The sequence below is a fragment of the Pinus tabuliformis genome, chromosome 2_1 (assembly GCF_031772625.1).
Source record: "Pinus tabuliformis cultivar Carrire ecotype Pingquan chromosome 2_1, CPIR1, whole genome shotgun sequence".
Taxonomy (NCBI): Eukaryota; Viridiplantae; Streptophyta; class Pinopsida; order Pinales; family Pinaceae; genus Pinus; species Pinus tabuliformis.
Window position 1 is genome coordinate 339,346,264 of NC_142299.1, and position 72,089 is coordinate 339,418,352.

General features: G+C 34.8%; 1 protein-coding gene across 1 annotated transcript; it reads right to left on the reverse strand.

Moving 5' to 3' along the window:
* Positions 1-20,574: 20,574 nt before the first annotated feature.
* On the reverse strand, positions 20,575-22,139 carry LOC149200231 (2-methylene-furan-3-one reductase-like). The gene is made up of 3 exons (XM_089402637.1): positions 21,870-22,139; positions 21,277-21,760; positions 20,575-21,190 (listed from the first exon to the last, which is right to left on the reverse strand). The coding sequence occupies exons 1-3, from the start codon at positions 22,056-22,058 to the stop codon at positions 20,922-20,924; spliced, it is 942 nt and encodes a 313-aa protein (XP_089258763.1). The 5' UTR covers positions 22,059-22,139; the 3' UTR covers positions 20,575-20,921.
* Between the last annotated feature and the right edge of the window lie 49,950 nt (positions 22,140-72,089).

Below are 72,089 nucleotides of genomic sequence, written 5' to 3' on the forward strand. Positions count from 1 at the left end.
AGGAAATCCATCTAAAAGAACTGAAATAAGATAAATTTAGATCTTGTAGGAAATATCATAGCTTTGTCAACTTATTTCTCAATCCCCCTCATTCACTTAACCATGCTAAATTTACTAACTGCAATTTTATGTAAATAATTACCATGAAATCTTGAAGAATTAAACAAAAACAATGCTCTCAACTCTGTTATGCAGGAAACCTTGTATTTATACAGGAAGACTTGTATTTCTAAAGGAAACTTCATAAATGATATAAATGCCTAAAATAAACGAATAAATGTTGAAATCAAGTGCTTGAAGCTAATAATAACTCATATAAACTAAGATCAACACACAACAAATAATAAGCGATGTTGCCAAGCATCTTGAGGAATATGAAACTATATCAATATCACTATACAATAAGAAAAAGTACAAGAACTTAAAAAAACATGTGGAAATAAGATATGATAATTGGAATAAGGTTCAAGATTGCCTATGGGTGGGCCCTCCCTAAGGTGTGTAGGAACTGATGAGCTCTAGTATTTAAACAATAATGTTGCAACTCACAAGGCTACCAACTTTAATTTATCAATCTGGTATTCATACAAACTTAAGAGGTGTCAGTGTTGTACAAATAATCCATAAACTATTGCAGAAATCAGCATAGATGGCTAAACAATCTTGAAATATTACAAGGAAAAATAATAGCATTAAACATTGCTGCATCTTTACACTAGTTAGCAATATAAACATGGCTCTCGATGCCTGTTGTGTTTTGATTAAATTTTCCGATAGTTTATTGTGTTGTCTACAACCACGCAGTTCTTTTATTTTAATCTTTACCGAATGTCTATGGACTCTGGAAAATTATTGTTTTAAGATAAGAGTATTTCTATGAATAACTAGATAGTTGGTTCCCTTGAACCCTCAGCTTAAATTACGAAAGTGTTGAAATATAAGCAAATAGATGATATTTCCAACATAAGTCATATTTACACCTAAAGCCCAACATTGGATCTGGAATAGAAACAACACAGTAACCGAAAGACGGTTTGACCAATGGCCATCCCTTTTGAAGGTATACATATACCTAATATTTTAAAAAACCCCTACTTAATAATGCCACCAGGGCCGCAACTATGAATGAACTTAAACAACTAATTTAAAACGTGTCCATTTAACTGTCAAGTTGTTGCTGGCGAATATGGAGGAACATAGCATGAACACCCTAGAGGTAATTTCAACACTCGCAGGTGTCGAACGTAGGGTGGAGTTCAAGAGGGTTTGTAATAATTTTCAATAAACCTTAGTTGGTGCCAATGCACACGAAGGAGAGTATGCTATATTATAAAGTGCTCACTTACTAAACCCCAACTTAAATAAGGTGTATTGCAAGAATTAATCGCATAAATAATTAAATCATGTACCAAACTACATTTTCCATTATATATGCTACATGGTATTTAGTAAATACATGTATACAATAGTGAATCTGATTGAACTATTAATTATTGTTCCCATATTTAAACTATTGAGTAGTGCAATTAAACTCATTTTGCACTTTACATAAATGTTATAGTTAAATTTTATAACTCTTCCTTGGAGGGGTGTTACAGTTGGCATCAAAGCCCATGTTCAACACCGTGGATTGACTAAGGGAAAATAGTATCAAACAACATTGTGTCTTATAGTAAAGGAACAAATTTTGCACCCCTATCTTGAGATATGGGTACAACTAAGTGTGAATATTTGATCCGTATTTTATGTTGCTTTAAAATAATATAGTATTGAGGGTTGAAAATACGGATTAAGAACTGATAATGAGAAATGAATTAAAATAATTATCTATGTATAAAATACCAGTGGAATTATTATAAATTGATATGTTGGTACCTAGGGGGACAAACAATTGTATGAGACATCTATTTGATAGCACATGTTGTGAATCATATTCTTCCACTGTAAATAGCAAGTGGACAGAAAAAAAGGGAGGTTATGATCTATAACAATAGGAAAGTATTTGGGTAAATATCGTAAAGAATCAAATCCCATCCAGTTAAACAATTTTGAAGTCTCAGACGAGTATTTTATAAGAGAATGGCAGGGTATAGCATATGAAAACACATTAAATTGTTTAAGGTCATCTATATGATAATTATATGTTGTAATTCCCTTTAGTTAATTCGCAAAAAAAAATAAAAAAAATCCGACACACAACTTATAAGATTAATAACCATAAAAAAATGCTATAGATCATCTAGGATGGACTATAGCAACAATATAAAACACTCACAATAATGAGTTCCCTGTATGTAAAAATAAGTTATTGGAAACTAGATGTAATGCACATAATAAAATGCATATGGAAATAAGAATGTGAACAAAATGGGGACAGAGGACTTGTATTACATAAAGTTAATATATGGTGTATTGGTACATACAAGGATGCTAACTAGGAATATTTAAAGATAATTGTTGTAAATATTGTATGGGAATGCAGAACGCTCATAATTACAGAGTATTGTATAAATAAGAGTTAAACACTGGTAAGCGAAGTGATGGGTTCTGATAGTATAAGGTGGAGTACATAACACAGTGCCCATAAGGTAACAATAAAAGGTTATATATATATAAGTAGAAATTTGGATATGAACAAGTTCAATCTAGTAACAACCAGCCAGAACGAACAAATCTAAATTTTCAGGACTGCTAGGAAAGTGCCTCCCTGAAATCTTTTTCATCAAGGGGGTCACCAAAATAGGTTACCATAGTAAATAATTAATGAAAAATACCCACATGGAGGGTTTCCAAAGTCACAATAATTGGGAATTCATCCTAATTTTAAAAAAATAACACACCTAAATGAGGATATGTTGTGATAAGCCATCGTAGAAACTTGTGATGGAAAGAGAATTAGTTTCAGAATAGTATAATATGATAATTAGTTACCCTCATATTGGAATAAAATTTATATTCATCGGATCATAGAGGCCAAAGGTAACAAAATAACCTGTAATTGAATGCAATGAGTAATTGTTGTGAACCAAAATATATATATATATATATATATATATATATATATATATATATATATATAAAGTAATATTGTAAGTATGAGTCATTCAGTGTGCTTACGAGCACAAAAAGGGGAATTTTTTATGACAGACCATGAAAACAAAATTGCATATAGCTTTTACCAATTACCAATAATGTAGAATGATAAAGGCCAGAATTGCAAGAATTCTATATAATGGAATCCTAACTTTGTAAACAATTCAATATGGGCTAACTAAGTTATTTGTACAATAGATAGCAATGTAGCTTCCTTAAAAAAAGTAGGCAAAAGGAAGTTATCCTAAAAATACTTTTGCATGACAAATGAAGATGTAATATTTGAAGTCAAAGTGGAAAAATAATAATGCTACCAAGTACAATAGTGCACTAGTTGAAATTTATTATAACAAACAAGAACAATAAATAGTTTATGAAATAATATTACTTTTATGTGAGTAGTGCCAATGGAATTGGTATTTCCATGATCCAAAAATTACAACAAAACCATACAATGGGATTCTTGTTGATTGGCATCGTCATTGAATAAGTAAAAAGGATTTATTTCTATTGTTGTTAACTCTCATGGAGTTCAGGTTGCTAACCCTTGTCGGGTTGCATGCTGACGACCCTTATTGGGTACATAAACAACTTATGGTAATTGTAATAGAGTGTGAAATGACTATGTATATGCTTCCTAAATAATGATTGATGGATAACTAATGACTACATTTGATGATTGTGAATGTAGATTGGTACGGATGGGAATTCCTGGATGAATTTATGAGTATTCTCAAATGGAGAGAAATAATGTTATGAAAACAAATTATCACTTAGTTTAAAGTGTAGAGGAAACATTTTCACCATAGTAGGCTACCTAAGAGGATGATCATTTCAAGAGTGAAGCTTGTTTTAGCCTGTTTGGAGGCTAGGAAACACTGGGGAGGGTGTTTCTCTCGAAGGGGGAAAGGTGTAACTCCCCTCAATGAATAGTAAAAAACATTTAATTACCTTTACTAAAATAACTTGGCAAAGTATGGGCTAATAGAAAGAGAGATGTAATGTTAGACATAAATATTTTATTTTAATTAAATTACCAAGATTAGTTATGGTTAGCCAAGGAATTACGGGAAGGTGGAAATGCTAAAAGAGAATTTCCCTACCAGTTAGTTAATGGGCAGTTACTCCTCTCCCTAGGGATAAATATCCCAGTTGGGAAAAGAGAACCAAGATGGTATGCGAGGAAAAATATACCTGAGACAATCAAGGAGGAAGAGAACTCATTACCTTAGACAGGATGTTGTTGAGGTAAAGGCATGACACTACCATGAGGAAATCCTTGAGCTGGTTGTGACTAGTGAGATTTTTGCATAGTCCTTTGAGTTTGTGAAAGTTTGAAAAAGAAATTCTTAAGCTGCTTGGGGGCCAGTGGAATTTATGTGCTAACCTTTGTGGTCCCTATCCAAGAAAGACTATTCTGAAGGAAAATTGGCTTAGGGGGGCTCTGGTGAAATACCGTGCTCGCCGGTTGGGAGGAGTATCCTTCCTTTCCCATTGGTTTCATGTGGCAACCTAAATGGTTTTGAGACAGATAAGTATATCTATGTGATTTTGTTGATATTTCCCACAGGTTATGTCTTTCTTTTTATAAATTGGATCTCTAATAATTTTTATAACTAGTTCAGTAAATTATTTCAGTGCAAGTTAGAGGTCTGGGTAAATCCGATAAGTAGTATAAAGAATGGTTAGGAGAATTATCATAGTTATGGGGGAAACATGATAAGTTTCATAGCAATGACTAGAAGTAAAGTGGTTTGATTCGAGTTTAATGTTGTGGAACTGTATTATAAAACTATAATAAACAGTGTGAGTCGAACATAATTGTGACTGTGTTAAACTGTAAATCACAGGACCGAGACACTATGATAATTGTGAATTGTATTGTGAAAATTGTAATAAACAGGTTGATTTAAGAATAAATAAAAATGCCTGAGGGAAATTAAAATAACGCCCTTCAGGGGAAGTGCATGGATGTGGTCCCATGACTAAAGAGTTGTTTTTAATAAACTAAATGACTATTAAGAGTCACCGAAGGAAGTTGTTGTTGCTTAACCCTTAATTAAAAACTCGTTGTTGAATAGCAAATTGTGAAACAATATTATAAGGATGGGAGACTTCCAAGCTTCAATTATAGATTAATCTATTGTAGGTGACTATATTAACAGGGAGAGTAGGGTCGCAGTAAAGATAACCCCAACCGACTTCTGGTAAGAAAGCAGACACGGTAGGAAAAAAAATTGTCGCAGGGCCGTGGAGGCCTTGGTTAGTTACCGAGCACGGCTAATTAAATAGTCACCCGGTGAAACAGTCCCAGGGTCAGTTAGAGGCCAAATCAAACCGGATTCAAAATCTTTCCTTATCCATTAAATTTTCCAAGTAAAACAAATACGTGATTGTCCAAGTAAGGAATTCATAATTAACCATAGTTACAAAGAATCCATAAACTATTGCAGAAATCAACATAGATGGCTAAACAACATTGAAATATTAGAAGGAAAAATAATGGCGTTAAAAATTGTTGCATCTTTACACCAGTTAACAATATAAACATGCCTGTCTTTACACCAGTTAAAAATATAAACATGCTTCTCGATGCGTGTCATGTTTTGATTAAATTTTCTGATAGTTTACTATGATGTCTACAGGCACACAGTCCTTTCATTTTAATATTTATTGAATGTCTATGGACTCTGGAAAATTATTGTTTTAGGGGAAGAGTCTTTCTACAAATAACTGAACAATCAGTTACCTTGAACCCTCGGCTCAAATTACAAAAGTGCTGAAATACAAGAAAATAGATGACATTTACAAATACACAACATAAGTACTATTTTCATGTAAATCCTAGCACTAGGTCTGGAATAGAAACAACACAATAACCAGAAGAGGGTTTGACTGCTGGCCATCCCTTCTGAAAGTATAGATTGTTGAATATGTAATTTCAACGCAGCCGTACCAACGCCCAAACCCCGCAGCAAAACCACAAACCACCTTGAGGGATATCGGACCGCTTTTGCGTGAAGGCAGTATCCGTATATTTGAGCCCGATACAATATAGTGCAGACGCGTGGCTCTCAGCATACATAAGCAAGTCTGACTTCTCGGGTGCTATCGTTCAGCAGGTAGAGGCCTCCCGATATTCTTGTCCACCGTCAGATCTGCTCCATCATTCTCCACCGTCCATCGTTTCGAAGTTGCATTCGAGCCAGCATTTAATACTTGCGTGGATTAAAAATTAAGTTTGAGTTTGACCGCCACTCGTGTCTGCAAAGAAATTAAGTGAAACTCTTCCAAATCGTAGAAAGTAGGTAGAAGTTTTTAAAGTTTTTTTTTACGGCACGTAAAGCATTTATTTATGTTTATTGTATGTTTTGATACATATGTTTTGTATTAAGTTTTTTTTTAATAATGAGCCAAGTGAAATATGCTCGTTGTTGTATTGGTTGCACTCCGGAGAGTTGTTGCACGCAGCTCATAAAAATAGGGGAGCGCACATGAAGCAAGGAATTAATTTTGCACAGCAGTGCATAAAAGAAAAGCAGAGGAGTGCATTTGTTTTGTAAGCATGTGTAAATTTTGTTTTTACAGTAGTATGTAAAAGAAGGTTTTTACACCAGCAAGTAAAATGTTTTCACAGCAGTGAATGTAAATGAGAATTTTACCCAGCACAGTAAATTCTCAGGTGGAGACAGAGTCTAGTTTTTGATGGCTGAATGTAATTTTTGGTGAATCCCTCTCAGTAAAAGAGGATGAATATGTATCAGTGATTATATTTTAATGAATAGAAATCATTTTATGGTGGTGTAATACTCTATTCTTCAGTCATTTTTTTTTAAAAAGCTTCCCTGTGCAAAAAGATCCTGGAGCAAAGGAAACAGAGCATTGCCTCTGTGTGTTTGAATTGTTTGTTTTTGGGATTTTACCAGAAACTCCTGTCTGCAAAGAAACTAAGTGAAACTCTTCCAAATCGTAGAAAGTAGGTAGAAGTTTTTAAAGTTTTTTTTACGGCACGTAAAGCATTTATTTATGTTTATTGTATGTTTTGATACATATGTTTTGTATTAAGTTTTTTTTTAATAATGAGCCAAGTGAAATATGCTCGTTGTTGTATTGGTTGCACATGGGAGAGTTGTTGCACGCAGCTCATAAAATCAGGGGAGCGCACATGAAGCAAGGAATTAATTTTGCACAGCAGTGCATAAAAGTAGTGCATAAAAGAAAAGCAGAGGAGCGCATTTGTTTTGTAAGCATGTGTAAATTTTGTTTTTACAGTAGTATGTAAAAGAAGGTTTTTACACCAGTAAGTAAAATATTTTCACAGAATGTAAATGAGAATTTTACCCAGCACAGTAAATTCAGAGGTGGAGACAGAGTCTAGTTTTTGATGGCTGAATGTAATTTTTGGTGAATCCCTCTCAATAAAAGAGGATGAATATGTATCAGTCATTATATTTTAATGAATAGAAATCAGTTTATGGTGGTGTAATACTCTGTTCTTCAGTCATTTTTTTTTTAAAAGCTTCCCTGTGCACAAAAGATTCTGGAGTGAAGGAAACAGAGCATTGCCTCTGTGTTTAGTTTTTGTTTGTTTTTGGGATTTTCTCAGAAAAATCCCCAACAGTGGTATCAGAGCAGGTTTAGGCTCTTTGAAAGTGTTCAAGAAGCTGAAAAGAGTCTTTTGTTGCAGCAGTAAATCTTCTCCAGCAGAGTGAAGACACAGTCAACAAAATATTCAGGTATTCCTCAAAGTTTTTTTTATGTGTTGCTGAAGAAGCAGTCAGTTGTTTTAAAATACACAGTCAAGAAATTGAAGCATAACTAAGGATGCAAGGAATGGCCAACACAAGCACTGGTATGGGTATGTTTAACACCCAGCTCCCACAGTTTAATGGGAAAAACTATGACTATTGGGCAATAACCATGACAGCCCTGTTTGCCTCTCAAGATTTATGGGAAATAGTTGAAGATGGTTTTGAAGAACCAACAGATGAAAATGAGTTTAATAGATTAACTCCAGCAGAGAAGGATCTGCTGAAGAGAAATAGGAAGAAGGATTCAAAAGCCCGTGTGTTGTTGTATCTAGCAGTAGACCAGAGTGTGTTTCCAAGGTTAGCAGCAGCTAAGACATCCAATGAAGCATGGCAAACCCTCAAGACAGCCTATCAAGGCATGGAGAGAGTGAAGAAAGAAAAACTGCAGTTGTTGAGGAATGATTTTGAGAATCTGTGCATGAAGGAGTCAGACAACATTGACTCATTCTTCACACATGTAATTGGTCTAATCACACAGATGAGGACTCATGGAGAAACCATTGAAGAAAGGAGGATTGTGGAGAAAATATTGAGGGTATTACCCTCAAAGTTTGATGCGATTGTCACCACCATAGAGGAGACAAAGGATCTCTCAAATTTTTCAGTTGATGAGCTTCATGCATCATTGATAACACATGAGCAGAGGTTGAGTAGAAATGAAAACTCATATCTAGAGCAAGCCTTTAAGACCCAGATGTCCTTTGGAAGAGGAAGAGGTCAAGGCAGAGGAAACAACAGAGGAAGAGGCAGAAGCCAGAACAGAGGTGGAAGGAACATTCCAGCAAATGCTCAAGGAAGAGGCAGCAATCCAAATCAGAACCAAGGCCAAGGTAGCAACCAACAAAGAGGACAACATCATGCTCAAGGACAAAGGTATGAAAAATACAATGTCCAATGTTATTATTGTAAAAAATATGGGCATTATGCCAGTGAATGTAGGAAGAAGCAGCATGATATGAGTAATAGACAAAATGCAAATGTCACTAGAGAAAAAAGTAGCCAAGATAATGTGTTGTTAGCTTGTAACATGGCAGAAACAAACAGTGAAGACATATGGTTTTTAGACTCAGGTTGCAGCAACCATATGACAGGAAACATAGCCTTCTTTTCTGCCCTAGATAAAAATGTGAAATCAGAAGTCACACTAGGAACTGATAGCAAATTTTCTGTTATGGGAAAAGGAGAGGTAAAAATATTTACAAAGAAAGGAGAAAGGAAAACCATAGCAGATGTATACTATGTCCCTGGAATGAGATGTAACCTCTTGAGTATTGGACAGCTTGTCCATAAGGGGTACAATGTTTTCTTTAAAAATGATGTATGCACCGTCATGGATATTGCACCCAGCAAAAGATGCATTTCTGAAGTAAAGATGACAAGGAACAGGATGTTCCCTCTCAGGATCAGGGCAGATTTGAAAGACAAAGGAGAAATTGCAGCAGTCACCCAAGAGGCTTTCCAAAGTGTGCCAAAGGATGAAAATTGGTTGTGGCACTTGAGATTTGGACATCTCAACTTTGGAGGTCTTAACTTGTTAAGCAGAAAAGGAATGGTAAGAGGATTACCATTGATAGAGAAACCGGACAACCTATGTGAAGGTTGCATTTTGGGGAAACAACATAGAGAAAGTTTTCCATCAGGTAAAAGCATAAGGGCAAAGGCACCCTTAGAGATCATCCACTCAGATTTATGTGGACCGATGCAAGCTCCATCATTAGCAGGCAACCAATATTTCCTAACATTCATTCATGACTTTACAAGAAAAACTTGGGTATATTTTCTTAAAAACAAAAGTGAAGTGTTTGAAAAATTCCAAAATTTCAAAGCACTTGTGGAGAACCAAAGCGGGCTGCATATAAAAGTTTTGAGAACTGACAGAGGAGGTGAGTATATCTCCAAGGAATTCCTACGATTTTGTAGAGAAAATGGAATTCACAAACAGTTTACAGCAAGGTACACTCCGCAGCAAAATGGAGTTGCTGAAAGGAAGAATAGGACCATCATGGATATGGCGAGGAGCATGTTGAAGGCAAAGCATTTTCCAAATGATTATTGGGCTGAAGCTGTAAATTGTGCAGTGTATATTTTGAACAGGTGTCCTACAAAAGCAGTGATGAACAAAGTGTCGGAAGAAGCATGGAGTGGGAGAAAGCAAGGAGTCACCCACATGAGAGTTTTTGGATGTGTGGCCTATGCACACATACCAGATCAGCTAAGGAGGAAGTTGGACAGCAAAGGGGAGAAATGTATTTTCATTGGATACAGTGGGGAATCCAAAGCCTACAGGTTGTATATTCCATCTACCAAGAAGTTTTTTGTCAGCAGAGATGTTCAATTCATTGAGGAGGAAGCTTGGGATGGAAGCATAGAGAAAACAGTGAATGTTAAAAACTGTTTGTCTCATGATGAAGATGATGAGGAGGTGGTTGAAATGCATCCCCAAACAGCAGCGCCAACACAAGGACAACAAGGAACACCCTTGAGGATAAATGAGAGTGCTTCTCCAAGCACACCACAAGGAGGAAATTCAAGTGCGTCTTCAAGCACTTGCACACCAAATGAAAGAGGTAAGAAATTTAGAAATCTAAGTGATATTTATGATGAAGGAATGAATTCCTTACTTGCCTTGTATTGTCATGTTGATGATCCTATTCATTTCGAAGATGCAATTAAAGATAGGAAATGGATAGAAGCTATGGATGAGGAGATGAATGCCATAGAGAGAAACAAAACATGGGATTTGGTTGAGCTACCAAAAGGTAAAGAAGTCATTGGAGTCAAATGGGTCTACAAGACCAAAAGCAATGCTGAAGGCAAGATAGAAAGGCACAAGGCAAGGCTGGTTGTCAAAGGGTACAAGCAGCAATATGGGAGAGATTATGAGGAGACTTTCGCACCGGTTGCAAGAATGGAAACCGTGAGAGCAGTGTTGTCCATAGCAGCACAAAACAAATGGAAAGTCTACCAAATGGACGTGAAGTCAGCATTCCTAAATGGAGTGTTAAAGGAAGAGGTTTATGTTGAACAGCCTCTAGGCTATGAGAAGAAAGGTGAAGAGCACAAAGTGTGCAAATTGAAGAAAGCTCTTTATGGGCTGAAGCAAGCGCCAAGAGCATGGTACAGCAGGATAGATTCATATCTATTGGATAATGAATTCGACAAGTGTGAGGGAGAACCCACCGTCTACATCAAAGAAAAAGATGGTAAAATTTTAATTGTTGTCTTATATGTTGATGATGTTATTTTCACAGGTAATGATGATCAGCTCATTGAGAATTTTAAATCAGTCATGAAAGAGGAATTTGAAATGACTGACATGGGTTTCTTGAGATACTTCTTAGGCATAGAAGTAGATCAAAATGAAAAAGGAATCTTTATCTCACAAGCTAGATATGTAAACCAAGTGTTGGGCAGATTTAACATGCAAGAATGCAAAGCAGTGATCACTCCCACAGTAATGGGATTAAAACTCAACAGAGAGGACAGCAGCAAGGATTTTGATCCTAGTTTGTACAAGAGTATTGTTCGCAGCCTTATGTATTTAACAGCAACTAGGCCTGACATTATGTATGCTGTTAGTTTAATTTCCAGATTTATGGAGAGGCCAAATGAAGCACATTGGCAGGCAGCAAAAAGAATTTTGAGGTATGTCAAAGGTACCAAAAGGTTTGGAATTTTATATAATGTCTCAGAACATTCAGATTTAATTGGATACACTGATAGTGATTGGGCTGGAAGTGTAGATGATCGGAAAAGCACTTCCGGTTATGTCTTTCACATGGGTTCAGGAGCCATTTCATGGGCTTCTAAGAAGCAGTGCATTATAGCATTGTCAACAGCAGAGGCTGAATATGTGGCAGCTACAGCAGCAGCATGTCAAGCAATTTGGATGAGAAGAATGTTGAGGAGCTTAGGCCAAGAGCAGGCAAAAGCGACAATGATTTTTTGTGACAATAGCTCAGCTATTGCATTGTCAAAGAATTCAGTGTTTCATAAGAGAACGAAACACATTGATACAAGGTTTCACTACATCAGAGAATTGGTGAACAATGGAGAAATTGTCCTAGAACATTGCAGGACTCAGGAACAGGTTGCAGACATCTTGACAAAGCCATTGGATCAGAAAAGCTTTGAATTTTTGAGGAAGTGTCTGGGTATGACCGAATGCCCAACAGTTGAAATTAAAGGGGAGTGTTGAATATGTAATTTCAACGCAGCCGTACCAACGCCCAAACCGCGCAGCAAAACCACAAACCACCTTGAGGGATATCGGACCGCTTTTGCGTGAAGGCAGTATCCGTATATTTGAGCCCGATACAATATAGTGCAGACGCATGGCTCTCAGTATACGTAAGCAAGTCTGACTTCTCGGGTGCTATCGTTCAGCAGGTAGAGGCCTCCCGATATTCTTGTCCACCGTCGATCTGCTCCATCATTCTCCGCCGTCCATCGTTTCGAAGTTGCATTCGAGCCAGCATTTAATACTTGCGTGGATTAAAAATTAAGTTTGAGTTTGACCGCCACTCCTGTCTGCAAAGAAATTAAGTGAAACTCTTCCAAATCATAGAAAGTAGGTAGAAGTTTTTAAAGTTTTTTTTACGGCACGTAAAGCATTTATTTATGTTTATTGTATGTTTTGATACATATGTTTTGAATTAAGTGTTTTTTTTTAATAATGAGCCAAGTGAAATATGCTCGTTGTTGTATTGGTTGCACACGGGAGAGTTGTTGCACGCAGCTCATAAAAACATGGGAGCGCACATGAAGCAAGGAATTAATTTTGCACAGCAGTGCATAAAAGAAAAGCAGAGGAGCGCATTTGTTTTGTAAGCATGTGTAAATTTTGTTTTTACAATAGTATGTAAAAGAAGGTTTTTACACCAGTAAGTAAAATGTTTTCACAGTAGTGAATGTAAATGAGAATTTTACCCAGCACAGTAAATTCTCAGGTGGAGACAGAGTCTAGTTTTTGATGGCTGAATGTAATTTTTGGTGAATCCCTCTCAGTAAAAGAGGATGAATATGTATCAGTCATTGTATTTTAATGAATAGAAATCATTTTATGGTGGTGTAATACTCTGTTCTTCAGTCATTTTTTTTTTTAAAGTTTCCCTGTGCACAAAAGATTCTGGAGTGAAGGAAACAGAGCATTGCCTCTGTGTTTAGTTTTTGTTTGTTTTTGGGATTTTCTTAGAAAAATCCCCAACATAGATGTACATAATCTTTTAAAAAACCCCTGCTTAATAATGTCACTAGAGCCACAACTATGAATGAACTTAAACAACTAACTTAGAATATGTCCATTTAAATGTCAAGCTGGTGCTAGCGAATATGGAGGAACATAGCATGAAAACCCTAAAGCCAATTTCAACCCTCGCAGGTGTCAAGAAGTACCTGTAAGATAAGATTTCGGTTAACTTCCTCTTCTCAACATGAGAGTTCATATGGAAGCCAAATAACAACAAATCAAAAGAAATGCTTGCAATGACCGAAACCAATTAGGCTTAAACTCATGAAAACCACCCAGTATTTAGAGAACTCATGGAAAACCCTGTAAATTCATTGAAATTTAGCTTACCTTGGTAAAAAGAAGCAATCCTCAGCCCAACAGCGACCTATAGCAATTAATTCCCTTTAGCCCTTTCACGACTTAAGGGAAAAGCTGAATATATATTCATAAGCATCTTCTGGTCACCTCTAGAAATAAAGGGCGAACTCATTACAGCTCGTAGCAGAACTTTGAACCTGTTGCAGTTAGGACGAGTCAAGTGTAAACCAGGATTAAAGAAAACAATCCCTCATTAACAGAAACCAAGCACAAACCTTACTTGTCGCATGTTTGAAACTGTGACACCAGAGTTGTGTAGTTGTAGGTGTTGGGCAGACAGAACGAACCACCATGCACAGAGAAACCTCACCATCCAGGGCGACAGCAAATGAGCACCAGGTTGAGGGTTCGGGGATGGGCAATATCCTAACCACATCCATTCTAATCAAAGTCATCAATCATCGAGGAGATAAATGATGGAAGTAGATCTAGGTGCCGAACGTAGGGCAGAGTTCGAGAGGGTTCATAATACCTTGAATAAAACTTGGTGCCAATGCACATGAAGGATAGTATTCTATATTATAAAGTGCTACACTTACTAAACCCCGAATACCACAAACCTCAAACAAGCGCTACATGGTAGCTACTCCCTGTCGCTTAGTTTAAACATATCTGAATAAAGTAAAAACCAAGATTCAGTTTTAGTGTGAGTATGTGACATATTGATAAACTTATAATATGTATACCCTTTATAATGGTTTTGAACATACTTGAATAAAGTAAAAACCAAGATTCAGTTTTAATATGAGTATGTGACATATTGATAAACTTAGAATATGTATACCCTTTATAATGGTTTTCAGAAGTTGTCTAAAAAAAATCAAGTATTTATAAAAATTAGATGTAAATTAGTCATTTACTATTTAAAAGTCCCCGAGTTATTCATGGTTGTAATATTTAACTATATGTGAATATGGTTGTCCATGATAACCATGGAGGAGCATTGTGTCCATGGTTAACCATTGGTGAGGTGGTTTAAGGATGGACGAATATGGTTGTGCTGTTGCCCATTATTGGCCATGATTAAGTTTATTTGACCATGGTTAATTATGGATGAACCTGATTGGCCATGGGTGACTATGCGCTAATGTGGTTGAGTATAGTTGTTAATGTTTAACTATAGATGAACATGTTTGATAATATTGAGTATAGTTGGTAATGGTTGAACATTATTGAGTTTGATTGATCATTATTGAGGTGGATTGACCATAGTTGACCATTGTATAGTTTGATCATTATGGGTCTTGTTTGACCATGGTTTCCAACATGTAATTATAGATATATATGGTTGACCATGTTGACTATAGTTGATTGTGTTTCCCATGTCAACCATGAATAACCATGGTTAAATATGATTGAACATGTTAACGATATTATACTATAGTTATCACCCCATTGGTATACCCTACATAAATCTCATCAATAGAAGTAGAATTGATTATGTTGGGATTTTGAAAAAATATTTATTTTTGTGCAAAATAAAACCTAATAAAACTTTAAATTTACAAATTTTATATTAATATAGATTTAACAGAATAAAATAAATAATATTATATTATATTAAAAATATATTAGTAAAATAAGTTATTATAGTTATATAAAAGTTAAATAATTACATGAATTATTATTGTTATGCTTTTTCTTTATGAAAATATCATTATTAAATTATTATAGCTTTATGATTATTAAAAATTTATTTTATAATAAAATGAAAAATATAATATTAGAATTATATTAAAAATTATTTTGTAAAAGTTGAATTATTTAATTGTTGAAACTAGATTATCAAACATATTTGTGAATTTCGTATATCATTTACCAAAACTTAAAAAAATGTGACACATTAAATATGCGGATTACAATCTGCAAGTCTTTGTACTTTCCTAGGTTGAGCGTCGGTAAATTGAACCATAAATGGAGCCATGCTTGCTTAGGAAGCCACCTTGAATGAAATACAACATACATATTATTGATGTTATGTTCAACACTCCTCTTCTGCTGGTTTTCCAAGGAATTTGGCAATAATATGTTAAAATGAATCACCAATCAGATGATAGATAAATAAGAATAAAATAACTCACAAAAATTAGAAAATATTAGATGATAGATAAATAAGAATAAAATAATTCACAAAATTTAAAAAATATTTTTTTAAAGTTGCACTTTGCCAAATTAAAAAAAGTTGGCACGTTTGACTGAATTAATAGGTAATCAACTTGATACTAATAGGGGCCTTGGCACGTTTGACTGAATTAATAGGTAATCAACTTGATACTAATAGGGGCCTTGGCAGATGCATGCCTAACTAGTAGAAAAGTATTATATTATCACTTATTTCATTGGGAGTCTCTACTCAGGTTGAGTTTATATGGAAGCTATAGGATTTGGATTGGACTGTAGCATGTGGCATCGTAGTTTGATTGTTAGCATTAATTCACAAAGAGTAATATTTAATGTTGCATGTGTACACTCACGCATCAAACTTTGCTTTTGAGATATACATCTTACGGCCATTTATAAAAATAATAAGCTATGGTATATTACATCTTCACAGTTTATAACATGTCTCCTTTGAAAATGTCATTTATAAATGATAAACTATAGTATATTACATCTTATTACATCTTCACAATTTATAACCTGTCTTATTACATCTTCACAATTTATAACATGTCTTCTTTGAAAATGCAGTGATATATAATAAAATTGAAATTCGACAATGAGTACCTAAAAAAATAATTTGGAATATATATATTCATAAAAGAAAAAACATTTACAAACTAACAATAGAGTATTGAGCTCCATTCACCATAGTGAATCTAGAAGTTTTAGAGAGGCTTACATCTCTCTGTTTTCATAAAATAAAAAATATGTTTTCACACACCCATCGCTCCACAATTTTAATTCTAGAAATTCCACCTTACAAGAAACCAGCTCAACTATGTGTCATAACGCTAACTTAAGATATATTGATGTATTAATTTTATGATCGGACAAGTTCAAAACACGACTTCAAACATTTACAACTTCATAAATAATTAAATGAGGTACCAAACTACATTTGAAATTATATATGGTATTTAGTAAATACATGCATACAATAGTGAATCCGATTGAACTATTAATTACTGTTACCACCTTTAAACTGTTGAGGAGTGCAATTAAACTCATTTTGCAACTTATGTAAATGTTATATTTAATTTTTTGTAACTCTGGCTTGGAGAGGTGTTACAATTAGCACGTCAACATCATCCTAATAATTGTTGGTAGTTGACACTCCCGGAAAAAAAGGCCACATACATAAGATGTAAATCTAATAGAACATTATTGTTTCCCTGGGATAATGAGTTTATTTGTAATTATTCATAAAAATAATAAAAAATATTTTCCTTTAATCTATTTTTAAAAAAATTAATAAGAGATAGATGAACTTCAGAGTTTTTTTTTCAAATAATTAGGATTTCATTGTTTAATAAGATGTAGGTTTTTTTCACAATTTTTTTGCTATCATTTTAATTTTCAAATATTTATTTGTAAAAATGGTAAGTAATTATTTAATATTTATACGACCAAGCATTTTGAATTAAAAATGATTGACTGTAAGTGGCTATTATTTATCGCTTCCCTTTTTAAAAGAGCTTGCACAGGCGTATAACGTGTTGTTGATCCACTATTTTACTCTTAATTTTGAAAAACATGAAAATTCCACGTTATTTCCATGGACAAAAATTAATTCTAAATATAATTCCCAAGCGACTAAGGACGTAACTGTGCAGCAGGGGCATTACAATTGCTGGAAATTCATTTAAAACTGTAAAACTTGCAGCAAACGGCACCTATTTTCGAACTTTTTTATTATATAATAAAAAAGTTGAATTTTTTTTTAATTTATAGGGGTTAGAAAATTTTTATTGTAACTCAGTTGTCAAACTAGCGGTGAGAATAATCTTTTTTTTGGCTACTGTCCCCTAATTTAGAATGATTTATTATTGTTATTCAAAGAAAATCAAGCCTCTTTGTATTAGGTTAGATTATTAACTTCAAAATTTATTATTATAACTTAGAACTTCGCCGTCTTTATTGTTATATAAGAATAAATTATTTAGAAAAAACCAATCATATTAAATATTACTCAAAATCTCAATTTTATATATAGCATTTTAAATATGGAAAAACAAGACAACTTAACAGAGCTATTTGTGGTTTTCAAAATTGAAGAGTAATTATGCAATAAAATATGGAAATCTATGCCATATTGTTAATTGTAGTCTATGTTAAAGGAAATGATGGTTAATTTTAAATTTATTTATTTTTTAATAATTTTCAGACAATTGTTCATTCCAAAATATTTTCGAATTATTTTTAATTTTAATATGCAATTCACAAGAATTATATATTTTTTCTTTTAATTTATAACATTAAAAAACTTTAGATATAAATTATTAGGATTTATAAAATTAAACTTCTTATTACTAATGCTTTTATTCTTTTCTAAAATTTATTTTTAAGATTTACATTTGAGTAAAAATAGATCAATTCTATAATGAATTTGTTATTGAATAATGTTTGAGAAATAGTCTAGGTAGTACCAAAACATAATTTAATAGGGTGAATGTTTGAAATCATATTCATATTAATATGGTAAAATTGAAAGATTAGTTTATTGGAAAAGGCTTCATGATATGTTAAATTTTTTATATTGTTGGTATTTTTAACTTGATTCTCTTATCTTATATTTTAATAGCTAAGCTCTATTATATTTATGATGCTTGTTACTCTATTAGAAAAATAATAGAAAGGCAATTTAAAATAATACAAAATATAATTATTTTCATTTCCTAATATTTGTGCACTAATTAAATGTCTGATCTAGAATGATCTGAAAATCACACAGTTATTATGATTATTTTATAATAATTTTACTAAAAACATAAATAGGTAACAAAAATGTAAATGTATGATATTTTAATAGACATTTTAACAAAATGCAATATAGTAATTTTGTCCTACTTTATTATTAACATTTATATTAATAAAATTAGTATTTAAATTACAGTTTAAATAAAATGAATTCTTAGTTAATCTTTTTATTATTGTCAATCAACCTCCAAAAATATTTTACACTTTGATTATCAAATATTTTAAAATATAAAAAGAAAATGGACAAAAATAACTATCAAACTTTTATATATATATATATATATATATATATATATATAGAATAATATTTTTATATAATAAATGGAATTTAAATCATTTTCTTAAAATATATACAAATATAATTTTATAATATAAAATAATATTTTTATATAATAAATGGAATTTAAATAATTTTCTAAAAATATAATTTCAAGTTTACTTAAAATATAATTTCAAGTTTACTTAAAATTGAAATTGGTTATTAGGGAAATAATTATTAAAGTGTTAAACTCAGATTCTTAATCTTCATTTAATTTCTTAATTATATATATATATATATATATATATATTATTGATGATAATGATGATAATGGTTAACATCCACTAAGACCAAACTTTGGTCTATCGGACTTAAAGAAACGAATTATTTAGTTTGATTTAAGATTTTATTCCTATCCTCAAAAATCTTGGAGAGAAGCCTCCTGAGCTCACTGTAATTTTGACAACGTAAAAGGCTAGGAAGGTCAATATTGCAACAAAAATTTTGAAACTGAGATTTAATGTGGTTGTACGCAGGGCACTCTAAGAGGAAGTGATTTTTATCCTCGATGTTCGTATTCTCACAGAGATGGCAGAACCTTTCCATCCATTTTAATGTTATTATTATTTATTTCTTTTTGCACTTTTTAACAATGATTCACATTGTTTATCCATAATACAAAAATTGAAATTTTGGGAAGAGAAAAAGGGACTAATTTTTTGATGTGTCAATTTCATGAAACCACTTTATTCTGCACTCCTTAACAATTATGATTAGCCTTCTCATTTGTTGGATGATTTTCTTCATCATTTTCCTCTTCTTTAACTAGGAAATTTTCCATAAAGAATGAACTCATGCATGAGGACACATATTTTCTAAATTTTGTTGATGTTGGGGTACATCGAATTCTGTTGTTCATCAAAGTTTTATAAGGACCCTCTTCCATGCATTATTAGGTGCACATATGATCATTTTTTCATTCATTACTAGACAATCCCTATGACATTTTCTATTTTTAGGGTTTTGTATTTTTAGCATGAATTTTTTGAGTAGAGGTGCCACATAAGATGATATGTGGCATTGAATGTAGATTTATTGGATGATAATATGGAATTCCACATTATTAATTTAATTTATCATATCCCTAGAACTCTCTAGAATGACTACAATTCCTCCATGCCTCTTTGTAATTAGCCACCACTTTTTTCTTTCTTCTCCTTCTTAATTGACATTTAATCATATTTTGGAATTTAACTGATTAGGTTAATATTTTGCATATAAGAATTATAAATCAATTCTAACTAATTTCTAACTCCACCTACTTTTACTTCACTTAATCTTAGAATATTTTTCTATTTTAAATAGCCAATTTAAATTTGATTTATTTTCTAACTAAAAAAATTCAAATTAATTCTTCCTCTAAAAAAATATCTATTATATTCATATTCAAGAATAACATATTATCATATTTTATAAACCACTGTAATTTATTAATCAATTTTTGAGCAGTTGTAATTTTTTTAAACTTGTTACTGACAGACATATCCTTCTTAGTTTTGTAAATTTTTGTAAAATCTCTCCATTACCATGGAAATATAATAATAACTAAATCATGTATATTTGCTTCTTGTAAGTGGGTCTCTAGGTAAAAAAACAAAAATGTCACTTGCCTTTTAAATCATGTAAGTTTTGCTTCTGGTATTTTATTTATATATCACTAATTCGTAATGGAAGTTTGGTATTCTGTTTATAGTTATGATACGGCAATGACTCGAAAAACAAGAATGAATGCAAATACATTGATCTACATGTAATTTTTAAAAATTCACATATCTAGAAAATATGGAAGTTATATGTTTGACACGTGAATAGGCAAAGGTATATAACGCACTCAGTTATGATTGGCATATGCAAAGGTTTATTTGTCGTTGACATGTTTGGTGGCTCTAACGTTGAAATGCTAACTCGGCAAGCAATATGTAACTACTGCCCACCACCTTATATGCACTTATCACAGTGAAAACTCGTAAAACTCAACATGTCTTGCTTCTTAAAACTCCATAAGATTTAAGACCTCTTATTTCTGAAAATCCCAAGTTAAAATGGCTCCAAACTGAAATAAATCCATATATCTAAAACTGATTCAAAATGCCCACAAATGCTCATTAGCATTCCGTAAAAAGCCTACAACGAGACAGGCATAATGTTTGATCCTGCATCCACCCTTCTCTTATTCGATGGGCGAAATGACAATCTTTCCTCTGGCTCGCCCGCTTTCTAGATGTTTAAAGGCCTCTATAACATCAGAGAATGAATACGGGCTCTTTGGATCGATCACTGCTTTCAATTTCCCACTTTCTATGTACGGCTGCAGCTTCTCCAGGTTATGGGCTCTGGGTTTTAACATGAAGAATTCAGCCCCGGGATGAGGATGAAACGAACCTATGTCCACAACTTTGGCTTCTTCTTTGGCCACCACATGAGACTTGGCCGACTCCCCTGCACATTAAATAAAACATTTCCATTACTAGATTACATCATGTTTGCACTAAAGCCATGCGAAGCAAAAGAAATGAGTGGCTGACCTATGGTGTCGTATACGAAATCGAATTTCTCGGAGATTTGATCGTAACTCTGCTTTGTATAATCGATGACCACATCTGCCCCCAGGCTTTTAACGAAGTCAAGCTTCCCAGTGCTAGCCGTGGAAACAATCCTTGAAGCCCCATACACATGCTTTGCCAGCTGAATAGCGAGGCTGCCCACTCCGCCCGCTCCTCCCACTATGAACACGCTTTGCCCCTTCTCAAATTTCGCTATATCGAACGCCTGCTGAGCAGTCTGTATCGCAAGCGGCAAACTCGCTGCTTCCTCGAACGATAAATTAGTGGGCTTAGCCGCCACCAGGTGTTCCTCCACTAGGGTGTACTGGGCGAGTGTCCCCAGTTGCTTTGGCCTGCCCGCTGTGAAGTCCTGAACGTTGGTGTAGACCTCGTCACCATTCTTGAACTTGGAAACGCCATCGCCAACTTCCACTACCACTCCGGCTGCATCACAACCCGGCACAGCCTGCGTAGCACAAACGAAGCATGGCAAATTACACAAAGGAATAAACAACCGATAGATATATGATTGATGAAGTAGCTTATGTTAAAGCAAAAGCAAAACAAGTGAATACCGGAAAGTCGGAATCGTTGGTTTTGAGTAAGCCCTCCCGTTTCTTGAAGTCTGCGGGATTCAGCGCGGCAGCTCGGACTTTAACTAAAATCTGGCCTGGCCCCGGCTTTGGCACAGGGAATTCACCGAACTCCAAAACGTCTATGGATCCGTATTCTTTGTAGAACCACGCTTTCTGCATTTTAGTCATATCTTCTTTCAACCTCTGCTCCTTCCCTTTTGTCTCACTCTGATCAGCGAACCAGATAGTGGGTAATTCACTGACTCCTCTGATTAGTCGGTGAGTATTTATAGCGATTAATGAAGTGCATGCAGCTCTGCATATTTGCTGACGTTGTTGCAAGCGAAATACATTGCTGTAGATGGAAAACACTCCAGCCGTCGTCGACAGCCAATATCTAATGACTTCTGCGGTGGCGCCGTGCATCTACGAAAGATTCAACCTTGACTCATTCGGTCAAAACCTAAGTACCTTTGCCGTGACGCCATAGGTTTTATTTATTCATATGGCCAAAGTCCAAAACTTTTTCTGTGGCAGGGCGCCATGCATCTGCTCCAAGTTGCGGCCCGTAATATTAATCACCGCCATGTAGTAAGTTATTGATATATTGCTTTTCCATCTAAAAAGACAATGAGGCAAATCAAAATGAAAAACAATAAAGCAGTAAGTTAGTGATACATTGCTTTTCCATCTAAAAAGACAACGGGGCAATCAAAATGAAAAACAATAAACCAGTCATACTGCTTAATATTTGTCATCCACCAACACCTGTCACCTCTGCTGGCATCTACCTATTGGCTCTGCTCACATCTACCGTGAAGTCTGCTATGACACCAAAGCATCTTATCACGACGTCTGCTATGACACAGTCCTGCGAAATACATGTAGATGGAAAACACTCCAGCCGTCGTCGACAGCCAATATCTAATGACTTCAGCTGTGGCGCCGTGCATCTACGAATGCACGGCCACCGCCACACCGTACACCGCCTCACCCTTACCGCCATGACCTAGTCAGACTTGAAGGGGCCCAAGTTCCAACCGCCTTAACCTATTCAACTTCGAAGGGCCATCACCCCTATAAACCTTTTTGAATGGAAGGGACAACTAACCGACTGAATTTGTGTATAAATTCAGTTGATCCGAGATAGAAGACAGATGCAGAGTTTCGGAGACGCATGGTCTGCATTGTACGCAACTGTAGCTGCCTTGATCTTATGTAAATTAATGTTTGGTTTTTTTTACATTTTATTTACTGTAGCTGTTTACTCTGAGTTCTTTCAGTTGGTATCAGAGCGTTGTGTGCTGTGTCCATTCTTTCATGTGGTATCGGAGAGCTGCACTCTGTTTCTTTCATGTGGTATCATAGCCCACAGTCGTGAGGGCTGGCTGCGGTAGCCGTTGAGTTCTGAGAGTCAGTGAGAGCAAATTCAAAAATTGCTACACGTAGATGTTGTGGAACCTGGTAGCGTGATCTTTGTAACATGTTATGATATGAATATACTCGAAGGGTATAATACTTTGTTCAAAAAGGCAATGATTTCTTCATCAGAGGGAATTTCAATTGAGTTGGGAATTTTATCTATAGGACTTCTTCTGTAAGCTGGGATGATAGAATGCTGTACAAAACTCAGACCTCGGGAAGAAGTAGGAGCAACAGTATTTACCAATAATTCTTCCTGAACATTGAAGAATGTTACATGCTTGTAACTTTGCTCAGAGGAATCATCAAAAGATGGCACAAAAATGCTGTACAAAACCCAGACCTCGGGAAGAAGTAGGAGCAACAGTATTTTCTAATAATTCTCCACCTCGGGAAGAAGTAGGAGCAACAGTATTTACTAATAATTCTCCCTGAACATTGAAGAATGTTACATGCCTGTAACTTTGCTCAGAAGAATCATCAGAAGGTGGCTCAAACTTAATCATATTTACACGATGATTGTTGGAAGATTCTCCATGCGGAGGAGGGTCAGAAGAGAACTGACAGAAAGTTTTTGAACAGTGCGGGTGGTCACAGACAGAGCTAAAAGCTTGAGATGAGCTTGGCTGTGTAAAAAGCTTTCTTAGTGACTCCTACACTGCTGGGTCAATTACACTCTGTTGTGGGGCCTGTGCCAGATGTAATTGATTTGCAGAGACAGTTGTAGGTACTGTACTGATAGAAAGTCCACCACGCTGAACTGAGTGTATTCTGGGAAAGCGTGCGTATGCCCTGAAGCTTTGCGGTCATGTTTTGAATTGGTGGCGGAGTTTCTAAAATCGCTGATTGGATAACTGAATTGTCTCGTGTGAGTTGATTAGAAGCCTGGAGATGCATGTTGGCAAGTAAAGAGGCGTTTAGCTCGCTGTTTTGTTTTGTTTTGTTTTTTTTTTTAAAGAAAAAAAGCCACTTGCTTAAGGCTCTTTGCGATAGTTCCCCACTCCCATATGCCAGGAGAGCTGCAAGTTTGTTAGGGCACTTGGGGCTGAGGTTGTCCCAAGTATTATGGGCCCAATATTATTTAAAGTTGTTAAAGTGTGTGACTAATAAGAGTCAAAATTTGTTTCGACTGCTGCGTGCGTACGTTAATGAGAACCAGCCTGCTCAGCCGCAATAGCAAAGCTCGTTTGGTCAACAAACAGTGTAAGGAGAGTTCGTTGAACGTTTGCAAACAACCGTTGCCAATGTGAGTCAGAAGAGCTAACCACAGAGTCGTCTGATCCATTTTACAAAGAACAAAAGTTGAACGTCATGTGGGCAAGGTATTTCTTTTAAAAAGTGCGATACTCAAAAGGAAAAATCAATAGGTGGTTTTGTTTTGATGTAAGTAATAACTGGGGACATCCTTTTTTATTTAAAGTGCCTCATTTTATTAAAGAGTTTTATAAGGTATTTCTTTTAAAAAGTGCGATACTCAAAAGGAAAAATCAATAGGTGGTTTTGTTTCGATGTAAGTAATAATTCGGGACATCTTTTTTTTTATTTAAAGTGCCTCATTTTATTAAAGAGATTTTTTTTAGCAAGTTTATTGGTTGATTGTTAAAGATTTCAGCAAAATTACATAGAGAATCATTTGACATGTTTCGAACCAATTAGTGTGGTTCATCGTCAGGACAAGTTGAGAAATAAGTCTGAGCGATCCGTTAAATAGAGTATGTAGGTCCTTCAACTGCTATGTAAACGGCTATAACAGGCAACGGTTAAAAAGTCCTTTAACTGTTATAATATATAGATATAAATATATATATAAATATATATTTATTATCTGAGTTATTATTATTTAATTAATTAATTATTTATTTATTTACAGTAATATTATTGTATTATATTAACCTCAAGCTAATATTACTATATTAATTTTAAATTAACATTTTTGAATATTATTATCAATAATAGATTAGGGTAATTTATATTTTATTTTTATATTCTATTATTATTATTATTATTAATTTTTATTTATTTATTTATTATTATTATTAATTTTTATTTTTATTTTTATATCAAATTATTAAATTGTTGTTATTAATAGTAACCTTTAGTAATATTATAAGATTAACTCCAAGCTAATATTATAATGTTAAGTTCCAATTAATATTAATAATATTAGTCTCAGGTATTAATTTTTTTTTAATTTTTATTTATTATTATTATTAATTTTTTTTTTAATATTATTATTAATTTTTGTTTTTATTTATTTATTTTTATTTTTATTTTTATTTTTTATTTTTTATTATTTTTTATTATTTATTTTTTTTAATTTTATTTTATATTATATTTTTTTTAATTTTTAATTTTTTTTTTTTTTGGGTTTTTTAAAAAGATTGTTAAGTTGTTTTTAAAGGGTTTGCTTTTATATTAAAACCAAAAAGGAGGTGTATGGTAGGAAGGTTTATAAACCCTTTTGAAGGGTATGATTGTATGGAGATTTTATATAAAAAATGGAGGTTTATTGCGCTAGAGTTTTGATGTGAGTAATAATCGGTGACATTTGTTTTTTTGGAAAAGTCTCTCGTTTTATTAAAGAGTTTTATAAAGAGATTTCTTCGAGCAAGTTTATTGGTTTTTTAAAAAGATTAAAAAAAGTTGTTTTTAAAGGGTTTGCTTTTATATTAAAACCAAAAAGGAGGTGTATGTTAGGAAGGCTTATAAACTTTTTTTGAAAGGCATGATTGTAGGGAGATTTTATATAAAAAAGGGAGTTTTATTGAGCCATAGTTTAATACTTTGCAAGGTTCGTCAGTTTACAAAAATATTTGGATGTTTTGTTAAGTTTGCAAAGTTCGTCAGTTTACAAAAGTATTTGGGTGTTTTGTCAAGCAGGATATTCTTTTGGATAAAGATTGTGTCTTACCGGGTGCATATTAAACATTATATTTTTTTCGGGGGCGATATGGAACATATCCTTATTCAATCATGAAAGCACTTATAAGAAAGCGGCTATTAGACACAGGAAATATATTAGTCATGGGTCGCAAAGCTCGACTAAAGCAGATGAAAAAAATGAATCAAAAACAAAAGGAAAAGATCATTGCCATGTTTAGAGAAGTTCAGGTTGAAGCCAAGGAACTAAGAAGTCTAGCCGAAGACAAAGAATAAACCGAAGGTGATTGGTGTCGCTTTGATATACTACCACCACCTCTGTTTAGTGGTAAATATTTTGATTTATGGGTTATTAGAATGCTAACTTTTCTTCGAGCTAAAGACTTAATTGAACATTTGTCTAACAAGCCATACGATGAAGTATGTGATGATTTAGCATTAAATTTTATAAAACAAGGATTGGATGAGAAGTTTTTCTTCAAGGTAGCAGAAGCTAAAACTTCCAATGAAACATGGAAGATCCTCGAAGCAGAATTTGGTGCAAGGGGGAGTAATAAAGTTGAAGACAATAGGGTTGTTCAACCTCTTGTAGCAGTGCTTGAAGATAAGAATGAAGATGGATTTTAGCAGCGAATCTACGGAGAGATGAAGAGTTTTGTGAATCTCACTTGAAAGTGGATCACAATGTTGATGGTGTGTTATCAGCAGACGTTGATTTTGGCATAGATAATGTTGTCAATGGAGAAGCATCTATTTTAGTGGATCTCTTGTAGCAATGCTTGAAGATAAGAATGAAGATGGATTTGTAGCAGCGAATCTACAGAGATGAAGAGTTTGGTGAATCTCACTTAAAAGTGGATCACAATGTTGATGGTGTGTTATCAGCAGACGTTAATATTGGCATGGATAATGTTGTCAATGGAGAAGCATCTAGTTTAGTGGATCTCTTGTAGCAGTGTTTGAAGATAAGAATGAAGATGGATTTGTAGCAGCGAATCTACAGAGAGATGAAGAGTTTGGTGAATCTCACTTGAAAGTGGATCACAATGTTGATGGTGTGTTATCAGCAAACGTTTATTTTGGCATAGATAATGTTGTCAATGGAGAAGCATCTAGTTTAGTGGATCTATCAATTGAAATTGTTGATGTTAAATTTGATGAAAAACAATTAACTTGTGACGAGTGGTTGCAGATGACGCCACATAAACATCTTATTGATACATTATTATTTGGCAAGAGAATACCACTTGCGTCTAAAAGCCAAGTGGAAGAGACATAGAGAGACTGAGATAGAGGAAGAAATAGAGTCAGAGACAAAGAAAGAAGCCCACAAAGAGAAAACAAACACAAAGGAAAAGCCAAAGAAGGAACATAACCAATGTGGTTCTGCAAATATTGTTAATCCCAACGTTGATTTCTAGTGTGCAGGTACACAGAATAATTATGAAGAAGAATTAAAGTTCCTTGAATCATGGGTTGAAAAAACATATATTGATGATGACTACGTAGAAATTGCAATTATGAATATTGAAGACAATATAGATGATATTGAAAATGAAAATGAAATTTTCTTGTATTGGAACCTTGAAGAAATAAAGTTCTATTATGAACTTATGTTGCAGCAAATTGATAATCAGAATATTGATGATGTAGAGGAAACTATAGAAGATGACATGTGGCAACAATCCACATACGAACAAATTTTTGAAGACGTAGAAGACATTCATGGTCAGCTTGAAATGATTTTATATGCTTTTATGATAAATAAAGATATAACGATGGTAGAGCTCCAACAACAAATGAAGAAACTGAAATTTGGAACCTACGCCAAAAAGACAAAGATGAAGCAATTCAGAGGATATAGGATTTGGAAGAAAAGGAAAAAGAAATCCAGCACAAGAGTTGATGTCAAAGTTTTGAATCATTGTAAGCCTAGCTGAGACTTAGACCAGCAAGCATGTTTAAGTTTTGTTAAGTCATGGTTAAGTTGCCAGTCGTAAGTAAGGGGGAGTGTTGAAAATAATTACATCTGTCATTTCACTAATGCACCACCACTGCCACATTGTACACCGCCTCACCGTCACTGCCACACTGTACATCGCCTCACCGTCACCACCATGACCTACTCAGACTTGAAGGGGCGCAACCGCCTTAACCTATTCAACTTCGAAGGGCCATCACCGCCATAACCCTTTTTGAATTGAAGGGACAACTAACTGACTTAATTTATGTATAAATTCAGTTGATCTGAGATAGAAGATGGATGCAGAGTCTCGGGACGCATAGTCTGCATTGTACGCAGTTGTAGCTGCCTTGACCTTATGTAAATTAATGTTTGGTTTTTCTTACAGTTTATTTCAACAGTCGTAGCTGTGTTTCCATTGTTTGCTCTGTATCTTTTCAATTGGTATCAAAGGGTTGTTTACTCTGAGTTCTTTCAGTTGGTATCGTAGCGTTGTGTGCTATGCGAATTCTTTCATGTGATATCAGAGCGTTGCCCGGTGCTCTATTTCTTTCATGTGGTATCAAAGCGCTGCCCGGTGCTCTATTTCTTTCACCAAAGTCAAAAACTTTTTCTGTGGCGGGGCGCCTTGCATCTGCTCAAGTTGCAGCCCGTAATATTAATCATCACCATTTAGCAAGTTATTGATATATTACCTTTCCATCTAAAAAGACAACGAGCCAATAAAAATGGAAAACTAATAAACGAGTCATACTACTTAATATTTGTCATACACCAACACCTATTACCTCTCCTGGCATCTACCTATTACCTCTGCTCACATCTACCATGATGTCTGCTATGACACCAAAGCATTTTATCATGACATCTGCTATGACACCGTGCATCTAAAGTGAATCTCAAATATGAAATCATCATCTTCAAATCTTTGTAATCACATTAAAACTTTTTTTATTCAACAAGGGTTACATAGCAGCTAGTCAGTGCTACTTAGTTTAAATATAGCTAAATTAAAGTAGAAAACAATAAAAATACAAAAAATTTAAATTTTAAAATGTTATAATTAGATTAATTTTAAATTGTAATTAAATGCATTATTAAATTTTGTAAATTAACATTATTTGTATTGCAACATAGAAATAATTATTAATAGTTTACATTTGGCTTTTTATAGTTTGGGGATATGGTCTTATGAAAATCTTATTATTAGACCTAGGTATAGAGGTCCTATCATAAATTTCCATTATACCTTGCTTTGTGAATATGAAATTTTTTATATTTATTAGTATTACAAACATCTTATTATTTTGAATATCATTAATTCATTAATAGTGTAAAATCTATCATATGTGTTAAGTTTGCACAAAAACCTAAGTGACTTGTACCCCTTAAAAATATAATGTGTAGAAATTTTGAATAATATAACACTTATTCACATAGATTATCCTGATTATACACTATTTTCGGAATACATGCATAATACATAACCTCCTCTACGTTGATCATCAATTTTGCGGAATTAAAAACAATGAAACATCAATCGCATGCGCACATTAACACAGTATGTAATGGGGAAAGCACACAGCTGAAAACCCCGCACTATCTGTATATTATAATGATAGAGAACATGTAACAATACATAGTACAATACTCCTCACAAGTACTCAGTACTATCTCCACCTGCTACACACAAACTAGCTCAGATATGAATCAAGTCATAGGTTCAAATCTCCTCCGCTATCTACCTGCCTCTACTGCGCAATCCAATGTGAGAATAGGAATGACCCAAGTTCATTTTTCCTTGACTTGTACTGCAATCCTTATTGGAAATCTTAATCACTGATTGTGCAAATGTCATGCACAGCTATAGTCACAACTGATAGTAGTCTCCACCTCTAACACCTGTCTCCATTAAACTGTCCATGCACTGAGTTAACTGATGTATTCTTTAGTCGATTTATGAGTTAATAATTAGTGAATTAATTAACAATTAATTCACATCACTCATCACTAGTGTATTTTGCAGTTAGACTAAATACAACTAGTTCAACTAAGTCAAACTGAACACAACTCCATCAACTCCTCAATCAACTCCACCAAACTCAATCACTTGAGTTCTAACTAAAGTCCATCATGCAATAGCTCAACTAACCCATAAGAAAAACATATTTCCTTCTGGCAGTTGCATGTGCCACATCCGTAGCTCGAACTAAAGTGCTGCAAGAGGATAAGATAATGTTTATAGTCCAAATATTATTAAGAGATAATAATATTCGACTGTTCTATTTTTAGACTAGCAGTTTAAAAATAGACTCTGCCCATATGTCTAAAAATAGAAGTCCATCTATTTTTACCAACATGACCAATCATCGATAAATAACATCCTGCAACTCATAGACCATGATCCATATGTCTAAAAAAAGACATAGTCTAAAAATAGACTTTGCGCCAAAAATAGCCTGCAGGCCCACTTAGTGAAGGCAACTTCTTTTCACTGAGCTCCATCATCTTGTTGCATTTTCAACACTCCCTCTCAACAAGATATGGATTATCTGCAACCTCTATCCTGCAACTCTGGAATGTTCTACATGCAACACATTTGCCCGGTTCACTTGCTCCAACAATACTTGGAACAAAAACACCCTCAACTGACCACTCTGTTGGGCTAGGAACATACTCTAATGCTGAAGCTCTACCTGCTGCTTACAAGTGCTCCCTTTCTAACATTTGCGCTACTGCAACATCTCCATGCATCTCGTACCATTGCACACCTCTCTGTGCCACCTAGCACTATGCAAAACACTTGTGCCTCTTGCATTGCTGCAACCTGCTAGCTATGCGCTGTCCTGGGATTCCCTGCACTATCACTCTCTTTGCCGCTCCATCCGCATCTGTCTCTACCCGATCAGCCAGTTCCTGCTACTCCACATCGGGGCTCCCGTAGCAAGGTCTCATACAAGAGGTTGGGTACCTCAAGGATCCTGCCCCTCCTCCTTGGGATGATCAATCCACATCACTCCACCTCCTACCTGGAGGTATGGCTACATGCGATCCCTCAGCCCACCTGGCTCAAAGTTTCCCCCTACTGGAGGTCTATGCATGAGTAGATGTCTCTACTCAATCTCCTCTCAGCTTCCCTTGTTGTGGCTGCTCCATAACCTCCTGAAGTTGTTGCACCAATCGTGGCTCCTCCACAATCGTCTGAGACTTCTTCTGGCTCTGCATGTTGAGAGGTAATATACGCTCCCTCTCAACCACCAAGTCTCCATTAGTTGCCTCGTTGCTCAAGGCTTTGCATGCATCTTGAACCTCAAGAGCATGCAGGTTCTTGATCCGTGAACCAATCTGCTTCACCTGTCTAGTGATGATGTGTTTAAGGAAAACCTTTCCCTTACTGAAGACTACATCATAGCCTTTGTCTTCCAGCATCACGATCGACGTCAAGATTCTCTTCAGTCCTAGTATATACTTGACATCGGTCAGGGTAAGGCGAGCTCCATGCTCCCTTTGAAGAATAACCATGCCTACACCTGAGACACTATACTTCTCATCATTACCCACCGCTATGAGTATCTGGAGATCTTTCTTCTCCAAAGTACTGAACAAACGATTGTCACCGGTCATGTGGAAAGAAGCTCCACTGTCAAGAAACCAAACACTTCCCACCATGGATGAAACCATGCATGCGAAGAGTGTGAAATCCAACTCAAACTATGAAGCAAGTGCCTCACCTTCAGATCCTTCCCCGGATCCCTTTTTGGATTTCCTCCGTGGACAATTTGCAGCATAATGGCCCACCTCATGACAACGAAAGCATTGCACTTTCGATTTGTCAACCTTCTTCCCATCATTGGAAGAATTGGATTCAGAAAGAGAAACCTTCTCCTTCCCCTTCTTTGCTTTGGCAGCCAAAGCGCAATTTTCTTCATCAGATGCCTTTGATGAAGATCCATCCTTGGTATTCCGCCTGATCTCCTCTTGCACAAGATCAGACCAAAGTCTCTCCCATCCTGGCAATTTCTCCCGACCATTGACAGAGTCCTGATAGGAATTCCAACTCTTTGGAAGACCAAGGAGAGCCAAGCTCACCAAGTCCTCATCATCGACAATCACCCCCACACTTCCCAGCTCATCCCGGCATTGGGTGAACTTCGTGAGATACTTGGGCATACTGTCTCCATTCTCACACTTAATATTTCTGAGTTTATCCTTGAGTGCCAACTTCCTCTGGTCGCTCTTGCTTCGGAATAAATCTGTCAACGCTTTCCACATGAAGTATGGAGAAGCCTTTCCATGAAGGCTGGATAAAATGTGATCCTTCACGCCCTTCAATAGACTCCTTCGACACTTTGTTGTCTTCTTTTACCAAGCCTCAACGTGAGCAACATCAGTAGGCTTTGGGATCTCAGCATCTATGAACTCCTTCAACCCATTTTCATCTAACACCACCTCCATCCTGTCTTTCCATGCAATATAATTCAAGCTGCCTTTAAGGGCATACTCCAATCGAAATCCATTGAAAGACATTTCAACTTTGACACCAAGAAAACACTGCTGCAAATTCGAATTCCACTAGCTCAAAACTCAACCGCTTCTGATCTAAAATTCGTGAGAACAAAGTATTTCTCGTATAGAGATTGACTGTATGGGATTTTACCGGATATCTCAGCTTTCAAAAGAAGGATGAATCCAGAGGCTACCTGACCTGATTACAGACTCTGCCTGAAGAAATAAAATGTAATCACTTTTTGAATAATAGATATGATGATCAACTATGCTCTGATACCATGTAGAAATTTTGAATAATATAACACTTATTCACAGAGATTATCTTGATTATACACTATTTGTGGAATACATGCATAATACATAACCTCCTCTACGTTGATCATCAATTTTGCGGAATTAAAAACAATGAAACCTCAATCACATGCACACATTAACACAGTATGTAATGGGGAAAGCATACAGTTGAAAACCCCGCACTATCTATATATTATAATGATAGAGAACATGTAACAATACATAGTACAATACTCCTCACAAGTACTCAGTACTATCTCCACCTGCTACACACAAACTAGCTCAGATCTGAATCAAGTCACAGGTTCAAATCTCCTCCGCTATCTGCCTGCCTCTACTGCGCAATCCAATGCGAGAATAGGAATGATCCAAGTTCATTTTTCCTTGACTTGTACTGCGCAATCCTCATTAGCAATCTCAATCACTGATTGTGAAAATCTCATGCACAGCGATAGTCACAACTGATAGTAGTCTCCACCTCTAACACATGTCTCCACTAAACTGTCCATGCACTGAGTTAACTGATGTATTCTTTAGCTGATTTATGAGTTAATAATTAGTGAATTAATTAACAATTAATTCACATCACTCATCACTAGTGTATTCTGCAGTTAGACTAAATACAACTAGTTCAACTAAGTCAAACTGAACACAACTCCATCAACTCCTCAATCAACTCCACCAAACTCAATCACTTGAGTTCTAACTGAAGTCCATCATGCAATAGCTCAACTAACCCATAAAAAAAGTGTATTTCCTTCTGGGAGTTGCATGTGCCACATCTGTAGCTCGAACTGAAGTATTGCAAGAGGATAAGATAATGTTTATAGTCCAAATATTATTAAGAGCTAATAATATTCGACTGTTTTATTTTTACACTGGCAGTCTAAAAATAGACTCCGCCCATATGTCTAAAAATAGAAGTCCATCTATTTTTACCAACATGACCAATCATCCATAAATAGCATCCTGCAACTCATAGACCATGATCCATATGTCTAAAAATAGACTTTGCGCCAAAAATAGCCTGCGGCCCACTTAGTGAAGGCGTCTTCTTTTCACTAAGCTCCATCATCTTGTTGCATTTTCAACGTAATGTAAAAATAACAATATATATCTCACATACCATTAATAAAAAATTTTAAATTATATATTCAATTTTAAATAATATATTTTTTATTAGATTATATTAAACATTAGCCATTTTTACAAATAGGAATATAAAATGATTATATTCATTAGCAATAATTTTATCACCTTCCCAAAACAAATTGTATCATAAAAGTTCATCTTACACCTTGATGTGATCTATGTACTTCTGGTTAATTAATAGAGGTAATGTGCACATTATTAGAGGCAAAAGTTAATAACATGTTCAATTTGATAGCCAATCAAATTAAACATAAATAAATTAAATTATTTTTAAAAAAATCATACATTTCAATGTGTAATGTTATACTATAAAAATTTTTTACAAAATTTTTTAATCAAACCCAAACTAATATGAATTTGACAAAAAACCTATTGCAGTATCTACTCCCTTGAAACATGGATAATAATAGCATTATAGCTCCAACAAGACATGTTAATAATACTATTATGGATTTCCAAATTAATGTTGTCATATTTTAAAAATGAGTAAAGTTCAAATTTATTTTTATGATAATAGCATTATAGCTCGAACTCGACATCTTAATATTGCTATTATGCGACTCGAAATTAATGTCGTCATATTCGAAAAATGAGTAAAGTTCAAATTTATTTTTATAAAATTTGCATGTTTAATATTCAAAATAAATATATTTTTATTTGGGTTATTTATTTGTGGTATGTATGGTATAACAGATTGAGCTTATATTAGGTATTTAATTATTATTGTTATTATTTTATTATTATCTAAATTTATTTATTTGTAAGATGATTGGTTGAAGTTTTATTATAGGTTATTTAGTTTTCACAATATTTTCAATTTAAAGTGACTTATCATTATATTAAAAACATATTTTGATAAATATAATTATAGACAATTATATATATCAATAAAAATAAAAGACACATATAAATATATTTATTTTAATATAAACAATATTAGTTAATCATATTTCTTAATTTTTAGTGATAGCGTTCAATAATATAATATTTTACTAATTGTTTTATTTTTGTGATAAAATCTTTATCTTTACTATTTTTGTTTTATAAATTATATTTAAATTAAACTTTCAATATTAACTACTATATAACTCTTATTTAATTGGAATGTTTAAGATAACTTTATATATATATGTCATTCGAAAACATATATACTTGTTTCAAAGAAATATATGTATTACATAAAATGTTTCTAAACTTTGATTACAATAATAAGGCTAAAACAATTCTCGAAGATCATTCAATAATAAATATTTCCATTAACCATTATTAATTTGCAAAGAAACTTTTCCAACGTCCCACTGCAATACCATGTGTTATATAAGCCATGATAGAATCAAAGCAGATTTGAACTATGTAAACCGGTTCTTTCTCTCCCAATCTTGGTGTTCAAAGGATGTCGACAATGGATTCGGGACTGTCCACTTCGCCTAACCTCCGGCATTTCATTCATGAGTGCAAAATGGTGGCTGTGTGTACTTTTCTTAAGGGTTTTTATATTGGATTTAGTGTTAGCTGGTAAAGCATACACAATTTTGAGACCCTTTATAGAGGCAACAAATATTGCCCTCGATTTTTGTAAGACGATAAAATAAGATAAGATTAAATTAAATTGGGTTTTTATTTAAATAAAAATTTAAATAAAAATACATAATTTAAAAATTTTTTAATTGTTATTTTTTAACACAATTAATGTCATAATGAACCTATTTTATTTTTTAATATTGGTTGAGAATAGTTTTTTTAACTTACATAGTTTTATCTATTATTTTTATGAAATAATTTTAAATTTTTTTTTAAATATTTATTATTATTATTATTTGTGAAATAATCATAATATAGACAAAGAACACAATTGTAATGTGCATGACAAAACAATTTATCATAGATCTCAAAAGTTTTATTAAATAGTATGTACAATTTTAGATTTAAATCGATAGGAAAGAATGTCACTTATAAAGCAAATATATTTCCTCTAATATCAAGTAATTTAGAGGTCCTTATTTTTGGCTTTAGATGCTGTAATACTAGTTTTCAATAGCTTGCATGGATGTTATTGTGGAATATATATATTTTTTTCTCTTAATCTTAGGTGATTTAGATTGGATCATTATATTGTTTGTCATACATTTCAATGCTTTAAAAGTGAAAAAAAGTGGAGGAATTAACTCACTAGACTATTTTACTAACATAACCACTTTGGCAAATTGGGGTTTGAAATGTTCCTGGAGTAGTTTGAGACATAGAATGGTATTTTTTGGTGAGTAAAACTTTGCTACATTAGTTCCACAACTTCTTCTCCTATTCTACATACATAGGCCTTTCCAAAAACACAAAAATCACATCAATTTGAGTCTGTATGCAAAATTTATGCCACTCAGAAATTAACTATCATGTTTTGACCACCATAATTCAAGAGGATGTCACATTAACCCGTATTATTCATAGAAAATGGGATAGACACCTGATTATGATTAAGAAGACCCTAGAATACTCCATATTGCAATCTAGTTAAGAGTTGAAGGAGTCAAACTTTACCACTAGTAGGTTATCGAGATGTATTACAATTGGGCCATTAGGATGAAAAGGGGTTCCATTCTTTTCAAGAGCATTTTGTTCAATATAGGAGAAAAGTAACCAAGATGGATAGGGAGTGGGCACACAAAGATGATTTGTGCATTCTAGTAGCCCACAATTCACAAGTCTTACTTCTTTATACTTGAATATATGTTATATGCAAAGAAAGAGAGTACAATGGCCCCTACCTTCCAATTGGGTTTTTTCCAAGAAGGGTTTCCCATGATATATGTTGTGTCATTATTGGTTTTTGAGTTTTATTTCATTGTTCTCTATTTTTTGGGTAATTATAATTTGCATGCATATAAAATAAATAATGATTAACATATCCAAACATCCAAGGATAAATAAACCCTCATACTGTAGATTTCATATTTTCTAATATATTTTAGTATATTTGTTGTGATAAATTGTCTGATGGAATATCCATGATAGTTTACGGATCATTGAGGTACAATAATCCATAGGAAAACAAAGTAAAGTTATCACACTAGCATATTATAAATAAAAAAATCACCATAAAATAATGAGTGAATTCTTATTGATCATATATTAAAATAGTACATCATAAAACATATATTAAAATAACGCATCATAATTAACTCACATAAAACATGATAGGCTACTTAAGTTCCTCATCTTTACAATTTCAAATTTAAGTTACTTCTAACAAGGTTCCATAGTTAATATAATTCCAGGGAGGTGGGGTGTGGGAATTTATCTAAAGTGGCATTTCCTCCCTACCAATACAAATTCCTTATTTACATAAGTTTTCCTTGAGTAGGGCTAATTCCCAATGAGAATTAGAATTATGGTACAAAAAACTATGGGGGCTTCACTCAATGAAGCTCTGACATAGCCCGTGCGTTCGTGGCATCCTAAACAATACCCTTAATTTTACTACATATTGGAAAATGTCTCTAAAAACAACATTATTTAACCCCCTGCCAATATAAACTCAATACACCTTCCCTATTTAAAAACCCCTACTTTCATTAGATATTGTAGGTATCCATTTTTCCATTAACATTTTTTATACCCCTTTATATTTTTTCATTAACTTTCAGTTTCATTTTTTATACCTTCCAATATAAAAACCATTTACCACTCATTATATGCTCAATATATTTTATAATTTTTTACTCAATATATATCCCCCAATATGAATGCACATGGTATGGTATTACTCCCCTAGTGAAGCCCCCATGCAAACATCATGCAACAATTAGTTCAACATGGAATGAGAATAAGAAGCAGGGTCCACAAATCATAATATATTTAGTTTAACATGGATATTAAAACCACTTTATATCCCCTTGAAAAAAATACCCCTTGGTTGTGGTAGCCCCTTCTTCAACAAGGATTTTAATACCACTTTCATCCCCTTAGCAATTTAGCTTTGAAAGTTATGTTCTCATGCCTATTAAAAACAATATTTAGTTGTCAAGTTCATATACAGGAGTTGTTGTCTCATTCTTGATGCATTAGTTACCATAGTTACCTTCAAGGCCCCCTTCTAAAACGATATTTTCCTTTCTTGAGTCACTCTTGAGTGGCTATCAAGTATAGCCATTGTCCCCTTTCCCAAATTAACTCATATAAGGATAAATTGGGATTATGAGTGAATTTACAAGTGTGCTAGGTAAGACAATATTAAATTACAATCTATTTAATTTTTCCCTTTCATCTCAATCTACTTTAGTGTTCATTTTCAAGTCTTTTCCCATCCCCAAGGATCATTTATGCTAGCTCAAGGTGGTCTTCCTCATGAGAGAATGAGCCCTCTCATTGAATATCATTACCCATCCATTTATGATATCTCAATCTATCATAAGTTGTTCCATGTGTACAACATCATCATAGAAACATATAACATTAATTTTAATACATATACATGTCATTAGTAACCTTAATTTTTGAGTAACATAAAAACACATGAATCACATTATTCTCCATGTCATCTTTACATAGTCATAAGGAATCATTAAAATCTAACCATTAATGATACAATTCTAGCATAATCACTCATCATTAATGAACCGCCAAGGGCATAATGAGTCCAAATGTAATATCCCTTCATTGCGATAATATTGTTTGGTTAGATTGAGTTATGATGATAATATTGTTTGGTTAGATTGAGTTATGATGAAGAAGCCATGGAAAAAAAATTATATTTGAACAATTCTTAAAAGGATAATTATTAATAAATAAATAGGATGTATGTACTTGGGAGTGAGACACTTAGAAATGAGACTCTTTCCAACTAAAATATCTTTGGTAGATGAGATTGGATAATCCCTTCATGATAATAATTCTAGATGAATCCTAGATAAGTTTAATGGATGGGAGAGAAAAATCCATTAAGCTGCTTAGCTAGAGAAAGATGCTACTCTTGGAAAAAACACATAAAAGCACCACGAGAGAGAAAGGTTGTATTTTATGGAAAATCCTAGGCAAGTGGATAAGGAATTCCAAAAAAGCAGCATACTCCTAAAAGAAACTCTATCATGAAGGGAAGGTATTAAATACCTTTGGAAGGGATCAACAGGGAGTTGTTGATTTTGGAAAGAGCATCTAAGCTCGGGGGAGAACTGTTGGTATTCAGTTTGAGTTTGGGTGGAGAAATGTGCACCATTCCTAAGTGTCTCATTGTTAAAGTTACTGTTAGATTTTTTGCTGTGTGAAAATAGTGTTGTGCACGGGTACTGTTATGGAAAACTGAATGATATTAAGTTTGATAACAAAATTTTTAATGATGATAGTTTTTGATAAAGGAGTTGAGCTTAATTACAATGAAGAGGATTTTCTTTGTATATGAAAATCAGAATTAAGAAAATATTTAGTTACTTATTTCCTTGCGTAATAATATTTTCAGATTGTGCATAACTTTGATAGAAATGCCTTAATACAAGTGTATGTAGACATTTAATGGATCTGGGTAAGTATGATAAGTGGAGTTGAATGATTGATAGGTGAGTAAATATATGTATATAGATTTATTTTAGAGAAAAAGTCTAGAATTGTAGGGACTTAAATTTGATTGGTTCCATATTTACATGCAAGGTTTAGGTGTCCAGGATCAGGAATGATTCTTGTTACTATACTACATGCAGGTGTTCAAAGGTAAATATTTAAATAGGAGCAATTTTCTGCCATCATATCGTAGGCAAGTATTTGTGCGTAGGGATATAGAAAGGCGTTTTGATATTATAATATAGTATGTAATGGGAGGAATTTCCATTACAAGGAAAAACTATGGATACATTTAGATACCGAGTGGTAAAGAAAATTTCTAGAAATCGCATACATATTCATAGTCTATGTTAAGCTAAAAGAAAAGTTATTTATGGAGGTTATGATATCAGCCAGATAAATCTTTTGATCAATTCTATGAGATTAATCTTGGTATGTAGACAAAAGTGGGATGGAGGTATTTACTATTTTGATAGTGAAACAAAGTAATGAAACAATTGAATGATGGACTAACCTTGTAATGAGTTATTGCATATATAATTCTAGCAAAATAAATTGAGATTGCTACAATGGATGTTAGTAAAGCATACTTAGTGAACATATTCATTGATACATAACCAAATCATATATATATATATATATATATATATATATATATATATGATGCAGAGTAAAGCTATAAATAGAGACGAGCAATTATAGTCTCAAATCACATCTAAAAATTCGAATCATAGTTAACATTCACAAGAGTAACGTTATCCCTAAATGAACACAGTTCAATAAATCATCATTGGACTCAGAAAACTAATTTCATTATGTATATTAAGATTTATGTAAATCAAAATACAATATTTCCTCTAGTCTATTTAACTCTACTGTCGAGAGATAATCTCTATTAACAAAATCACGAAGTAAAAGTAAATATACAAATTGTCCTAAGATATTCAAGTCGTTCAAAGTAATTGGACTATAATTATAGTAGCCTACTAATGAGGTCATATTCTAAATACATGGAGGTAACTTATGTTGCTAATTTACCTGGATGCGGGTGCTTTCAAGGCATAATCAATGAGGGCTCATGTCAAGCCAGCATCTAGACTTGCAGCTGGCAATCCTGCACGGCCTCCTAAATCCTCCTGCGGATGAAATGAATTATAAATAGTACCAGCAAATCTTCAAGCATTCGGAAATGAATGCGCTCCCTGTTCGAGACTCTTCGCAGGTTGTTATATTCATGGCTTTGTCGGTTGTTTCAGTTGTCATTCTCATCGGCTCTCTCTTCATCAGCCTGTCTTTATTCATGCATCCTCGTATCGCTCTAGTAGTTTTGTTGTTCATCCGGTGTAAGACATTTACTTGTCTTTCCCACCTTCAAATATGCTCTGTCTGGCCCTGTTCCTCATCTCCTTCAGGTCACTTCGTTCCTTTAACGATGGTGCATCATCGTGGTTGCTCTTGTCGGGGAGGCAGCGGTGGAAACCGTGGGCATTCTCAGCCTGCTCCCCAGAACATTATCCCTTTGGCTTCGGCTGCCCCGTCCTCTGATCATGGTAAGCCCTTCCCGCATAATTCGTTCCAAACTACCCGCTTTAAATTCCACAGCCACCTCAACAGACTGATTCTCTCGGCTAGCATCACTATCATTCTGGCTGAGGAAGAAGATAGGCCTAGTGACTCTGTGTACACCTCAACTTTGCAGTCTCAGGATGACAGCGTGCTTTAGGGAGAAGATGTAGGCATTGCGTTTGATTATGATGATTTGCAGGCTAAGGGGAACGTCTCAGATGTCCTCAAGCCTCCAGAAGATAATACTCAGGACGTTTCGGGTTCAGTTGATCCAGCGAACCCCTCAGACGGTAATCAGCGCTTGGCTGCTCCTCCAGGTGGCAGTGATATGGGTGCTGGGGACAATGTTGATGATTCTTGTTTGGGCATTCCTTGCTGGGTGGATAAGGATGCTCGAGACCCTCTGATAGATGCATGATGCCTCTGGGACCTCGTCTGATAGCGCAGCTTCCCTTCTGGTTCTTTTATCCTATGTGCTATGTTATTCTGGCTTTTTTCAATGTGTTTTGTAGGAGGTCTTGGCGTGGCATGTCTATTAGATCTTATGTTCATATGCTTTTTATCAGGTTTAGGCTCGACAAGTTTATCAGGCCTTTGTTTTTTTAGTTTTGTATATGGTTATCTGGGCAGCACAGAATTTATCAGGGCTACAGATCTCATCTGTCCTGTACTGTTGTTTACTATTTTGGCCAGTATTTTTGTAAGCATGGACTCCGGGTCTGATATATCTGGTTATCTCAACCCGGGGATCGGGTTATCTGGTTATCTAGTTATCTAGTTATTTGGTCTTATGTACCCTGGGTCAGTGTTGTTGGACAACTTCGGCTTCTTATGAGGTCTTGACCTCCATGTAAATATTTTTTCTCTTTATTAATAGAATTAGACTTTACTTAGAAAAAAAAACTTATGTTGCTAATTTAACAATTGGCTACTTTGGAAATCCTTTCAAACGCTCAGGCCATAATGAAGTCGTATAGAAGCTAGAGGTCAGAACCCTAAGGTATGTACGAACCGACCTTGAAAACACTGATTGGAAGTGAATTTTTTTTTTAAATTTGATGTAACCTTAAAAACCAAAAATGCTTCCATAGTTATGGGGATACTTGTAGGAAAAAAGGGAAATTAAGTAAGTACTTTTCTACCCAAGACATATATATATATATATATATATATATATATATATATATATATACAGCTGAAATTTCCTAAGGTAGAATCACGTTTACTTGGTTAACCCATTCTTTCCTCTTGTTGTGTTGGTACCTTTGTCAAGGAAACTCGATTTATTAACTAAATTAAAGATAAAAAAAATTAAGTCATAATTACTGACAAAACATGTTCGAAGTTCTAGATAAAGTAATGGTTATCAAATATGTTAATGGAGGAAATATGCTTATGGGAAAGAGGAGTACTCACTGTAGCAAATCATAGAAGTGAGAATTAACCCAGAAAAGAATCTACCAAGAGAGCGCAATGCCTTGAATCACATTCAGAAGAATAACTTCGTAATCGTTACTAGAGTGAAGAGACGTCTCGGTAAATATTAGGGATGAAACTCAAAAGTTTGCTACTCGAAGTTGTTGGAGCATTACCTAGTTGATGAGCTTCCAAGTAAAGGATTAAACTCAGTTAGGCAAAAAGAAAACCATTCCTCAATTGTCACCCGTAAAATATCAAAGATTTATTAGGAAAATCAAACAGAAATATAAAATTTATCTAAGCACAGAATGCAAATTACCTGGTGCAAAGGATAAGAAACTCTTGGCCACACTTCCAGTGGTTGTTGCATACTGTAGGTGACTTCAACCAAATTATGTGGACTGGAGTGCTCTGGTAATAGGGCAGGGTTATAAATTAGATAACTTGGAAACATATAAAGAATAAAGAATCAACACACGGGTCAGGGCGTGAAAGGAATGATCAATCAAATGTATTGAGTAAAAAAAAATAGATACCAGGATGTCATCATTGAAACTCAATCTTACATGGTTCAAACACATAATATTTCTGTATGAAAGAAAAATCACCATGACAAAAAAGGGACACCACTAAGTACCCCTTCTATGTCAACAATATAACATTCACAAGGGGAAGGCATGTAAACGAAATTACTATAGCAGGTTAGATGTGCTGAAGGATGTTAAAGAGGTGCCATCTCTCCTTCCTAAGAGACATATCATCCATCACAGGGGTTCCACCGTAAAACCATCCAACGTATGAGAACTGGAAAACATTCAATCCACGAGTGAGCGCCACTAACAAACACAAAACCTAGAGTTAGGGTTGGTAAAACTCATTCCCCATTGTTCGATCATTTCGAATGATCTACACCCTTTGTCCATATATCATCTGACAAACCAAAGGTGGTCCATGTGATAGGGGGGGGGCATGAAAAACTGGCAAGACAAGATTCGTTACAGGGCTAATGGTACAACGTCACATGATGCCACCTTTTCCTTGAAAACCATGGAAGGGTTGCTAGCGGGAATACATTATCGTGTGGAGAGTTAATACGTAATAAGCACTGATATATCCTAGTAAGGAGCGCATTAGTGTGCAACAAATCATTATATAGTAAATTTTAATATAACCTTAGACCAATGGGTTAACATATGCACCAAATTGTAATGCGCCCAAATGATATTGAGGAACATTATGTTACCAAGCCTAGGAAAGTGAGAAAATAATATAATAGACATATAAATTAATATCAACATCTAGTGATGGCCATGGGAAACTAGTTGAGTACATGGTAACATTCAAATATGTATATAGTCGCTGAGCACACCTTGGAAGGTTGATTATTATGAATATAAATATCATGTCAAATATAAAACAAGGGTTGCGAGAGGGGTACAATAGTTATAGTCTTGGGTACTTATCTCTCATGCACATGCAAACATTATACTAAACCAACATTAGGATCTCCCAATCATATAAGTGTAATAACCCAACAATTGAACATTATATGGGTGGTGGTATGATTATAATAAGGTATAATAACCCAAGTGTGCGACTCTTGTAAGTGTGGTGGTATGACCAGCATAAGGTAGTAACTATCATAGTGAAAATCACACAAACACATATAGCTATATAATCAATGGTATATAGGGTAGTCCATATATATATAGATTGAAATTGTTTCTTGATATTTTGGGTGGAATACCTTTGGATTTGTAAATCCAAGGAAACACAAAAAAGAATGTTTATTCCACCTTCATAAGTAAATTTCAGTTTCAGGTAAGTATGCAACATAACCTAAGGATATCACAGTTTATGATGGATATAGATTTTAAAAAAATAAAATTAGGGAGGAAAGGATGGTATTAGAGCTATAGGTTCAATATTAGAGCTATAGGTTCAATATTAGGCACGTGAAAGATGGTATTAGAGCTATAGGTTCAATATTAGAGCCTATGTCTAACCTACGACTGCAAAACGTAAATTTCTAGTAGCAAGCTCAGACTTGAAAAAAAACAAAAAGTAGATTATCCACAACGTATCTAAATAAAAAATGATCTAAATCAGCCCTGACATACAAATTGGTTTCCTTTGGAAGATTGCTATATATGAGGTCATTTCACACATGTCACTTAATTATTACAGGACACTCAAAATAAAAGAAGGAATGTTCAATTCCTATGAGAAAACTAAATAAGTCAGTTATGAGGGAAATAAGATGGAAATCATTGTTATCAAAGTCAACTTGATCAAATTTGGCCTGTGTTTTGACCTTTTCACTACTAATGAGCTGCAGTACGTCACAAAAAAGAAAAAATGAATTAAGATTCAAGAGATAATATTGGTAATAAGTTGGTTTTTATGTCAATAGATTGACGAAGACCTAGTGATGGAATCTTTTAGGAGGTTTGCAGTGATAAAGTTGAAAGAATATGAATTGTATCACAATAAAAAGGAGAGATACATGCTAGATTTAGGAGAAATCTAAATCAAACATGTGGCGATGGTTCACATACAAATTCTTGTTGTCTTATACAAAACCCAAAGATGGTACCATTTCTTTTTTTTCCAACCCAACTACGATTGTGTCTAATCTAATGACAACAATCTACTTGTTATGTGAATAAGGGATAATTTGGGTGATAATGGGATATCAATTCCATTGCTAAGGAAATTGTGTGTCATTGTTCTAAAAATATTTTTTTTTGGAGGTTGAATTTAAAATGACCAATAACATATGCGCCACATTAAGTCTATTAACACCTATAGCCTTGAGTATGGATGTAAGGATCAACTAATACAAGTGGTGAAAGGCACTGAGGAGTGGCGAGAATCACTCAAATCAGTGACATGGGTGGTGGAAAATATTCCCTTTAAAGGGAAAAGTGTGATAAATACATTTTTTATCAGAGAAATGAAGGCTAAAATTTGTCTTGGATGCATAATAATTGTATCATACAAGAATCATCGTTAATTAAGAGAAAATAAAATAATAACTTGAACTAAGAAGTTGGGAATATCAAGTATTTATATGAACTTGTTGAAGTATGCAGTGTGTCTGTAAGACACAAGTCGAATGATGCATATAAACATATATAGGAAATGGATTTAAAGAAGGAGTTAAGAACTATTAGCTCATAGTTAACGTACAAAAAAAATAAAGAAACAACAGGAAAAAAATATAGAATTAATGGCATATGAACTATGTTACTTATAAGGAATGGTTCAATGGAAAGTATTGTGAGCCTACCAACATCAATTGAGATACCCTACCAAGAATATATTTAGGTGAGTAAATGAGAGTTGACAATTAAATGGAGGATACAAGTATAGTTAGGTACAAATTACTCCAATTTGATTATGGCCACATGTTTCATCGATTCAATCTTGAAGATCATGTAACCAATTAAAGACAACTGAACTCTAGCACCAACTATATGCTTTAGATTGAGCATATAAAAGACTAAAAAATTTAGAATAAGATAATTAAGAGTAAGGGTATAGTATCTCAATCAACAAAATAAGGAAATATCACTTGATTGAATAGCCATTATGCTATAATGAAAATATATTCACACCTGGAGGATAATATATTATTACTAAACATCCTCTTTAAATAGATATATGTATGAAAATGGAAAATTACATGGATGAAGGATCCACAAAGAATTTGGTATAAATGCATAACATGATAGCATATCACTATGACTTGGACTAATATTGACAATTAAAGGCTCCAGTAAAATTAAAGAAAGAAAAAAATTACAGCTAAGGCATGTAGGCCAAGTGTGATATGGAGGGTGAATGCCAAGTGTAGAACAAACTTGATGGGTTGAAGGTCGTTTTAGAAGGTAAAATGATTGCATTTTATTTCTATTAAACCAATTATGGTTCATCACCAAGAGTATAAGTAAACAATTCATTAAAAAAAAAATATCGATATTTTCAAGATCTGGTATAGTGAACTTCCTTTTTATAAAGAAAAAAAAATTGATAGGAAAACCCTGTTCCAACCAATAAGCTAGAAACTCAAGAAAACAAGTGAGTACAAGTTTGAAGGTCATAAGAATTCTACATTGAATCATCATGATGAACATGGACCCTATGTTCTACATGGAATAGAGAGTAGATAAAGTCGGTACAAGGAAGGTTTCATAAAAAAATAAATTTTCTCGAGCATCGTTAATTTTCATATCAATAAACCAAAAGTTAATAGCATATGTATTGTGAATTTTATATGATTGAGAATTAAACTGCCAAAGATGTTTAGAGTGGAATGGTTTTAATAACTAATAAAAATTTGGGAAGAAAGTGAAATTTGTTACAAGAAAATTGATGGTTGAATTGGTGATCTCCTCAATTAAGGAAGTTAGATAGAATTTCCTGATGGATGAACATTATAAATTCCAACACCAATAATAATAGGAGTGAGAAGTGTCATTAAATGGAAAAAAATTATACAAAAAAAGAGAAGAACGATAGGGATCGAATTGATTAAGGTCATTTTGGGATCAGATGCACAGGATGTAAGAACCATGTGTAGGATGACCTACACCTAAAGTTGTAAGACATCTGCGTAACGAATGAGAGGATACCAAAATAATGATTTCAAATTACATTAGCTCCTAACAACAACTAATAAAATCTAAATTAGTGGTAATGATAAGGATGGAACAATCTCAAAATTGAAATTAGAAGCTGACATTGTCGAATGAAGAAATAAAAATAAGGTTTTATACAGTGTGAAATACATTATGCTGAAAAGCTGGTGAACAATGAAATACTGGTTGACTACTAGCATGGGTAATGGTGAACAATTAAGGATGGGCATAGTTGAGTCCACTTGCAGGTTATTTTAATCATTACCTCACAGTTATAAGTTAAGAAAATATAGCTAAATATTAGGTGCACAGGTGATAGAATCATACCTAAATTATAATATGCTACAAACAGATCCTTGCTAATTGTTATCTTACTATGAAAAATGTGCAAGGCAAGATACAATTATGTATCTTAAAGTTACAAATAAGAAATATTTATGTTATTGAGCATGGCCTTGGGTCTATTGAAGTAACATATATAATAATGGTGCTGACCTTATTCGATGCATGTGAATAGAATGTTGAATGTAGGTGGAAGTTAGAAAACATACATTCAACATGTATGATGGACAAAGGGAATGGAATGAAGGTAAAACTATGGGTGCATTCAAGTTGAGTCGTCATCCCAAATGAAAAAGAAAAAGAAAAAGATGATTGTAAGTGAAACAAACAATGCAAGACAAGAAGTAGTTACCTTTTGATTGAGAAAAGATGGAATTTATCTAAACGTATGAAGGGTTATGTAAAATACGAACACTGAACAGAACCCACCAAATTGGCATTGTAGCATACTAATAAGTATTTTTTTAGTCATGTTAAAAATTGAAAAGTCTTCATATATATCGTTACTTACAAAACAAGTACATGATAATTTTCATCTAATCGATTGGAAACTACTACAGGTAACGTTGAGGGAGATCATCTGGCAAAAACTGTATCTTAAATCAGGAAGGGATCCGGCTACGGAATTGAGCTATTGCATAGGATAAAAATTCAATGATGCATGGGAGCAAGAATATGGAAAGTGCAAAAGTCATCCAACAAGATTTCAGGAAAAAAAATCTAGACAACAAACACCAAGGACAGTGTTAATAAAAGGGGAGGAGAATGTAATATCCCTCCATTGCGATAATATTGTTTAGTTAGATTGAGTTATAGTGAAGAAGCCATGGAAAAAAAATTTGATCAATTCTGTAAAAGGATAATTATTAAGAAATAAATAGGATGTATGTACTTGGGAGTGAGACACTTATAAATGAGACTCTTGCCAACTAAAATCTCATTGGTAAGTGAGATTGGATAATCCCTCCATGATAAGAATTCTGGATGAAGGGGAGAAAAATCCATTAAGATTCTTAGTTGGAGAAAGATGCTAAGCTTGGAAAAGAAACATAAAATCGCCATGGGAGAGAAAGGTGGACTTTTATGGAAAAGCCTAGGCAAGTGGATAAGAAATTCCAAAAAGCGTGACACTGCTAAAAGAAACTTTATCATGAAGGAAAGGTATTAAATAACTTTGGAAGGGATCAACATGGAGTTGTTGATTCTGGCAAGAGCATCTTATCTTGGGGGAGAACTGGTGGTATTCAATTCGAGGTTGGGTGGAGAAACATGCACCATTCCTAAGTGTTTCATTGTCAAAGTTGCAGTTATATTTTTTGCTATGTGAAAATTTTTTTGTGCACAGGTACTGTTATGGAAAAATAAATGATATTAATTTTGATAGGAGAAATTTTAATGATGATAGTTATTGATAAAGGAGTTGAACTTAATTACAATGAAGAGGATTTTCTTTGTGTATGAAAATTACAATTAAGAAAGTCTTATGTTACTTATTTCCTTGCATGAGAATATTTTCAGATTGTGCATAAATCTAATAGAAACGCCTTAATGCAAGTGTATGTAGAGATTTAATGGATCTGGGTAAGTATGATAAGTGGAGTTGAATGATTGATAGGTGATTAAATATATGTATATAGATTTATTTTAGAGAAATAGTCTAGAACTTTAGGGACTTAAATTCGATTGGTTCCATATGTACATGCAAGGTTTAGGTGTTCAGGAACAGGAACAATTCTTGTTACTATACTACATGCAGGTGTTTAAACGTAAATATTTAAACAGGAACAATTTTATGTCATCATATCATAGGCTAGTATTTGTGCGTAGGGATATAGAAAGGGGTTTTGATATTATAATACAGTATGTAATAGGAGGACTTTCCATTATAAGGAACAACTATGGATAAATTTAGATAACTAGTGGTATTTGTTTTATAGAAATCGCATACATATTGATAGTCTATGTTAAACTAAAAGCAAAGTTATTTTTAGAGGTTACGATATCATCCAGATAAAACTTTGATAAATTATATGAGATTAATCTTGGTTTGTAGACAAAAGTAGGATGGAGGTATTTACTGTTTTGATAGTGAAACAAAGTAATGAAACAATCGAACGATGGGCTAACCATGTAATGAGTTACTGCATATAACATTTTATCGAAATAAATTAAGATTGATACAATGGATGTTAGTCCAACATACTTAGCGAACATATTCATTGATACATAACCAACTAATAAAAATATATATCTATATATATATATATGATGCAGAGTAAAGCTAAAAATAGAGGCGCAATTATAGTCTTGAATCCCAGTAACATTCACAAGAACCGTAATGTTACCCCTGAACGATAAAAATTCAATAAATCATCATTGGACTTAGAAAACCGAGTTCATTTTCTATATCAAGATTTATGTAAATCAAAAGACAATGCTTCCTTGAGGTTATTTAACTCTACCGCCCGGAGATAATTTCTATTAACAAAATCACTGAGTAAAATTAAACATATAATTTGTTCTCAGATATACAATTCGGTCAAAGTAATTGGAATATAATTACAATAGGCTACAAATGAGGTCATATGCTAAATACATGGAGGTAACTTCAATTTCTAATTTAACACTTGGCTACTTCAGAAATCCTTCAAAACGCTCTGGCCATAACGAAGTCGTATAGAAGCCAGAGGTCAGAACCCCAAGGTATGTATGAATTGACTTGGAAAAACACCGATTGGAAGTGAAAAATCACTTTAAATCTAGTGTAATGTTAAAAACCAAAGATGCTTCCATAGTTATGGGGATACCTGTAGGAAAAAGGGGAAATTAAGTAAGTAACTACTTTTATGCCCTGGAATATATATATACAAAAGAAATTTCCTGAGGTAAAATTGAATTTACTAGGTTAACCCATTCTTTCTACTTGTTGTGTTGGCACCTATGTCAAGGAAATTCAATTTATTAACTAAATTAAATATAAACAAATTAAGTCGAAATTATTGACAGAACATGTCCGAAGTTCCAGATAAACTAATTATTATCAAAATTGTTAATGGAGGAAATATGCCTATGGGAAAGAGGATTACTTACTGTGGTGAATCATAGAAGCGATAATTAACCCAAAAACGCCTCTACTAAGAGAGAGCAGTGCCTCAACTCCAAGTCACAGAATAACTTTGTAATTGGTACCAGAGTGAAGAAATGTCTCGGTAAAGATTAAGATGGAAACTCGTAAGTTTGTTACTCGATGTTGTTGGAGCGTTACCCAGTTTATGAGCTTCCAAGTAAAGGATTAAACTCAGTTAGGCCAAAATAAAACCATTTATCACCTGTCACCTGTAAAATATCAAATTTTTTTATAAGGAAAATCGAACAAAAATATAAAACTTAGCTAAGCAAATAATGAAAATTACCTGGTGCAAAGGACAAGAAAATCTTGGCCACACTTCTAGTGGTTGTTGCGTACTGTAGGTGACTTCAACCAAATTCTATGGACTGAAGTACTTTGGTAACAGGGTAGGGTTATAAATTAGGTAACTTGGAAACAATTAAAGAACAAGACCAAGAAAAATTTGACATAAAGAATTAACACATGGGTCAGGGTGTGAAAGGAATGATCAAACAAATGTATTGAGTAAAACAAACTCAGATACCAGGATATCATTACTGAAACTCAATGTTACCTGGGTCAAACACATAATATTCTTGTATGAAAGAAAAACACCGCGACGAAAAAGGGACGCCACCAGGTACCCCTTCTATGTCAACAACATAACATTCACGAGGGAAAGGCATGCAAATGAAATTATAGTAGTAGGCCAAATGCGTCGAAGGATGTTAAATAGGTGCCATCTCTCCTTCCTAAGGGACACAAGGTCCATCTCAGAGGTTCCACTGTATGAGAACTGGAAAACGTTCAATCAAGGAGTGAGTACCGCTAACAAACACAAAACCAAGAGTTAGGGTTGGTAAAACCCATTCCCCATCATTCGACCATTTTGATCAAACTGCACCCTTTGTCCATATATGGTATGAGAAACCAAAAGAGGCCTATTTGATCATCACGTGGACATGAACAAGTGGCAAGACAAGTTTCATTACAAGTCTAATGGTACAATGCTTCACGACGCCACCTTTGCCTTGAAAACCATGGAAGTGTTTCTAGCAGGAATACATTATCATGTGGAGAGTTAATAAGTAAAAAAAATTGATACATCCTAGTAAGGAGAGAATTATAGTGCGACAAATAATCATATTGTAGATGTTACTATAACCTTATATCAAAGGGTTAACATATGTGCTAAATTGTAATGCACCCAAATGATACTGAGGACATTATGTTACCAAGCCTAGGAATGTTAGAAACTAATATAGTAGACATATAAATTAAAATCAACATTTAGTGATGGCCATGGGAAGGCAGTTGAGTAGATAGTAACATTCAAATATGTATATAGTCGTTGAGAACACCTTGGAAGGTTGATTATTATGAATACAAAAATCATGTAAAATATAAAATAAGGGTTTTGAGACGTGCGCAACAGTTATAGTCTTGGAAACTTCTCTCTCATTTACATATGAACATTATACTAAACCAACAATAAGATCTCCTAATCGTATAAGTGTAATAACCCAATAGTTGACCAATGTATGGGCAGAAGAATGACTATAATAAGGTATAATAACCTAAGTGTGTGTCTCTTGTAAGTGTGGTGGTATGATGATCATAAGGTAGGAACTATCATAGTGAAAATTACATGAACACATACAACTATATAATCAAGGGTATATAGGGTAGTCCATATATATATAGATTGAAATTATTTCTTGATATTTTGGGTGGAGTACCTTTGGTTTTGTAAATCCAAGACAACATAAAGAAGAATGTGTATTCCACCTTCATAAGTAAATTCCAATTTCAGGTAAATATGCAGCACAACCTAAGGATATCACAGTTCATGACGGATATAGATTTAAAAAAAAAACCAAAAAAAAAAAAAATTAGAGAAGACAAGCTAGGAACGTGACACTAAAACAACATCTCTTGCAACTATCTAAATAAAACATAACAGCAAGGAAATATCATGCCATGCATAAGAAGTGTCACAAGTTCCTTAAACCTTGATGGTGTGCTTTAAATTTACCATGATCAGGGGCTAACATAGGTGATTGTGACATACCTCCCTTGCAAAAAAACATAATACAATTTTATGGGTTCACCTATAATAGTACCAAGGTGTGGGGTTAATATGAGCCAATCCACTTCCCCATTGTCCTAAGATACACTACATTCCTTCATGTTGGCTTACTTAATTTATCAATTTACTATGTCAAGGCCATGGGAATATTTATATCACATCATTAATTTTATGAAATTGATACAATTACACCATGTAATTAATGGCTTCACTAGAAGGGGGAATATGTTACTCTACTATTAGAACTACTCTCTTATACATATTAAATAGTTTTCCAAATGTGTGATCATATGGGACATCAATGTTGGGATCAATGTTGTTATGCATGGGACTAATTTATACTGTGAGTAGTTCTTTCATCTCTTTCCTATTTGACATATTTTCCTTCTTTACATTAATTCTTTTAAATACCTGCTTATACATTCATGGAATATTTCAACACTAATTATTACTTTCCACGTAGTGTTGATACTTGATGGCAACATATGTATGTATAAAATTTATATAATGGGTAGGAAAAAAATTCATCCTCTAAATGTTATCATGGTGAATGATTATAGTCCAAGGTTGGTCATGCCCCCAATTATTCTAGCAACAATGTTGTAGCTTTGATGGTCTTAAATTTAATATGTCAACCAAAGGGTCATATAGACTTAAGAGGTATTTCACATTAAGTTGCAATTTAAATTTTTCCATGTCTTTGAGTGCAAACTGATATGTGAGATATATGACTTTCTTGATCAATTGAATAAAGTGGTTATGCTAATTAGCTGTCACCTTGATTGGTCTAGCCTAGTAGGAGGTGAACATTCAAGAATTTAAACGCAAGAATTACATAAATAAAATTACAAGGAATCAAAGGAAATAGAGTGCATAAGTAAAAGTGTTGGAAAGAAAAGTTGCAAGAACTAAGTCTACACTAATGGAATTCAATAAACTACTCTATGTTACAAGGAAAACAATGTTATACTAATGTTGTAGAAGGAAATCCATCTAAAAGAATTGAAATAAGATAAATTGAGATCTTGTAGGAAATATCATAGCTTTGTCAACTTCTTTCTCAATCTCCCCTCATTCACTTAATCGTGCTAAATTTACTAACTGCGATGTTATGTAAATAAATACCATGAAATCTTGAAGAATTAAACAAAAGCAATGCTCTCAACTCTGTTATGCAGGGAGCCTTGTATTTCTAGAGGAAGTCTTGTATTTCTAAAGGAAACTTCATAAATGATATAAATTCCTAAAATAAATGAATAAATGTTGAAATCAAGTGCTTGAAGCTAATAATAACTCATATAAACTAAGATCAACACACAACAAATAATAAATGATGTTGCTAAGCATCTTCAGGAATATGAAACTATGTCAATATCACTATACAATAAGAAAAAGTACAAGAACTTAAAAAAACATGTGGAAATAAGGTGTGATAAGTGAAATAAGGTTCAAGATTGCCTATGGGTGGGCCCACCCCAAGGTGTGTAGGAACTGATGAGCTATAGTATTGAAACAATAATGTTGCAACTCACAAGGCTACCAACTTTAATTTATCAATCTGGTATTCGTACAAACTTAAGAGGTGTCAGTGTTGTACAAAGAATCCATAAACTATTGCAGAAATCGGCATAGATGGATAAACAATCTTGAAATATTACAAGGAAAAATAATAGCATTAAACATTGCTGCATCTTTACACTAGTTAACAATATAAACATGGCTCTCGATGCCTGTTGTGTTTTGATTAAATTTTCCGATAGTTTACTGTGTTGTCTACAACCACACAATTCTTTTATTTTAATCTTTACCAAATGTCTATGGACTCTGGAAAATTATTGCTTTAAGAGAAGAGTTTGTCTACAAATAATTGAACAACTAGTTCCCTTGAACCCCCAACCCAAATTACAAAAGTGTTTAAATACAAGAAAATAGATGACATTTCCAAAAACATAACATAAGTCGTATTTGCACCTAAAACCCAGCACTGGGTCTAGAATAGAAACAACATAGCAACTAGAAGAGGGTTTGACCACTGGCCATCCCTTCTGAAATTATACATATACATAATCTTTTAAAAAACCCCTGCTTAATAATGTCGCTAGGGCCGCAACTATGAATGGACTTAAACAACTAATTTAAAACATGCCCATTTAAATGTCAAGTTGTTACTCGCGAATATGGAGGAACATAGCATGAAAACCCTAGAGGTAATTTCAACCCTCGCAGGTGTCAATAAGTAACTTTAAGAGAATTTTTCGGTTAATTTCCTTTGCTCGACACGAGAGTTCATATGGAAGCTGAATAATAGTAAATAAAAAGAAGTACATGAAATGACCAAAACTAATTAGGCTTAAACTCATGAAAACCACTAGGTATTTAGAGAACTCATGGAAAACCTATAAATTCATTGAAATTTATCTTACTTTGGTAAAAGGAAGAAATCCTTGGCCTAGTCATGACCTGTAGCAATTAATTCCCTTTATCCCTTTCACTAGTTAAGGGAAAAGATGAATATATATTCATAAACATCTTCTGGTTACCTCCAAAAATAAAGGCCGCAACTAATTACAGCTCGAAGCATAAATTTGAACCTGATGCAGTTAGTACAAGTCAAGTGTAATCCAATATTAAAGAAAACAAACCCTCATCAATATAAACCAATCACAAAACATTACTTGTCCCATGTTCGAAGTTGTCACACCAGAGTTGCGTAGTTGCATGGAACGAACCACCAAGCGCAAAGAAACCTCGCCATCCAAGGCGGTGTCAAATGAGCACCAAGTTGAGGGTTCGACAAAGGGTAATACCATAACCATCTCCCTTCTAATCAAAGTCATCAATCATCGAAAAGATCAACGATGGAAGCATATCCAAGTGTCGAACGTAGGGCGTAGTTCAAGAGGGTTTGTAATAATTTTGAATAAACCTCAGTTGGTGCCAATGCACATGAAGGAGAATATGCTATATTATAAAGTTCTCACTTACTAAACCCCAACTCAAATAATGTGTAGTGAAAGAATTAATCACATAAATAGTTAAATCATGTACCAAACTAAATTTTCCATTATATATGTTACATGGTATTTAGTAAATACATGTATACAATAGTGAATCTGATTGAACTATTAATTATTGTTCCCATCTTTAAACTATTGAGTAGTGCAATTAAACTCATTTTGCACTTTACATAAATGCTATATTTAAATTTTTACAACTCTTCCTTGGAGGGGTGTTACAGTTGGCATCAGAGCCCAGGTTCAACACTGTGGACTGACTAAGGGAAAATAGTTTCAAACAACATTGAGTCTTATAGTAAAGGAAAAAATTTTGCACCCCTATCTTGAGATATGGGTACAACTAAGCGTGAAAATTTGATCCGTATTTTATGTTGCTTTAAAATAATATAGTATTGAGGGTTGAAAATACTGATTAAGAACTGACAATGAGAAATGAATTAAAATAATTATCTATGTATAAAATACTAGTGGAATTATTATAAATTGATTTTTTGGTACCTAGGGGGACAAACAATTGTATGAGAGATCTATTTGATAGAACATGTTGTGAATCATATTCTGCCACTATATATAGCAAGTGGACAGAAAAAAAGGGAGGTTATGATCTGTAACAATAGGAAAGTATTTGGGTAAATATAGTAAAGAATCAAGTCCCATCCAGTTAAACAATTTTGAAGTCTCAGATGAGTATTTTAGAAGAGAATGGCAGGGTATAGCATATGAAAACACATTAAATAGTTTAAGGTCATCTATATGATAATTATATGTTGTAATTCCCTTTAGTTAATTCGCAAAAAAAAAATCCAACATACAACTTATAAGATTAATAACCATTAAAAGAAAGCTATAGAACATCTAGGATGGACTATAGAAACGATGTAAAACACTCACAATAATGAGTTCCCTGTATGTAAAAATAAGTTATTGGAAACTAGATGTAATGCACATAATAAAATGCATATGGAAATAAGAATGTGAATAAAAGGGGACAGAGGACTTGTATTACATAAAGTAAATATATGGTGTATCGGTACACCCAAGGATGCTAACTACGTATATTTAAAGATAATTGTTGCAAATATTGTATGGGAATGCAGAATGCTCATAATTACAGAGTAATGAATAAATAAGAGTTAAACACTGGTAAGCGAAGTGATGGGTTCTGATAGTGTAAGGTGGAGTACATAACACAGTGCCCATAAGGTAAAAATAAAAGGTTATGTGTGTGTGTGTGTGTGTATAATGCAGAAATTTGGATATGAACAAGTTCAATCCAGTAATAACCAGTCGGAACGAACAAATCTGAATTTTCAGGACTGCTAGGAAAGTGCCTCCCTGAAAGCTTTTTCATCAAGGGGGTCACCAAAATAGGTTACCATAGTAAATAATTAATGAAAGATACCTGCATGGAGGGTTTCCAAAGTCACAATAATTGGGAATTCATCCTAATTTAAAAAAAAATAGCACACCTAAATGAGGATAAGTTGTGATAATCCATCGCAGAAACTTGTGATGGAAAGCGAATTAGTTTCAGAATAGTATAATACGATAATTAGTTACCCTCATATTGGAATAAAATTTATATTCATCGGATTGTAGAGGTCAAAGGTAAAAAAAAACCTGTAATTGAATGCAATGAGTAATATGTTGTGAACTAATATGTATATGTATATGTATATGTATGTGTGTGTGTGTGTATATATATATATATATATATATATATAGACATATACATCTATACATATACATATAAATATACATATACATATACATATACATATACATATACATATACATATACATATACATATATATATATATATATATAATAAAGTAACATTGTAAGTATGAGTCATTCAGTGTGCTTACAAGCGCAAAAAGGGGAATTTTTTATGACAAACCATGGAAACAAAATTGCATATAGCTTTCACCAATTACCAATAATGTAGAATGATAAAGGCCGAAATTGCAAGAATTCTATATAATGGAATCCTGACATTGTAAAAAATTCAATATGGGCTAACTGAGTTATTTGTACAATAGATAGCAATGTAGCTTCCTTAAACAAGTAGGCAAAGGAAGTTATCTTGAAAATACTTTTGCATGACAAATGAAGATGTAATATTTGAAGTCAAAGTGGAAAAATAATAATGCTACCAAGTACAATAGTGCACTAGTTGAAATTTATTATTACAAACAAGAACAATAAATAGTTTATGAAATAATATTACTTTTATGTGAGTAGTGCCAATGGAATTGGTATTTCCATGATCCAAAAATTACAACAAAGCCACAGAGTGGGATTCTTGTTGATTGACATCGTCATTGAATATGTAAAAAGGATTTATTGCTATTGTTGTTAACTCTTGTGGAGTGCAGGTTGCTAACCGTTGTCGGGTTGTGATGCATGCTGACGACCCTTATTGGGTACATAAACAACTTATGTTAATTGTAATAGAGTGTGAAATGACTATGTATATGCTTCCTAAATAATGATTGATGGATAACTAATGCCAACATTTGATGATTGTGAATGTAGATTGGTACGAATGGGAATTCCTCGATGAACCTATGAGTATTCTCAAATGGAGAGAAATAATGTTATGAAAACAAATTATCACTCTGTTTAAAGTGCAGAGGAAACATTTTCACCATAGTAGGCTACCTAAGAGGATGAGAATTTCAAGAGTGGAGCTTGTTTCAGCCTGTTTGGAGGCCATGAAACCCCAGCGACGGTGTTTCTCTCGAAGGAGGAAAGGTGTAACACCCCTCAATGAATAGTAAAAAACATTTAATTACCTTTACTAAAATAACTTAGCAAAGTATGGGCTAATAGAAAGAGAGATGTAATGTTAGACATAAATATTTTATTTTAATTAAATTACCAAGATTAGTTATGGTTAGCCAAGGAATTACGGGAAGGTGGAAATGCTAAAAGAGAATTTCCCTACCAGTCAATTAACGAGCAATTAATCCTCTCCCTAGGGATAAATATCCCAGTTGGGAAAAGAGAACCAAGATGGTATGCGAGGAAAAATATACCTGAGGCAATCAAGGAGGAAGAGAACTCATTACCTTAGATAGGACATTGTTGAGGTAAAGGCGTGACACTGCCATGAGGAAATTCTTGAGTTGATTGTGACTAGTGGGATTTCTCCACAGACCTTTGAGTTTGTGAAAGTTTGAGCAAGAAATTCTTGAGTTGGTTGGGGGCCAATGGAATTTATGTGCTAACCTTTGTGGTCCCTATCCAAGAAAGACTATTCTGAAGGAAAATTGGCTCAAGGGGGGCTCTGGTGAAATATCCTTCTCGTCGGTTGGGAGAAGTATCCTTCCTTTCCCAATGGTTTCATGTGGCAACCTAAATGGTTTTGAGACAGATAAGTATATCTATGCGATTTTGTTGATATTTCCCACAGGTTATGTCTTTCTTTTTATAAATTGGATCTCTAATATTTTCTATAACTAGTTCAATAAATTATTTCTGTGCAAATTAGAGGTCTGGATAAATCCCGTAAGTAGTATAAAGAATGGTCAGGAGAATTATCATAGCTATGGTGGAAACATGATAAATTTAATAGCAATGACTAGAATTAAAGTGGTTTGATTCAAGTATAATGTTGTGGAACTTTATTATAAAACTGTAATAAACAGTGTGAGTTGAACATAATTAGGATTGTGTTAAATTGTAAAATACACGCCCGAGACACTATGATAATTGTGAATTGTATTGTGAAAATTGTAATAAATAGGTCGATTTAAGAATAAATAAAAATGCTTAGGGAAATGTAAAATAACGCCCTTCAGGTGAAGAGCATGGACGTGATCCCATGACTAAAGAGTTGTTTTTAATAAATTAAATGGCTATTAAGAGTCACCGAAGTTGTTGTTGTTTTTTAACCCTTAATTAAAAACTCATTGTTGAATAACAGATTGTGAAACAATATTATAAGGATGGGAGACTTCCAAGCTTAAATTCTAGGTTAATCTATTGTAGGTGACTATATTAATAGTGAGAGTAGGGTCACAGTAAAGATAACCCCAACCGACTTCTAGTAAGAAAGCAGAAATAGTAGGAAAGAAAATTGTCGCACGGTCGTGGAGGCCTGGGTTAGTTACCGAGCACGACTAATTGAATAGTCAACCGGTGAAACAGTCCCACGGCTAGTTACAGGACAAATCAAACTGGATTCAAAATATTTCCTTATCCATTAAATTTCCCAAGTAAAACAAATACGTGATTGTCCAAGTAAAGAACTCATAATTAACCATAGTTACAAAGAATCCATAAACTATTGCAGAAATCAACATAGATGGCTAAACAACCTTGAAATATTATAAGGAAAAATAATGGCGTTAAACATTGCTGCATCTTTACACTAGTTAACAATACAAACATCCCTCTCTTTACACCAGTTAAAAATATAAACATGCTTCTCGATGCGTGTCATGTTTTGATTAAATTTTTTGATAGTTTACTGTGATGTCTACAACCACACAATTCTTTCATTTTAATATTTATTGAATGTCTATGGCCTCTGGAAAATTATTGTTTTAGGAGAAGAGTCTTTCTATGAATAAATGAACAATCGGTTACCTTGAACACTCGGCTCAAATTACAAAAGTGTTGAAATACAAGAAAATATATGACATTTACAAATACACAACATAAGTATTATTTTCATGTAAATCCTAGCATTGGGTCTGGAATAAAAACAACACAGTAATCGGAAGAGGGTTTGACTGCTGGACATCCCTTCTGAAAGTATAGATTTACATAATCTTTTAAAAAACCCTTGCTTAATAATTTCGCTAGGGGCACAACTATGAATGTACTTAAACAACTAACTTAGAATATGTCCATTTAAATGTCAAGCTGGTGCTGGCGAATATGGAGGAACATATCATGAAAACCCTAAAGCCAATTTCAATCCTCGCAGGTGTCAAGAAGTACCTGTAAGAGAAGCTTTCTGTTAACTTCCTCTTCTCAACTTGAGAGTTCATATGGAAGCCAAATAACAGTAAATCAAAAGAAATACTTGCAATGACCAAAACCAATTAGGCTTAAACTCATGAAAACCACCCAATATTTAGAGAAATCATGGAAAACCCTGTAAATTCATTGAAATTTAGCTTACCTTTGTAAAAAGAAGCAATCATCGGCCCAACGGTGACCTGTAGCAATTAATTCCCTTTAGCCCTTTCACTAGTTAAGGGAAAAGCTGAATATATATTCATAAGCATCTTCTGGTTACCTCTAGAAATAAAGGGTGCAACTCATTACAGCTCGCAGCAGAACTTTGAACCTGTTGCAGTTAGGATGAGTCAAGTGTAAACTGAGATTAAAGAAAACAATCCCTCATTAATAGAAACCAAGCACAAACCTTACTTGTCCCATGTCTGAAACCGTGACACCAAAGTTGTGTAGTTGCAGGTGTTGGGCAGACAGAACGAACCACCATGCACAGAGAAACCTCACTGTTAGCTACCTATACCAATAGGTTTCATTTTTCATGATTGGCAGGGGAAGTGCCAATATGATCTACTTTGGTGATGCAAAGATCTCATATTCTTGTGGAAAACACATATCCACAGTTGGTTGATGTTGTCCTACTTCTGAATGGGTGATCCAACAATGTAAGCTGGGTCATGCCATATTTCAATTTTTTGTTGTAGACTAGAGAAAGAAATCTGTCCAAACTGTTCAATCTTGGCAGATAAGTAGTTAGGTAGAGAATGAAGATTCCCAACTGTTTAATCTGGGGCCTTGGAAGTAATAAGGCTAGCCTTAGATAGAAAATCAAAAGGAAAAGCCAAAGGAAAAGAAAAGGCACATGAGGGTTTGCAAGTCTAAGTGCACCCTCCTTGAAGTAACAAAAAATGCTAGGCAATAGAATGGGTAGGTAGATGGGGTTGCAGAAGCATGATTTCTTTCATATCACTGCCCTAAGCAAAGGAAACACATGGTGGCCAGTGCAGATCTCTTATTCAGCAGTTTTGTAGCAACAAAGTGGAGCATGTCTAACTTCACAATCATCCCCCATCAAGCTCCTTGCTAACATCCCTCTATCACCTTGGTTCATGAGAGAAATCAAACTCATTCATTGATCCTTGTAGCATGAAGAGCCACATTTCTTGTGTAAAAATCTTTTCATTTTGATCTACTCTCCTAGCTAAGGTTGTTTCCTAAAAAACTTAGTCTTTGCCTCCTCTCTTCCATATTCCCCTCCAGTACTAACTACTAACTCTATCTACACTTAACTCCCTATGTTCCCCTTTCCCTATTACTATAGCACTATTGTGTATAAAAAACCCCAAAAATATGTATATATCCCTCCCCTTTGGCATTATAGCCATATGTTCAAATATTGGAAAACCATGCAGATTCAAAGTCTCGTTGTATATGGTTTGTTTAAAATCGGGGATTAAACTAACTCCAGGTTGGTTTAATAACCTAAATCCTACCCTTATCCCCTTACAATCCCTTCACAATGCTTTACCCGCGCTATTTGCAAAAACATTGTTAAAACCGTCTTTTGCCGCCTATCCAAAGTTTTTTGTTACAATGCGCATTTCACAAAAAACAAAAGAAATTATTAAAATAATGCCGCCAGGTCCCACCGTATTGTCCTATCACCTTTGCGCCCCGTCAACCGTCGGATTTGGGCCCTCCCATCCAACGGCTCACATTGATATCGGACCACCCCCGATGTCCGGACGATAGCACCCGAAAAATGTCAGAGGGTGACGTCAGGGCTCGGCCACGCGTCGCTCCCAGGTTGTATCGGGAGGCCGCCTGCCAAAACCGCTCCCGTACTATAAGCAGTCTAATGGAACCACTTACCGCTTTCGTTTACCGCCTGCCCACGTCATGCCAAGTCGACCCCACATCAGCGCCTAGCCCGCCATTCCTCCACTCTGTCCGCCACCTCATTAGTTCCCGTGGACCACTCACAGGCCGCCACGTCACCTTTCCGTACCCGACCCCACCCGATGACGTCATGCTGACGTCATCCAAAAAACGCGCCAAAGCCCAAAATGTCCATATTTGGCCAAAAATCACGGTTTTTCGCATTTTTTGACAAAAGAACTACTGTGCTCCCTGCATGTAATTTAACGACGTTCTCACCGCCAACCTGCAGAAATTGATTTAAAGACCGTGGGCGCCCTCAACTCGCCTGCATTGCCACCATTCCCCGAGTTTACCAGGTATTTATCAAAGTTTCCCCTCCGCGCCTAGTTTTTCCCATAGTTCTCTGAGGAAATTAAGAAAAGAAAAAACATTGTAAGTTTAGCAAATCTTCAGGAATCATTGGTCATTCTCCACACTGTAAGCCCAATTTTACTTGCAGAAGTCCCCATTGTGTCCAATCTCCACAAATCTACAGTCTGTTTGTGCATTCGCAAACTAAAACCTCTGCTACGCAAGTCCACCAGGAAAACAACTCTTCAGTCCCAGTATTTGCTCATTAAACCTTTTTCAGGAGCATTCAACTTATTTTCACCCTAATTCACCCTGTTTCCTCTGTAAATTTCCCTGCTACTGTAAAATTCATTGCTCTGTATCGCTGTGCCCAGAAAAACAAGTTCAAATACAATTCAAAGTACCAAAAACCATGGAAACTCCAGTTGCATTGAATGTTACACCTCTAAATGCCCCACAAAGAGAGCTAGAGTGGCTGCCCTTGGCTGACAGAGACTACCAAATGGCAGAGGGAATCCCAGACTATAGCAAGTACCACATTCATGTACTCAATGACCTTAAAGCCAAACATCTCAGTGGGAATGATATCCTAGGGATTTGGGACTCCAATTTGCCTATTTTCAATCTCCCTCAAGTCAATATCCTCCCAGACTTGATACATAGATGTAGTGCCAACTATGACCCATGTCAGAGAGTTGTCCTCAATTCCTCAGGCTCAGTTTTGTTCCATGTCACCCCTGAGGCCATAAATGAAATGCTACACTTTCATACTGCAAAGCCATTGACTCCTCTCTCCATGATGGATTTGATAAAGAAAGGAGGCAAGCTGTCCAGTGCCCAGATTTTAAAGATCAATCAATTATTCATTCAATCAGGCTCTGAAACTGTGAGGACTCCTCCCATTGGAAATGTGTATCTAAATGAGCTAGGCAAAATGCTTGTGGATATGATCAGTTATGTCCTGGGATACAGAACATCTGAGGATGTTGATGAAACCATTCTGGCCATGATGTCTATCTTCTCCCCTGGAAAGCCTCCTGCTGTTCACTATGATTATGCTACCTACATTGCCAATAAGATTCATGAGCAATTGATGAACCTAGAGAGGGAGAGGATATTTAGATATACTTCTTACATCTATCACCTGTTTCTATTCTATCAGCCTGATAGCTTCCCTATTACTCTCAAGAAGCTTGATGCCCAAGGGAACCAAAGGTCTGTAGTGTTTTGGTCTTCAGTTTTCCATCACATATCTTTTTCACCATATAACTACTGTGAATTCATAGACCTGTTTATCCATCCAGCCATGTCCTTGCTGTTGAGTGCCCCTCCTCCAAGATTAACAGATGAGATGCAAAGAATCCTCCAGCTCTCAAAGGCCTACAGCATTGGGGATTGGTACTTTTACCAACACCATACAGTGATCAGAATATATGGTTGTGAGTTAGCCCCATATAGGCTACCAAGATATGTCCCTATGAGACTCTTTGCCTTAGAGTATTTCAGACAATTTGGAAATGCAGACATGGTCCATTTCCACAGCAAAAATAAGAAGGTGCAACTAAAAGTCAGAAATCAGCTAGGCCCATTCATTTATAATAAAAGAGAAGAGGCATGGCAAGAAGCAGATAAGATCCTACAACGCCTCGGGTTGCAAAGTAGTTTCCTCTAGATACCCTATGATCCAAATCATTTCATTAGCCTTAGAAGGGTCAAGTATAAATTGGCTAGCTATGATCATGTCAGGCTGCCTCATGTTGAAAAATATGCAAATCTGTTAAGATGGAAAGAGGGCACATTAGAAGAGGCAAGTACTAAAGAGGAAATTCTACAAAAAGAAGCAAAGAATCTTGAGAAGGAAGCTGACTTGGAAAATTGTGGGCAGGTTTCCTCGTCTTATCAAGTTCAACTTGGAGCAGCTGCCTCATCCTCTACAGCCCCCCAGCAAGCAGCTCAAACTACTCCTCAGGAAGCCAGCACAGGTAAAGGAAAAGAGATGGAATAGGAGCAGCCACCCCCAACAGCAGAACAGCAGAAAGAGCAGCCCAAACAGCAAGAGGAAATGGCTGAGGCCCCAATATCTACAGAGCAGCAGGCTCAAGAAAGTGTGCCTCCAAGGCAGGAAACAGTAGTGGAGGCCTCGGTGCTCCAAACTCCATTAAATGAAGAGAGAACCAGGAAGAGGGATAGAGAGCAGGAAACTCCCCTCACTACATCAACAAGTCAACAAGGGGAGAAAAGGCAAAGATTAAATCCTCTTTCTGAAGAGGAGATGCCTATTGGGCCATCCATGGGTATGGGCCCCCCTAGCATGGAAGCATCTGCCAGTTCCTTCCAACAGGAACAAGAAAGAACACTTGGAGGAGAGGTCAGCTCCTCAAGCCAGCAAAGGAGGGCAGAGTCCAGTATAAAGCAGCAATTCATTGACATTAAGAAGAGGAATGAGCTAGTTAGACTCCAGCTATACAATCATCTACTCAAAATGGCTCCCACAAACCAGCAGAGGCTTATGTCAGCATATGACATAACAGAGGGGAAGATGACTATGAGTCATTTCATGCCTACTATGCTGCAGCCACAGTCAGCTGTAGATTACATAAGAACCAACCTTGAGGTATTTGCAAAAGACATCCACCCAATGGACCAGATAGAGCTTCATAAGCAAACGGGTGAGATGGTCTATTCCACTCTTGCAGACAAGACCTTTCTGGCACACAAATTGCAAAATAGTCTCCATAATACCACTGCCCAATTAGAATTGGAGAAAGCATCCTCTCAAGCCAAAGACAACAGGATTAGGTCTTTGGAAGATATCATTATAGAGCTTGGGCATGACCCAAGTGATCCCAAAGCTGTGCAAGCATTACTGAATGAACAAGAGGCAGATATAGCAGCTTTGAGGAAGATGGTCAATATTCCAGCAACCCTTCACCCTCAAACAGAAGATGTTGCTCAGCAGAGAAAGGACCAAGATGTAGCAGCCATGCTGCTAACACTACACAAACAATTGGTAGAGACAGAAGGGAGATTAGTAGCAACAGAGGGTGCATTACAGGCAGCCCTGAAACAGAAAGAAGGAGGCCAGACATCTCAGCCCCCTCAACCAGTGATTAACCTTGAGGGACCTCCTCAAATTATCAGTCCTCCCACAGAACAAACAGCTGGGACAGGCCCATCAACATCAGCACCAACAACAACCTCAGAACAGGCACCAAGCCTTGATATGCAGAAGATGATGAAGGAGATTCAAGTTCTAGAGGCCCAGATGGCAGAACTAAATGAGGCCAAGGAAAAATTGGCTACACTTAATGAAAAATATGACAAATCAAAGCAAACTGTAGCTGAAAAAACCAGAGAGGTGAAGGCTCTTGAGAAAAGGTTAAAAGAACTGGAGAAAGAGCTCTCTCTTGACAAAGTGGTGGCTGAAATCAAAAAAGTCCTGTGGGCCAATATTGGTCCATCCATAACAGATCAATGGCAATATATAGAAACCATTCATGAGCACATGGACCTTATATCTATCTTCTAATCTATTTTAAAAAAATTAAGAGATAGATGAACTTCGGAGTATATTTTTTAAATAATTAAGATTTCATTGTTTAATAGAGATGAAGGTTTTTTTCACAATTATTTTGGTCTCATTTTAATTTTCAAATAGTTTTTTTTTTGTAAGCAAAGGCAGGATTCTTCATTTCTATTACTGTAAATTAAAGATCATAGACATAAAACATGTGGGCCGGTCTCAACCCGCCCCGAAGGGAAACCGGGTATCTTGACCACTTGAGGTTCTTAACTCCCATCCAAAAATAGAATAACTTCAGTCTCTCTACCCATGCTATATAGCCTATTATCCAAAAATATAAACCCAGCAGTCTTGTTTCCCATACTACGCATCCAACTACCTTTCCTACAGTGAAACAGAGTATGACTTTATACATGTAAAACTAGTATGTCTAGAGAAAACTACAAATAAAAAACCTCTTTTCGGCTGCTCCATCTGCTGCTAGCTGTGGGCCTCCAGATTGGCCTCATTCTCCGTCTTGACACCCATTCCACTGGCTTGAAGACATTTCAGGATGTCATCCATCTTCTTGTCTTGCATCATTAAGGTGACTTGAAGATTCTGCATCTCTTTCTTCATTGCAGGTATACCCTGAGCCATTTCTACCATTTCCATGGCTACCTGTTCAAGTGCTTTAGCTAGGAGTCTTTTCATGCCCCAATAGACATGCAGAGATTGTTTATATAAGGTCATCCTGCCTCTCGTATGTCCTGGGTCAGGCAGATATGCCTCCCAATCCTCCATTTCTGACCCTGACTGTTCCTGCAATGCTTCCTCTTCCAAATGATCAATGATCCTTCGAATGTTAGGATGCGTACGCTGGTGATAAGCCTCTTCAGCTTCCTGAAGTTTCTTTTTCATATCTCTCTTGCCACGTTTCTTGCCTCTGGCCTCACTGCCCATTTCTTCCTCATACTCAGCATTTGCTGTCCTTCCCCCTCTGCCTCCTCGCCCGCTGCAACTCCCTCTGCCCCGCTGGATGGCACCTTCCGTCTTCTGCACACACCCTCCCCGGCTCCGTCCTCGTCGGCCTCCCACATATCTTTCCGCCTCTTCCTCAGACTCCTGCTCTTCGTCCCGGGCTTCGTCCTCCTTCCTCTGCGCTTTTCCCCGCTTATCCCCACCTGCTTGTCTGCGCCGGGGTTCGTCATCCACCAGGTAATCACGTATGTCAAACTCCGTGTCCGAGTCATCTGATATATTTAACATAATCTTCCGGAAGGCCTCCTCAACCTGGCCCTTACCCTTCGTATCCCGTCTGCTCTCAATACTCTGCAACCGGCGGCCTCCATCCCTGTCCTGACCCTCCGCCATATCCTCTATGCCTGTTATCACCAAAATCCTCAAATAGTTATTTGTAAAATTGGTAAGTAATTATTTAATATTTATGCGAAGCATTTTGAATTAAAAATGATTGACTGTAAGCGGCTATTATTTATGGCTTCGCTTTTCGTGATCAGAGTTTAAAAGACCTTGCAAAGGCGTATAACGTGTTGTTGCTCCACTATTTTACTCTTAATTTTGAAAAACCTGAAAATTCCACGTTATTTTCATGGACAAAAATTAATCCTAAATAAAATTCCCAAGCGATTAAGGACGTAACTATGCAGCAGGCACATTACAATGGTTGGAAATTCATTTAAAACTGTAAAACTTGCAGCAAGCGTGTCACACACTCAAGTAATCTTACATGTAAAAGTAGGGAGTTAAAATTTTTTATACAAATTACCCACAAGTAATTATCAAATTCATAACTCCACAATTCATCATTAACCATTAGATATAGTGTTCATTAGTACATCAAGTAAATTGCAATAACAGTCAGTGAGTTGCATAACCATTAGCCACCACCGTGGTAGTGTAATAACATACACTGCCTCATGAATCCTCTCATCCATTTCACGATTTCCATAACCATATTAATTTGTACATTATGATCATGCCATCAAATAAAGAACCATCAACATCAAGGATTAATTATCATCAAACTGACACAAAAGGCAATCACACCATTGAACACCAATATACCCTGGAAACCCCGTAGGGTGAAAACCAGCAAACGTTTAATCTTATTATTAAATGCTCGTGAGGGATTTCACCCCTCACTCAATGGCTTATAAGGGATTCCATCCCTTAACCATTGTTATAAAATCATTACAATGAATTATCATTAAGTTGGCACATAACTAGCTAAAAGCTAATACAGTTCTCATGTAATCTTTTACTTACATACCGCTACATACAACATTCCTTGGGGCATGATTGTTTTAGCAATGTATGTTCCTACAACTCGAACTCATCTGCATGGACCATTGATCCTCTTCCTGCCACAACCTTAAACATCACTTTTCTTTGGCACCAACCGTCATCGTTTCCTGTCAATGCTGTCGACAACAAGCTTGGGAAACAAGATTAGATACCATATTAAATAATCAATAATCAACCTCTAAAAGAGATCCTTTAGCATCTACTCATATGCATAAGCAAGCATGACTTACTATTTAACTAGTACATATACCCAAATAATATTGTTTGACCTCCATAATGTTTATTTACACTAATGCATAACTCTCTTTAAGAGTTCTAACTCATTAGTTCTACTAACACATTCGTTATAACTTCATATATGTAATAAACTGCTATTTCTATGCTTAAGCACATATGTTCTTTTCACATAGTTATTTCTAGGGAACTCAACATAATCTCTCTAACATACAAAGAACATAACTCCATATCACAATGACTAATCTTTGTGCATACCATTGCTTATCATATAAGCCCTTCTTTAATGTATGCAACACATATTCCCTTCACTAGAATACTACCATCATTTCATACAACAAACCACATACCTCTTTCTTAAAGGAAGTCATTATAACCTCATTTCTCTATCTTCCTATGTGAGGGTTTCTCTAGCTTCCCTTTCAAGAAATTATTAAAGATATTTATCTTTATGCATAAAAATCAAGATACAAAAACAAGGTTTACTTATGCATCCAAAATCAAGAAATCAACACAACTCATCTAGCAAGACAATCTCTTCAAGAGATTATTGTCTTCAAGAAAGTTAACATGATCACTTTCTCTATGTACACACAGAGTCATAATTCCAAAGTCACAATAGCTACCATTATGCAACATGTGTTTTTCCTAACACAAATACTTTTACTTCAATGCACATAGTTCTTTCATGAAACCAGTACAGAATCTTGTTCTTGCATGAACACTATTCATATGTGTTGTTTAAGGAAAGAACCTCTATTTTTATTTTCAAGAAAACTCTCATAAAAGTCTTCATCTTCATACATGAAGTATGCACTCTTTTTCCGAAAAGAAACTATAGAAATGAATATCTATGTGCCTAGAAACACATCATTAGCTATTTCTATCATGCATATAATGCATAATCATTTTACAAGCAACTTAGAGATTAGCTAGTATCCTAATGCAATAAAGCATATATCCCTTCTCAATAACATTCAACTTAATTGCTATTTCTTTTATATGCATTCATTAGAATTTTTTCCTTACCAAGAAAACATATAAAATAATCAATCTTTTACAGCATGCATTAACATATTCTATTTACCAAGAAAACATATAAAACAGTCATCTTTAACTGCATGGATTAACATGTTTTCTTCACCAAGAAAACATATAAAATATTCAATCTTTCACTACATGCATTAACATGTTTTCTACCAAGAAAACATATAATTTAATCATTCTTTTACTGCATGCATCAACATATTTTCCTACCAAGAAAACATATAATTTAATCATTCTTTTACTGCATGCATCAACATATTTTCCTACCAAGAAAATATATAATTTAATCTTCTTTTACTGCACATAAACAAAGAATATTTCGAGAGATCAAGTTATCTCTTTCCTTCGACAACTCTATTGCAGTATCCCATTGGAAAACCTTCTAGTGGGTTGGTGATCGATGACATCTCTACCGTAGGGAGCATAGTTGCCCCTGAATGCAGTTGCAATATAGTTGTTGTTGCCTGGATCAACAGTCGATTCACCAAACCCAAAGAGAACCAGAACCTTTGGCGAGCTTGTAATTTTCATATGATTCGACTGAAAATGGTCAAGGGTACCAATTCCTATCGGCACGAATTCCTATCCATCGCATGGCAATGACAGTATTTGCAGTCTCTGTAATCTGCGCTCACTCCCCAGGTCTAACACTCCAGTTTTCCCAACGAATGTCAAGAAAATCATAAACTTTTCACCGTAGTTTCCTTCTTCATTTTATCAGAGACCTCAAACCGCTGCATGCATCCCTTTCCTTCCAAAGGATTGGTTTCTAGTGGAAGACCATTTACAAAAGCTCATTTTCAGAAGCTTTGATTCAAGTTACGGTTTGCAGTTTTAGCAGTGTACACATGGTGGAGCGAGTTGATCCTCTGGATTCTGATACGTATGCTTGCTCATTACAGAAATGCATTGCCAGAAAATCCCTATTCAACAATCTTGATAATCCCGTGAATCCAAGTGCAATACAGTACAAAGTTCCATGATCACTTTGTCGGCCAGCAAGCACCATCCATATGAGTTTCTGCCTCAAGCACTATCACCATTACCCGCAAAAAGGAATGTTGCCCCCTCATTCAGTTCACAACTACCAAGAATCAGTTAATAACTGATTCGTAAGTTGAAATTACTTTTACGCAGGGGGTAATTATAATAGGGATATTACATACTCCCCCCCTTAACAAGAACACCGTCCCCGGTGTTCATCTCTCATCGGAACTTTAGATTGTACTCATGGTATAACCATCTAAACCACACAAAATGTGATCCTTCCTCTTTAAAATCAAAGATTTCATTCCAAGAAATGACAACGAACAAAATAATAATGATATAATCATAAAAAAGATCAATGGTCATAAGCATTCATAACTGCAAAAATATGCAAGTTCTAATTGCCACCACTTGGCCCTTATTCAAATTCAAAACCAAAATCTATATCAACTTACCATTACTTACCATCTACTCTTGAAAATCATGAGCACTTACGCATAAGCATTTTAATAGTGGTTGAATAGTCCATCAACCCTCCATGGTAAGTAATCTTGTAATATGTGACAAACAAATTCAATCGCATTAGTCATAATATTGTGAGTCAATTGAAATACTTTTAACTATTAATCAATTGTGCAATGTTATATGATTTTTAAATCACAGTACTTTTACAAGTACTTAAGAGCTCATCACTGCTCCACATGTACAATGGATTAACTATCACTAAAGACATCCACAAAGTACTTCTAAAAGTACCAAAAGAGCACCTATCTCCCTAATCATCAAACAGTCAACCACTGCATCATGTAAAAATTGTCTTAGCCCCCACTAAGACGTTCACAAGATTAATAATTCAATAAAGGAATTAAAATTTCCAATAACTCCTTATTGAGCACTAAGCTCATTCCCTGTTAAATGTGCATGAAATTTTTACACATCTATATATGAAATTCATTTTTAACATAA

Bases quoted from the DNA above. Each gene is read 5' to 3' on its own strand.
- LOC149200231 (XM_089402637.1), bottom strand. From the start codon at position 22,058: ATGACTAAAATGCAGAAAGCGTGGTTCTACAAAGAATACGGATCCATA. The intron at 21,761-21,869 runs GTATTCACTTGT...TGTGCTACGCAG, and splicing joins CCAACGATTCCGACTTTCCG to GCTGTGCCGGGTTGTGATGC. The intron at 21,191-21,276 runs GTCAGCCACTCA...TTTAATGTGCAG, and splicing joins TTTCGTATACGACACCATAG to GGGAGTCGGCCAAGTCTCAT.